Source organism: Dasypus novemcinctus, chromosome 5, assembly GCF_030445035.2.
Source record: "Dasypus novemcinctus isolate mDasNov1 chromosome 5, mDasNov1.1.hap2, whole genome shotgun sequence".
In the NCBI taxonomy this organism is placed as follows: domain Eukaryota; kingdom Metazoa; phylum Chordata; class Mammalia; order Cingulata; family Dasypodidae; genus Dasypus; species Dasypus novemcinctus.
In genome coordinates, this window is record NC_080677.1 from 33276410 (window position 1) to 33348498 (window position 72089).

A 72089-nucleotide genomic window follows, 5' to 3' on the forward strand; every position below is an offset into this window, starting at 1 on the left:
AGAGGGGGCTTAGATTCCACATGGATGATGGATGCAATTCCTCTGCTTGCAGTTGTAGGTGCTCTTGATTCCCTGGTGTGGTGGTTGACCATCTTCATCTCACTGTTAGCTGACCTGGGTAAGTCCAATGAACCAGAGAGAAGGAGTCGCAACTCTGCTGAGGCTCAGGGCCCAGCTGGCACATGCGCAGTTCAGAGATTCAAGTCCCCTGAGTATGCACCATCCCTAGCACCAACCACAGGTTCAGTAAAAGTGATAAGAGGCATGTGTAGGAAGGTCACATCTGAGTCCAGCTCCATGACACTCAGGAGCACAAATTCCAAAGTAGGGCCCTCTGCCATGGCACAGAACTCCAAATCCATCTGCCATGACCATATACCCTTTGGATCTCCATAGCCTTCAGGAGAACCAGAACCTCGGGTTGTATCTACTTTGGCTCTCTCTTGGGTCCTGCTGAGGTGTGCATAAGTGTGACCCCTCTGATGACCTCCTGACTCTTTTTGGAAGATTCTTAGCCATATAAACTCATTTGTTTTTGCTATTTTCCCCCTTTATTCAAGGTCAAAAAGCAGGTTTTAACTCTTGATCCAATGTGTAGACTGAGATATTCTGCTGGTCTGAGTTACCCCTTTTACTCAAGGTCTCTTTCAGTTGCATCACCAGTTAGTGATTGGTAGTAAACCCTCAGCACTAGGGAGGCTCATCCCCAGGAGTCATGTCCCATGCTGGGGGGAAGGTAATAACATTTACATGCTGAGTTTGGCTTAGAGAGTGGCCACATTTGAGCAACATGGAGGTTCTCAGAAGGTAACTCTTAGGCACACTGCAGCTCTAGGCCTAGTTCATATTTCAGGCACACAGGCTCATAAGCATAGTCATCAGGATCAAGGGCTCATTATTGGACCACCCTTCCTTGTTGGTCTTCATCATTGTACTTGGGGGATTATTGTTGTTCCATGTAATAGCTTTATTTTAAAATTTCAATATTTACAATTATCAGATATTAGATCCTCTGCAACTATTTAAATTTATGATGAAAATATTAAGTGGCTACTTAAAAATGTGCTGAGGGTAGATAGTTTTTCAAAGTTCTTATGTGGAGGGGCTATGAAAACAAACATTTGAAAAACAAACCTGCCATGGGTTCAGAAGAGAGGGGGAAGAGGGATGAATGGGCGAAGCACAAGGCATATTTGGGGCAGTGAGATTTTTCTGTATGATACTGCAATGATGGACACATGACATTATGCATTTGTCAAGACCCATGGAACTGCACAGCACAAAGTGTGAACCTAATGTAAAGAATAGACTTTGGTTAGTAGCAATGCTTCAGTATTGGTTCATCAACTGTAATAAATGTGCCACACTAAACTAAGATGTCAAATATTTTGACATAGGGGAAACTGTGTGGGGGTATATTGGAATTCCCTATACCTTCATAATTTTTTCTGTAAAAGTAAATCTAGGGAAGTGGATGTGGTGCAATAGATTGGGCTCCTGCCTACCACATGGGAGGTCCTGGGTTCAGTTTCTGGTGCCTCCTAAAGATGGCAAGCTGATGTGATGGGCAGGTACAGTGAGCTGGCTCAACAAGATAACACAACGAGAGACATGGGAAGGAAAACATATTGAGAGACACAACAAAGCAGGGAGCAGAAGTAGCTCAAGCGATTACGTGCTCCTTCCCACATTTGAGGTCCTGGGTTCAGTCCCCAGTGCCCCTAGAAAAACAAGGACGATGGGGCGGCGGATTTGGCCCCACGCGCAAGGAGTGCACCCCGTAAGAAGAGCCGCCCAGCATGAAAGAAAGTGCAGCCTGCCCAGAAATGGTGCCGCACACACGGAGAGCTGATGCAGCAAGATGACACAACAAGAAGAAACACAGATCCCCATGCCGCTGACAACAACAGAAGCGGACAAAGAAGACACAGAAAATAAACACAGAGAACAGACAACCGGGGTGGGGGGGAAGGGGAGAGAAATAAATAAATAAATAAATCTTAAAAACAAAAATCAAGGAAGATGAACAGACATAGCAAGTGCAAACAATGAGGGAGTGGGGAGAAATAAATAAATTAATCTTTTTTAAAAAAGTAAACTTAAATTTCTTTAAATAAAAATAAACTTTAATATTACAAAAAATAAAAAATATATAGAAGTTAGTTACTACCACATTGGGGGATAAAGCAAACCTATAGATTATGTTTTCTAGAGAGAGAGACTGTGTATGTAGTGGCAGAATAAATATTGACAATATTACCTGGTTGTAACTGATATTCCACAGAATCATACTAAAGCTTTTACAGGAAGGATAGGGGGAAAAGTAAGAAGATGACTTATAAAGTATTGACTTAATAATCATTGGTTTTAAGTGACGAACATATAAATATGAGTAATTAGATTTTGCAATCATTTTGGATTGTCAACTCTAGAGGCCAGAAAGTTATGATAACATACTGCTACAGGTTTATGAGCCACTCTGCAGCTATAATTTTGAAACAATTCATACTCAAGCACTAGCATAGGTGGATGTAGAGCCCTCCTTCATGGGTAGCTTGCACAAACAGAAGTTAAAGTTAAAGTTTCTAGAACCTTGGCTTAGGGACAGCATGATCATCATACAGGTGATGACGTGGAAACTGTTGTACTTAATTTTTGCAACAAATATTTAGAGCAACCACTATGTGCTAGAAGTTGTGCTAAGTGATAGATATATATTAGTCAGTGAAATAAATATAGCCCTTGTCCCACGGCGCATACAAAGCAATGCAAGAATTTACTTAAAGTGTGGCATAAGGAAATGCATAATTAAAATCATAATAAGTGCTATGAAGGACAAAAATAGGGTGTTATGAAAAAGATTGAAGGGGAGTAATGAAATTAGGCTTTGCAGGTATATTGTGCAGGGTGGGGACCGATAGGAAGAGGGTTCGTGGAATCCAGTCTGAGTTGGAAACATTTAGGCTGCCATCAGCTGGGTCCCTTAGCTGGGATCAGTGCCAACCTCCTGGGGAGGATCATGTGAGCCGGGGGGAAGATAGGTGTAAAATGAGGGACTAGTTCCCAGCAGGCCACCCTCGCTTCTGACACCAAATGCAAATCTGGGCATCCTCAAGACCACTCTCAGGTTCGATAATGTTTCAGAATGAGTCACAGAACTCACTGGAGACTGTTATACTCATGTTTACAGTTTATAACACCGAAAGGACAGAGATTAAAACCAGCCAAGGGAAGAGACATGGGGCAGAGTCTAGGAGAGTCTCAAATATGGAGCTTCCATTTGTCCTGTCCGAGTGGAGTCATGGCAACGTTAACTTCTTCTGAAAGGTGTGTGACAACATGCACAGAGTATTGCAAACCAGGGAAGTTCACGCAAGTCTTGGTATGCGGAGTTGTTATTGGTGCTCGGTCACATAGATGTGGTCGACAGCTCAGGTTGCTGATGTCGGTTGCAAGTGCTACAGACGTCCTGCTGATACCATGTGACCTAAAATCTCCACCACAGATCACATTGTTAGACTACCTGATGCAATCCAAGGCCTCCAGGTAAACAAAGGCACTTCTATCAGGCAGGACATTCTAAGGGTTTAGAGGTTACCTCCTAGACGCCAAGGGAAAAGGCTAGACCTCTTTTTAGGCAAGATTAAATTCTTTACTACACAATAGATAAGGAGGAGATTGCATTCATTTTGTGTACCTGCATAGAGTAAGCATTCAGTAAATGTTAGCTGTTATTAATTAGCAAAAAGTAATGCTGCTGCTGCAACTGCTACTCCTATTACTAGTACTACTAGTATTAACTCTAACCCTAATTGCTGCCACCGGCATTACTACCCATTTCCTATATCTTATTTCCAAAATCATCATTAGAAAAAGCACCAATCTGTAGGCAGTCCTTTTTTAAGCACATTGCATACCTTGCTTTATTTATTCCTTATAATAGCCTAATACTTCCATTTTACAGATTAGGTCATTGAGACACAGAAAAGTTGCTCAAAGACACATAGCTATGAAATGGTGGAGCCAGGATTCAATCCCAGGCAGCCTGGATCCATGATACTGCCCCTCCTCTCATAATCATAATAGAATTAGCAGTTAACATTTGTGAAGCACGTAATCTGTATCAGACATTGTTCTACCCACTTAACGTATTTAACTTAATTTTCACAATAAAGTATCTCTTGTATGTTATCCCCAAATTATAAGGAAATGGAGGCATAGAGCAGTTAAGTAACTTGCCCAACATTGCAAAGCTGGCAAATGACAAAGCCCGGGCTATGCAACTATCTAGATCCCCTGAAGTCCATTTTGTAGAGCTCAGTAGCAGGCTTGGGACCTGGCCTGCACAGGTACTTCCATACCTGATGGCTACTTTACAGTCAGCAGTCCTTCATCCTTCCTCGGGGCCTCCCTGGGACACCAATGCATCATCAGAAACTGCCACATCTTAGTGCACCATTTAAGTAACATCAAACTACCTTCCCCTAAAAGTGTCTGTTCCACTGCCACTGAATGGAGTAAAAAAGTGCCAAAGTTGCTTTAATGATGGGGAAAAGGGTAGGGTGGGGCAGCAGAATTTTCACTGTATTATTACTCATTTTCTATATATATTATTTCCAAAGGCGTCATTGGTGTGTTGATGTTTACTCAAGAGTACATTTTAGGGTGGGGTCACCATAAAACCACATGTTGAAAATTTGAAGCCAGTTCTTTCATCTGCAAGGGTCATATTTTGACTTGGAAATATTTGGTATGAAATGGTGGCTTTTGGCCTGCCTGTTTTACAAACAAGCACATATAGTAAATGGATGTGCCCCCAAACAGCTGTGTCTCTTGCCAGAGACACTAGCCAGAGACACTGTCACTCAGGAGCAAAGAGACCCAGCATTGCAGGCATGATCTTGTGCTGCAAAGGCTCCAACTCAGAAAGCACCTCCTCCTCAGCAAAGGGTTTGCTTTTTTAATGATCATTTATGGAGGGCCTGTTACTCAACAGATACCAGTAAGTACCAGTTCTACAGAGATGAGTAAGATGCAGTTCTTGTCCTGCAGAAACTCAGAACCTGGTATGAAAGATAAGGGTATAAACAAAATAGCTGCAACACACTGTGGCAGGTGTGGACATACAAAGTCCGGGTGGCACCAACAAGGAAGGCTCATCGATTTCAAGGAGTGACAGTCAAGGCATATTTCCTGAAGTCGGATATGCTAGACTTGGGTCCGAGGGATGAACAGGAACTCCTAGACAGAAAGGGAAGGGAATAGCATTCCAGATAGCACAATCTGTGAAGAGGCGGATGGTCGGAGGACCTGGTGAGAGAAGCAGGGTAACCACACATGCTTATGTGCCATGCCGGTGTATTTGGACTTTATATCGGAGAACATGAAGAGCCCCTGATGGGATCTAGACAGAAAGTGACATGTTCCAATGAGCATTTTGGAGAGGTCTGGCTCCTAATACAGAGAAGCATGAACTGGAATGGGTCTGTGGGGTATTATAGAAGGGATGGGCATAAAGGCCAGAGGATGGGTTACCAGACCCGTATATGAAATTGCTCAAGAGAGATTTAAGACATAGGATCAGCTAGGCTTAGTTATGTCCCGAGTATGGAGAGAAAGAGAAAAAGTGAAGCTTAGGATGAAACTCAGCTTTCTGGCTTGAAAATTTGCTGCATACCACTTTTGGAGGTGATGGTGGTGGAGTAAAAGAGAAAAGGATATAGAAAAATGGGTGCCAGAAAGCAAATGTAGAATGCCATGATGGGGACCATTAGTTCTCCTTCAAATCCATTCTTTTATTCTTTTAGAGCAATAGAACCTTTGATTTTTAGCTTAGCTAAATGGCAACCACAATTTTCAGGGTTCTTTGCATCCAAATATGGCCATGTAACTAAGTTCTGGCTAACTGAATAAAACTGAAGTGTCATGATAATTCTAGGAATCTTCTTTGAAAGACAGCTGGCATGTACCTCTTACTCTCTTATTCTTTGTTCCTTCTTCCATCCTTCTGCCTGGAATATAGTTGCTGCCATCTTGGATAGTAAAGATCAAAAGAGGATCTGGGACAGCTCAGCCTGAACTCAAAGAATCCTGGGTCCCTCAGTTCTTAGTGGAGCAGAGTGCCTTTCCAACTCTGGACTTCCTGCTTTCGAGCTTCATTTGAATGAGAAAGACAAACTTTTATCTTATTTAGGCCATTGTTAGTTTGATTTTCTGTCACATCTAGCTGAACTTAACTCTAATGAATTGATGAGATCACTTACGTGATTGAGGCATGGTCTAATTTAGGGACTTCCCAGTATTATCAACTTAAAGAAATGGTTTTATGGTTATTCACTGGAAAGTCTTAGACAAGGAAGATTTAATTTCTGTTACTTGAGTTTCCATTTGTACCAAATTCTCAGCAAGAATATCCCTGAGTTCAGAACTGTGGGAATTGGTGAAGTGCACATTTGGGCCTTACCCTTGACTTCCTATATAATTCAAGAGAATTACAGTTGTCACATGCCTTGATTTCCCTGGCTGATAAAAGTGGGTAGCTTTCCACTCTTCAGCAGGAAGTATAAAGCTTTTTTGGAAGAAAGAAAGATACAAGAGGGAGAAGACCCCAAAAAATGATGTTCATACATATTCATGGCATTTGGTTACCAAACTGATGATTCATTACTGCCGAGCCTTTGGGTTTTAGATTTGATGCATAATTAATTATTAGTAATGGAATGTTATTTAAGCCTTAGAGTAAGTACATAATCCTCTAGGTGCTTACTGTTTCTTTTCTGTGAATATTTGTTTTATTAATTCATGTTTATGCAACACTTATAAACTGCATGTGGTACTTTTACAAAGGTAAATTACAAGCTCAATAAGAAATAAAATGTCTGTCCCTGGGAGCTTGTGCTTAAGCAAGCTATGCTATTTGGAATTAATATAATATACTAGGTGGTTATGACTAAAATTGTCTTTCATTTTAAGAAGATGAACTCCTCTTGCCAGGTGGCAGACTTGGCCCAGTGGTTAGGGCATCCGTCTACCACATGGGAGATCTGCGGTTCAAACCCCGGGCCTCCTTGACCCGTGTGGAGCTGGCCATGCGCAGTGCTGATGCGCGCAAGGAGTGCCCTGCCACGCAGGGGTGTCCCCCACGTAGGGGAGCCCCACGCACAAGGAGTGCACTCCATAAGGAGAGCCACCCAGCGTGACAGAAAGTGCAGCCTGCCTAAGAATGGTGCTGCCCACATGGAGAGCTGACACAACAAGATGATGCAACAAAAAGAAACACAGATTCCTGTGCCGCTGACAACAACAGAAGTGGACAAAGAAGAAAACGCAGCAAATGGACACAGAGAACAGACAACCAGGGTGGGCAGGGAAGGGGAGAGAAATAAATAAATAAATCTTTAAAAACACAACAAAAAAAAGAAACCCTCTTGCCAAATGCCACGATAGAGTGTTTCAGTCCTGAATGAATCATCACCATGCCCTATTCTGAAGACCTGATCCATTGCCTTCCTTCTTGTTACCAATTGCTGCTGCTGAAGCAATCCTGCCTTGAGAACAGCAGTTTGTTAGTTGAAGTGGAGGAATGAATTACTCCAGGGGCCCATTCATTTCAAGTATATATAAAGTTCAAGTAAACCCAGGATATAAAAATCTGTGCTTACACAATTGATATATTAAGGGTAATAATTCACTTTTCTTAAGAATTTACCACTGGATGCCCCTTAAAAATGAAATAACCCTATATATTTAAAACGTGATTTGATTTTTAAAAGATCCCTTTTATAGCCAATTTTTGATGGGTAGAATCTATCATATAAGTAAAATATGTCAGGGGAGATAAGACACAGACATGGAATGTGGCAGTTTCTCTTTTAGTTCATTTGTGACTTTATCTGCATATTCTATCAACTGCTAAGTTGAGACATTCTTTAGAAAGTGTAATGGTGTACAAAGATAGAGGGCAGACTGCAAATGATTAAAACATGACTATACAAAGTTCTAGAATTCCTTAATGTAATGTAACCGCTAGCAATCTTTCCAAGAGTCTAAATAACCCTGTCTTCAGTAGAGTAGTTTATAGCTTTCTGAGCATATTATATGCATTATCTCATTTGCTCTTCATAACAACCCTATGGGGTAGGCGAGGAGATGTTTTTGTCTCCATTTTACTTACTGATCAGAGTCCAAAGTCACATGGATCAGCAGAGATGGAGTTGGGAATAGAAAGCAAGTGTACTTGGTTTGTGAATCAGGGAAGTGGACTTGGCCCAATGGATAGGGCGTCCATCTACGCCCTAGGAGAGGTCCCTGGACCTCCTTGACCCATGTGGAGCTGGCCCATGGTAGTGCTAATGTGTGCAAGGAGTGCCGTGCCACGCAGGGGTGTCCCCTGTGTAGAGGAGCCCCACGCGCAAGGAGTGTGCCCCATAAGGAGAGCCGCCCAGCGCGAAAGAAAGTGCAGCCTGCCCAGGAATGGTGCTGCACACATGGAGAGCTGACGCAGCAAGATGACGCAACCCAAAGAAACACAGATTCCCGTGCCGCTGATAAGGATAGAAGAGGTCACAGAACACACAGCGAATGGACACAGAGAGCAGACAATGGAGGGGGGGGCGGTGGAAGGGGGGGCGGGGGGGAAGGGGAGAGGAAAAAAAATGAATCAGTGGCCCCTGATTTGTCATTTCTACTCCTTAAATGTCATATAATATTTGTCATCCCTGTAAGAAAGACATCTTCCTTTCTATTCATTGGTGTGTTTTAATCGGCTCTGAAATGAGGATTTAGTGAATTAATTTATGATTTCTTTAAATGAAATGAGGTTCCTGGATTTCATCTGTGACTACAGATCTGATAGTGGAAAATATTTACTCCTGAAGCCCCAAGGGAAAGTCATATGGGTTTGTTGTTGTTTGCTTCCCTTCCAAACACCCATTAACTTCCTCATAATAAAGAGGAGAAAATGTTGAGGAATGCATTTATTATTTGTGGTGATGGATATTTATGTAGAAATGGGAATTAAAAATGACTTGGATAGTAATACAAATTTTTTAGAGAAGTTAGATTAATACTAGTACATGGGAAATAGCATTTTAGGAAAAGAATTGAAAATTAAATGCAAGCACTATGAAATAACTGATATAATAAAACATATTTTTGCTCTCTCTGCCTGGAGAATCCACACCAACTCTCGCCAAGAACCTAGAGGAATCCAAAGCTTCTCCATCTTCATTTGGTGAGCCAGCCAGGAGAAATATAAGTGAATGGTGCTCCTTGACTGCCACCAGAAACTGCTGCTAAAGCTGGGTGCACTTAACCTAAGTGAAGTCAGCTGCCCAAGGAAGGGCAGCTCACCAGAAGCACCTGACAGGACATATATGTGCCAATCATTGCACAGCCTGAAACACCTCTTCAAGAGACAAAGCTAAGTAGTGTCTGTGTCAAAGCCAGCTGTTCCTGCTAACTCTAGACCAAACACCTATTGCTAGAGAGAGGGCAAACCAAACACCACTTAAGAAATCTTGTCTATTTTCATTTCCTGTAGTTTCTCCCTATACAGTAACTAAAAGGGCAATGTCTCTTCTCACCCTCCTCTTAGCTAGCTGTCTTAAGCATAACCACCACCATAGAAAACTGGAATTGGCAATTTATAACAAGCCCCATTATCTATTACAATCTCTCCCTAAAGCTAACTAACAGCGTAGAAGAAACTAGCTGTACTTAGAAGTCCTAAAACAGCAAACAAACTCTCTTGCTGCTGTGGTACAACAAAATCACAGAGCCCTTAACATATTAACAGCAGCAAGGGGTTGGAGGGAGACAAGCCTATTTCTCAAGAAAAACCCTGTTTCTATATAAATCACTCTGGAATAGTCCTAAACAGCATTCAAAACCTGCCAGATGAAGCCCACCAACTTCAGGGGGATGTAGCCTCTGAAGGCACCTGGCCTTTCTCACTCTTGTGGTCCAGTATATCATAGCTGACCCCCTCTTTGGACCCATTTACCACCATCTTCTTTATCCTTTTAGTGGGGCCATATATCTTCAAAATTCTAATTCAGTTTATTTCTTCTAGAATCAACGCCTTCCAAAACAAGATATTAGTCATACAGGGATTTCAGCCAGTTCCAACCACAGTGAGGGACCTGTCTTCCCTTAACCTCAGTAGAATAGCCAGGGAGGTTTATGCCCTGTCAGGCAGGGACTACTACCCTAACCAGCAGGAAATAACTACAGAAGAAAGATCATTGTCCCCCAGCACCCCCAAAAGAACAAGGGCATGAACTCTCTTTGGGGGAGTTGAGACATGTTAGTACAGGGTAATGGAGAAGACAACCCACAACATGGCTGACAGACAACATGGCCAGCAGACAACATGGCTGCAAGACCTTGCTGGGACCTTGAGTTTAACCTTGAGGTCCCAGTTACTCCTTCTAGGACCTCCCCTTGGCCCCGGACAGTTTAAAAGTCCTCACCATTGGCCCTTACCATGGGTGGGGTAACCAATAACTGCTGCGGCCCATCCCCTTATCATTAGCAAGGGGATGGAGTAATTAACAGTTTAAAAGGTAATCACACGAGTCAGAGCTTGCTTTCTCTGCCTGGAGGAGCCCACACCAAGTTTTGCTGTGAATTTCTATCTTTCTCTCCCATTTCTGAGCAAGCTCTGTTCTTTCCCCCATTTCCCCAATAAATTCTTTTTACTGGCATAAAATAAATAAATAAATGAATAAAACATATCTTTAAAAGAAAGACTTTAAAAAGACAGATAAACACGTAAGTTGAAATAGACACTTTGGAAGGATCAGCTTGGCCTAGAGATAGACTTCAGGGAAAAGCCATCTTCACATTCTCCACCGCATGGTGAATTCTCCCCTGAGTGAGGGACAGGTACTAAATTCAAATTGGCTTGACTCAAGTGCAGGTAATAGCAATTACCCATGGGAAGCAAGAGCCTTTTCTGGTTTCCTTTTTTAAATAAGAAGTGCTCCCCTGGGATGAGCTGAACTACTTGCCAAATACCTGACATCACAAGGAGCACCATGTTCTACTGACTGGGTGCAGAGGGAAAAAATGTCGCTATTACGGTGAACATCTGTTTCTCAAACAAGATAGAAATTCCATAATTTCTCTTGTCCTAGTAGAAGTTTCAAGACTAACAATTTCATGAGATATATGACCATCATACTTTCTGAACTTTGTTGCAATTTATGCATAAAATATGCTGAGAATTGGGGGCCCATATCATTTCATCTTCTGTTTCTTGACTTTGTGAATATTCTTGATTTTTTAAAGCAATTTCTTGAAGTCTTGGCCACATCCACTCTAAATACAAAATGAGACAATAAATACCTACTATATAATTAATTGGTGGCAATATAATATTGTGGAACAGTCAAAGGTGTTCAAATCCTCTCTCTGCTTTTTTCTGACCTGTGATCTTGGATAGATGACTTAGACATTTGTGTCACATTTTCCTCATCAACTAAATAGGAGTAAAGATGCCTGATTTGGTAGGTTGTTGTGAGTACATGAGACAAAATATGTATGATATGTACTGGATACTTAGAATATAATAGACAGTAAAAAAAAAAATTTAAGTTGCAAAAGCTGGAAGTAAGCTTCAGCTTCAGAAGATTCATTCTCCTTTTTTTCACTTCATTAAATATTTTAATAAACATTTAGAAATGTTACAAAAGAGAAGCTTATTAGTACACTGCTATATTCTTTCAGTTTCCCAACAGATCTAAGAACTTTTACAACTTTATACTTTGTCTGGGAATGTACTAAAGACTCATTCTTGACCTACCCATGTATTCTAGCTTTTAGCTAAATTTAGCTAAATGTAAGAGCCAACAAGTGGCAAAGATTTTATTTGCTACATAGTCAACATGGTTTTGACCAACGCATGCAAAATGCTACTCCCTGGGTTAAGGATGTTAGACAGGTTCATCTCACAAGCCATCTTGATTCACTGGTTGGACCTGCCTATGAGCTCTGTTAAGGTTACCAAGGCTGCGTGCAGCCTCAGAGAGAAGGAGCAGAGATTGATAAGTCAAAGCTACTGTGGAGTTGGGAGTAAGGAGGGCGGCATGTGGGAGTAAGGAGGGCAGCATGTGCACAAGCATTTTCCTTGTCTGGCCTAGAAAGCTCATCATATTTTCTATCCAAAACTAGAGAGGCATATACACATAGCTCTACTTTGGCTAAATTGGGGGCAAGATAACTCTTTGTTGGTGGAAAGACAGCTTGTTTAGGTGAGAATACAGAAGGGAAGAGGGCAGAAAACTGTTTACCTTGGCTTCATGCTTCCACCCCTCCATGCCATAAACCAAGTATGGCTCCAGCCGTATTGAAATGTCCCCCAAGCTCTTTCACAGCTACACACCTTGGTACATGCTCTTCCTACTTCTGAGGATGCCATTCTCCATCTTTTGCCACTTGGCAAACTTCTACTCACCCTTTAAGATCTAGCTCAAGTGTGAATTTTTACTGTAAGGAGGCCCAGTAGATTCAAAACCAGATCTTCCTTATATCCTTGGTGCCCGACATAGAGGAAGCCCTCAATATATATTGGTTGAACAAATTATGTGGATATAAAGAGGGAGATGTCAATAAGTTGGAGGTCAGGAATTTTCTTCAGAATGGATTTCTTGAATGATTGTGATAAAGTCTTAAGGGAATTAAGATCAGCATGATTTGAATATTTTTAGACAGAGCTGCCCACATGCATTTATCCTGATAACTTGGCAGAAAGAACCAGTGAGCAGTTGGTAGCATATCAGCCCAGGTGAGGTACACTCATTAAACATCTTCCTACTACTCAAAGTCCAGTTTCAGAGTTCCATACAACTTTTGTATTTGAGACATTGAAGGAGTTCTTCCTATTTATAGAACCTCATCAGGTTTCCATTAACCAATCTTATTTTGGACCTTAATAATTTTGTTAGGATTTTTTTTGCTGTGTGACTAACTGTCTTAGGTTGCCAGGGTTGTTATGACAAATACTACACAATGGAGTGGATTAAACAACAAGCATTTATTGGCTCACAGTTTTAGAGGCCAGAAGTCCCAAATCAAGATATCAGTTAGGGCATGCATTCTCTCCAAGTCTGTAGCATTCTGATAATGGATTGCTGCAATCCTTGGAATTTCTTGACTGCATCCCTCCTCCTTCATATGGCCTGCTCCCGGGGCTTTCTCTGGCTTCTGGTTTCTACACCTTCTCCCAGTTTCTGCTTTCTACTGACTCCTGGCTTCTCTCACTGCATCCAAATTTCCTCTCTTTATTAGGCATCCAGTTATATGGATTAAGACCCATCCCAATTCAGTTTGGTCATACCTAAATAGGATCTTTAAAGATGCTATTCATAAATGAGGCCAAACTTCAACTGATAATAACATCTTCACAGGTTCTATTTACAAATAGGTTCACGCCCATAGGAACATGGATTAATAAACATGTCTTTTGTGGGGTACATGATTCAAACTCCAACAATATCCATATTCAAGGATAGACTCAATTTGTTTTGAAACATAGTGCTCCTAAAATATAATGTATTTAATATAAAGTGCCACCTTAACTTTGTTAGGAATAAACAGACCACAGTAGCATTCAAACAAAAGTAAAACCAGTAGTAATGCTTCATTGAAATAGGTGGCTTAAAGTACTACTGATGGGAAGCAGATGTGGCTCAAGTGATAGGGTTTCTGTTAGTCATGCAGCAAGATGATGATACAACAAAAGAAAGATGATGGGGAGAATCAAGGTGAAGGGCAGCAGAGATGGGGAGGAGGAGGAGGGGGGAAATAAATCTTTTTTAAAAAAAGTTCTACTGTGCAACCTTGAGCACAAAATGTGCTTGCCCTGTATCCATTTGCTTGATGATATGGTAAACAAACCCATTCTCAATGAGGGCTAGAAATACTGCCTTTTTGGCTAGAGTATGATTGAGAGAGGTATGTAGATTGGTATATTTTATGCTGCATGTAATACAAAGCCAGACTTAAACTGGCTTAAATAATAGAGAAATGTATCATCTTCCTTACTGGGATACCAGAGACAGGCAGAATCTGGAGTAGTAAAGTTTAGTTATGTCAATGAAGAGCCAGATCCTCTCTGTATCTCCACTCTGTTGTCCAGTGTGCTAAGATTGGTTCATCTTACAGTCAAAAGATGGCTGCCAGCAGTCACAGGAGCAATGTGCTTCCTTATTCATAGCCTGAAGTAGGAGAAGATGGAGGAGGAGGAAATACCCCTCTCTCCCTACTGCACTCAAAAACAGAATTTATGTCCTACTCTCTAGTCCTGCACTATCCAATATGGTAGCCACTAGCCACAAGTGGTTATTGAAATGTGGCAATTCCAAATCAAGATGTGCTGTAAGTGTAAAAAGCACAGCACATTTGGAAGGCTTAGTATGAAAAATAATGTAAAATATATCATTAATACTTTTTATATTGGTCACGTGTTGAAAAATATTTTGGATATATTGGGTTGAATAAAGTATATTTTAAATTTTTATTTTGATTGGCTCTTTTTAATTTTTTACATGTGGCTAGTAGAAAATTTAAAATTACATCAATAGCTTGCATTGGAAAGCACTGCTCTAGTCTGATTGGACCACCTTTGGCCATAATTTGAACAGTCACTGGGCAAGAATGCCGCATTCTGATTGACTGAGGCCAGCTACCTGGGAGTGAAGTTATTGGGAGCGGATGTCAGGGGCCAACCACAATGTCCGTCACAAAGACAGAGGCACAGAGGAGAACTATGTGTCTCTAACCTCATCCAGGGTGGCAGAGATGAAATACAACTTTTCAATAAATTTCATTTACTCTGGGATTTGAAACAAAGCAAAGCCTGTCAAGTCCATTCCCCTTCCCCTTTTTTCAAACCTATTTTCTAGTCTATGTGAGGCCATTCCTTACCTTGGCCTTGGAATGGTCAAGATGTATCGAAAAGTGGCCAGGAGAGGAGAATGGAGTGAAGCAATGGCAGTGGAGATTTAGCTGCACAAATATAGAAAGTTCCAAACAAAGTTGGAAAACATATCAGAAGGGCCATGTCCAAACTGCTTTGCATTCAACTTGATGTCCCCCTTTTTATTTTGATCATTCCAGCAGACACTGTATTTCCCCTTGCTTTGTTGGGCCAGCTTGATAAAAAGCATGGAAGGGCTTGGCTTTTGGGAAGGAGGAGTTGGTGGACTCTTTCCTGGAGCCCCTTTCTTTGGACTGGAAGAAGCCAGGAGGTGTGGTGCAATGCTCATTTCCCATGCAATCTCTTAAGTTGTGATACCTTACCAGGCCTGCCATTTTAATGTTTCATATTCCTTGTCTGCTCTCTTAGCCCTGTGTGCATTAGCAGTTTTTGCCCATTGCATTCCTTATTATAGTGTTTTCTTAATGCTCTCTGGATTCCCTCTCCATATAAAACCTAATGTGTGTTACTAATCATCATGTGGTCTCTTCCAGTTCTTTTCTTTTTTTTTTAATATATTTTTAATTTATTTTTAAAAGATACGTAGATCACACAAAATGTTACATTAAAAATATAGGAGGTTCCCATATGCCCCACTCCCCACACCCCCCACTTTTCTCACATCAACAACTTCTTTCATTAGTGTGGTGCATTCATTGTATTTGATGAACAGATTTTTGGAGCACTGCTACATAGCATGGATTATAGTTTACATTGTAGTTTACTCTCTCTCCCACTTCATTCAGTGGGTTATGGCAGGATATATAATGTCCTACATCTGTCCCTGCAATATCATTCAGGACAACTCAAAGTCCCCAAAATGCCCCCATTTCACACCTCCTTTTCCCTCTCCCTGCCTTCAGCAACTCCAGTGGCCACTGTCTCCACATCAATGATATAATTTCTTACATTGCTAGAGTCACAATATTTCTATAGTAGAATACCAGTAAGTCCACTCTAGCATTGTTTTCAAAGTGTCATCCAGACAGCCTGCTTCAGAATCATCAGAGGAGCTTGTTTAAAAGCAGAGTTTTGGGCCACTCATCAAAGTTATTCAATCAGGGTCTTAGGGAGTGAGGTATAGAATCTACATTTCTAACAAATCCCCTGCGAGAACCCCATGCTCACCAAAGTCCAAGAGCTTCTGAGACTCCTACAGAGAGAGAAGGTGTTGGCAGATGTGGAAGGGGCCACTTTTCATTGTGGATCCTTGTGAAGGTTATGTCATCAGTGGGAGAAATGGGATGTCTCTTGATTACTGCAAGGGGTGAGAGGCTAGTGCCTGGTGGACTTAGGCACAATAGTGATAGCTACCATGCCCCAGGGTGTGGCAGGGAAGATGTTCTCTCTCAGGATAGAGGGATGCAGAAGGACTGGGAACCTGTAGGCCACATGGTGAAACATCTGCCATTCTCAGAGAGTCCAAGAACTACCCTGCAGAGTGGAGAAATATAAAGAAAACCCCAGAGCAATACCTTCACTTCCACGTGTGCAAAGGCATCTCCACTTCAGCCAGAGAATTCAGCCTCTAATCTTCAGCTTCTCCCCTGCAATTCCTTCCATCTAAGAAGCCTTTCGAGTGGTCTGTAGTACCATGCAGTAAACTGGAGCTTCAGCTCTTCAGAATTCTAGAAAGCGGAAGCTCCTAGAAGAGCAAGTCCACAGATGCAGTGTATGTATGTGGATGGACCATCACAGGGAGCAGAGAGCCCATGAGATTCAGAGCTCTTGATGGCCCAGAGGGGATCTTCCCTTTGAAGAAACATCTCCCTTAATCTAGATGGTCAGCTCTGTCTGAATGCTTTGACATTTTGACCTTTGACAAGATGAATTGTTAGACGTATTCCTGTTTAACCTTTATTGATCTTACCTGTGAATAACAATTTTTATTATATTAAAATCCAATTGCCAGGTAGCACATTGGTATCCTTTAGCTGTAAAATGCAAAAACAGCTTCAGTTGAGGCATGTAGGGCTGCTTGGGCCACCATTTTGTGCAGTATGTGCGATAGAAGGTATGGGATTTACTCTGCAACTGAAATGTCTGAATTATGATTTTTCCCACAGAGCATGTTTATTTCTTTTGGACAGTATTTCAGGTTGTAGGTTCTATTTCTATCTGAAGAAAGAAGAGAATATACAATAAATTCTGATTAAGACCAAATGTATTCATTTTCTTTTTGTGGAGTATACTCATTTCAATAGCTGAAGGAACTGAAAAAATTTTAACATCCTGAGAACATGCTAAGCTGAAGTTAAGTGAAAGATGATCCCTGGGTCTTTCATTTTTGCTTAAAATAAACTATATAATTAAATGGCTATAGATACTTCTGTGGGGAGGAAAACAGCAGTGGGATTCTTTGCAACTGTGGCAACAGGGCAATAGGTTTCCTAACCTTTTGGCAAAATAGAGAATCAATACCAATCAGAAAAAAAAAAGTGCTAACAAAAGGGAAAATCTCCTGGGAGCCACAGGCGATAAAAGATTTAAAATATGTATTAAACATCACAGGTCACATTAAAATAAATGAAAACATTTCTCCTCTAAGGCAAGTCCTCCACTCTCTAACCAGAGGCACAGAACAAACCTAACTGCACTGTGGGACCAAAGAGAAAGCCCCAGACCAACACTTCACTTCCCTGCTCAGAAACGAATCTCTTCTCACAGAGAGACAATCATTTCATGAGTGGCATTTGGGGGTCAGACATTTCACCGTTTTTGAAGGTAAAAATCTTGTTGGTGCATAATTTTTAAAATTATTATATCTGGAATTTGAGAACAGAGAGCACAGACTCGCTTTATTTTAAAAAAGGCCAGGAAGTGGGGGGAACAGGGAGATGATTACCTGTTGGTGATTTTTGTAAATGAACAAGATGCTTTCAAATTCTATTTGAGGAAAGGATAAAGTCAAACGAATATCTAAATGGACAGACTAAAATCTGATTAACCAGAAGTTGAAGCCATCTCCAATTGGAAGGTTTATGGACTCCGTGGAAAGGAATTTTCAGTGGTTAAGAATTTTTCAAGGGTCATCAATTCCTATGGAATGGGCTCTCTTCATGGGAATTTCCATATTCCAAAGCCAAATCCTTAAGGAAAAAGAAAAGATGCCCCAGAAAATGATGTTTTGGCATCCAACCATTATCAAGGGAATGGATTTGGCACAAATGAATTGATTTCATTATTTTTTCTATCAAATCATGGAAAGCATGTCTGAGTCCTCACCGCTTGAAAGAGGACTCACTCACTTGAAAGAGTGTGATCAACTTCCAAGTGGAGCCAGCGATCTGGTTCTGCCATGACACAGGATGAAGAATGCTGCCTTCCCAGGCAGAGTGGGAATGGTTTTGCCAGGAGGCTGGGGAAGGATCCTGTCTCCCCAGGGATGGGAGGAGCAGCTCTGACACCACCACGGCACTCACAGTTGCTGCCATACAACTTGGAACCTGGTTCTCACAGCACTTGAATTCATCCCCTGCCCCGCAAACACACACACAAATCTCCTTGTGCCACCTCCTCAGCACCCTTCTTCAAGCAGCAACTGAGTCCAAGGTTGGCTCCAAGGGGGAGCTGAACCCTTTACCAGATTTACTGAACTAAAGCCAGGAGGAAGCAAAGCAAATGAGAGTCTCTCTGCGTCTGTCAGTGCCCCCCGTGGTGAGCCAGGCACCAAGAGGAGATCTGATCCCATGTCCTTTAAGTCGCAGGTGCGCTGGCACCCATGGCCAATGAGAAATTAAAAGTACATTTTAGTAACTAGACTTTATACCAGAAACCTGCACACAGATTTTATAACACTTTAAATTTAAATGTAGGGAAGTGGATGTGGCTCAACTGATAGAGCATTCGCCTACCATATGGAGGGTCCAGGGTTTGATCCCCAGGGTTTCCTGACCCATGTGGTGAGCTGGCCCACGTGCAGTGCTGCCACGCACAAGGAGTGCTGTGCCACACAGGGGCACATAGGGGAGCCCCACGTGCAAGGAGTGCGCCCCACAAGGAGCCGCCCTGCATAAAAAAGTGCACCCCACCCAGAAGTGGTGCAGCACACATGGAGAATTGACACAGCAAGATGACGCAACAAAAAGAGACACAGATTCCCGGTGCTGCTAGATAATGCAAGTGGACGCAGAAGAACACACAGTGAATGGACACAGAGAGCAGACAATGCGGGGCGGGGGGGGGGGGGGGTGCATGGAGAAGGGGAGAGAAATAAATAAAAAATAAATCTTTAAAAAAAATTTTAATGTAGACTTTAGAACACTATAAAAATGGCTCACAGAACCAAATTTTTGTCTTATTGAAAGGAACAACAGGATTCACCCCAGTTGTTTCTCAACTGGCCATATTGCTTTCCTTAATCTTTGGATGGTCATGAAATAATGGCTAATACTTCTCAAGCACATACTAATGTATGAGGCACTGTGCTGAACCCTTTATTTATGTAGGATTTTGCATTTAATTTTCATGACACCCCTGTAGAATCTGGTGCACTTTATAGATAAGGAAACTGAGGCTTGGAGAATTTGGCCAAGGCAACTCTCAACCTCCAAAACTGAGCCAAGGCAGTATGATGCCAGTACAGGTTCTCAACAGGCTCTCATGCTACCTGCCTCTCAGTTCAGGCAATGAGGGCTTGTGTCAATGTGCACATGCATCTCACCCTTTTGCTCAACCAACACCATTGCTCTGAAACTGCTAATATTTTTAATACTGATGAATTTCATTTAATTTTCTTCCTCTTCGTTTTGCCCCACCCACTTATTTCCCATTTCCAGAAGTGTTTGTCTTGCATGATAGGTAGTTACCTGGAAATGTTTGTTTTCTCAGTGTTAAATGAAACTCATATATTGTTGATTTATCATCCTTGCTGTTCTAGCTTGCCTATCTTCAGTAAGACAGCTTTTTACTTCAATTTAGAGGCAGCCTGCAGAGGGAATAACTTGGCATCTGTTATTTACATATCAATGTGTGAGATCTGCAGATTATAAAAGCATCATCTGATAATTCAATATCTGTACTGCACTTTCCCTTATTCTTTCTGAAATGGTGGCACAGACCTCTATCACCTGCTTGATCTTTTCCTGGAGCAAGCTGATATTTGTAAAATGATCCATAATGCAGTGCTTTTGTTAACTTTTTTTCTTTTTACTCTTCCTTCAGATGATGTTCTTATATAACTGGTCTCCAACTGGGAACATTCTAATTAAGAAACATTCTAAAAAAGAATTTAACTGAGGGACGCGAATGTGGCTCAAGTGATAAGGCCTCTGCCTACCATATGGGAAGTCCCAGGTTCGATCCCTGGAACCTCCTGGTGAAAAAGAAGAGAAAGCGTGCCTGCGCAGTGAGCCAGTGGCCATGTGGTGAGCCGAGTGAGCATGTGAGTGCCCACATGGTGAGCCAGTGCTTGTGCCGTGATCCAGTACCCGCGAAAGTGAGTCAGGCAGCAAGATGATGATGCAACAAAAGAGAGACAACGGCGAAAGTCAAAGGGAAGTGCAGCAGAGACTAGGAACTGAGGTGGTGCAATTGACAAGGAACCTCTCTCCACATCAGAGCTCCCCAAGATTGAACCCCTTGAAATCCTAGAGGAGAAAGATGAGAAAAGAAGACAAAAAGAGAAATAGATACAGAAGATCACATAGTGAATGGACACAGACAGCAAAAACAGCAGGGAGGGGACGGGGAGGGGAAAAAAATCTTTGGAAAAAAAAAGAATTTAATGGCACAAAATACATTTGTGAGCAATGAAATAAAGTATGAATGTTTTATGTTCATTGCAGCATTACTTATAATAGTGAAAAATTGAGAATAATGTAATTGTGCCCAAATAAGGGATTGGTTAAATAAATTATATGCCATCCATATGTTGGAATATTATGCTACCCTAACAAGTCACATATTAGAACAGATTTTAAAGGTATGGGAGACATGTTCATGATATATTATGACAAAAGTAATTGATAAAGTAATATAATTTGTTCTTGAATACATAAATTATTTAGATGTGATTTTTTTTCATTTCCATACATATTGGCTTTTATTTTTGCTTTCACTATTATTGTTGGTTTATAAATTTATATAGTCTGAAGGTTATCACTTCTTTGGAATTTGTTGAGTTTTTCTTCTGTTTTGGTACAGGTTCAATTTTTATAAACAAAGTCCTTATTAGAGGAATGTGTGTATTCTATTTGTTTGGTTCAGGGTTCTATATATGTAAATATATATATATATAATACAACAATGTACATATAAGTATATATATAAATATATAGACCCTTATTTCTTATGCATGCCCATAAATATATATATGTATATGTATTTATACATGTATATTGTATATGAATACCCACAAATATTTATGTGCCTTTATTTGTGTATGTCCACGTGTGTGTACATCTTAAACTAGTCAGTAGTATTATGCATACCATCCAAGTCTTTACAGTTTTCAGAAATGTCTCTTATTACCATTGGTTGTTTCTCACCTTGATTTATATTTTAACATTAATATTACCATATCATCTCTCTGTTGGTTACTATTTGCCTAGAATTTCTTTCTCCATGCCCTTATTTTCAGGCTTTCTGGGTCATTTTATTTGGAGTATGTCTCTTATAAACAGCACAGAGCTGATTTTTGGTTTTAAATCTCATCTGACAATCTTGTATTTTAACATATCCTCTGCCTTTTAATTTTTGTTTTATATTTTCCACCTCTTCATCTCTGTGGGTTATCTTCAGGATAATTTTCTCAGGTTCCTCTTCTAATTCACTAATTTTCTCTTCTATTTTCTCTAGCCTGCTCTTAACTCATCTCCTGGGTTTCTTATTTTGAGGATTACTTTTAAACACTATGATGTTTTCCCCTCAAATCTACCTGTTCTGATTTTATTTCATAATGTCATGTTCTTTTTTGGGGGGGAAGGGGAGAGTACTTGAGCTTGAACCCAGTGTGCTACATCCACTCCCCTCATGTTCTTTTTAATATTCTATTTAGGGAAGTGGATGTGGCTCAAGTGATTAGGCTTCCACCTACCACATGGGAGGTCCTGAGTTAGGTTCCTGGTGCCTCCTGGGGAAGGCAAGCTGGTGCCGTAGGCAGGTGCGACGAACTGACAGAACAAGATGACACAACAGAGACACAAAGAGAAAAGACAATAAGAGACATAACAAACCAGGGAGCTGAGGTGGCTCAGGTGATTGAGCACCTCTCTTTCACACGGGAGGTCCTAGATTTGGTTCCTGGTGCCTCCTAAAGAGAAGATGAGCAGACACAGAGAGCACATAGCAAATGGACACAGAGAGCAGACCGTGACCTCAAACAACAAGGGGGGAAGGATAAATAAATAAAATAAATCTTTTAAAAAATAGTCTATTTGTCTCCTTAAATGCTTTAAAATACTTATTTAACAATATTTAAATGAGAAAATTTGAGGATCCTCAAAAGGTTAAATACATATAACCCAATAATTATACTCTTAGGTATAAACCCCCAAAGAATTGAAAACAGGGAATCAAACAGATATTTGCACATTGATGTTCATAGCAGCATTATTCACAATATCCAAAAGGTAGAAGCAACTCAAATGTCCCCCAATAGATGAGTAGAAAAACAAAATGTGGTATATATACACACAATGGAATATTATCCAGTCATAAAAAGGGATGAAATGCTGATACATGCCACAGCATGGATGAACCTTGAAGACATCATGTTTAGTGAAATAAGTCAGATGCTAAAGGGCAAAGATGATGTGATCCTACTTATATGAATATCTAGAATAAGCAAATTCATAAAGCCAGAAAGTAGATTAGAAGTTATCAGGAGCTATGAGTTGGGGAGGAGGAGAATGGGGAGTTACTTTTTAATGGGTACAGAGTTTCTGTTTTGGTTAATGAAAAAGTTTTGGTAATGGATGGTGGTACAACATTGTAAATGCAATTAATGCCATTAAATTGTACACTTAAATATGGTTAAAGTGGCAAGTAAAAAATTTAACTTTAAAAAAATCGAAAACATTAGAAATGTTGCTCTTACAGCTCTAGTTCCTCAGGTTTGACTTTTATTTTTTCTTGAGGCTATAAAGTATCTGCCTTGTCATTTGACTACCTCACACATTTAAAAGTGTAGTATCTGGAAGCAGACTTGGCCCAATGGATAGGGCGTCTGTCTACCACATGGGAGGTCCGCGGTTCAAACCCCGGGCCTCCTTGACCCATGTGGAGCTGGCCCATGCACAGTGCTGATGCACGCAAGGAGAGCCCTGCCACGCAGGGTGACCCCCGTGTAGGGGAGCCCCACGTTCAAGGAGTGCACCCTGTAAGGAGAGCCACCCAGTGCGAAAGAAAGTGCAGCCTGCCCAGGAATGGCGCCACCCACATGGAGAGCTGACGGAGCAAGATGACTCAACAAAAAGAAATACAGATTCCCGGTGCCACTGATAAGGATAGAAGCAGTCACAGAAGAACACACAGCGAATGGACATAGAGAGCAGACAACTGGTGGGGAGGAGAGGGGAGGGAAATAAATAAATCTTAAAAAAAATAAAATAAAAAAATAAAAGTGTAGTCTCATCTCGTGTAAGAAGCAGCTGCAGCAGGACGCGTGTGTAGGCTCTGTGCTGTGGGCTTTCCCTATGAAGAAGTTCAGGAATGCCTCTCCAGGCCTTGGGGGCAGCCACTTTTCATACTGGTGCGCTGGGGAGACTTTCATTTCACATGATAGCTCAAAATTAGCTCCAATATACAAGATTGAGTTTGGCATCCTCATTTTTCTCAGAAATCTCTCAATGCAAGTATGTGGTATTGTACTAGTGCTAGATTTTTATCTGGACTTTGGAACACAAAAGACATACTTTGGCCATTTCTAGGATAGAATTTAATATCAGATCCTATGGGATTAATCACTTGCTTTTACGGATTTGACATTTTATAACTTAAAAACCAACGAATGACGAACTATTGGTTGACCTTGGCTATAGAGCAGGATTGCTCAATCTTGGGGCTACTGACATTTTGAACTGGATAATTTTTTGTTGTGGGGGCTGCCCTGTGCTTTGTGGTATGTGTAGTGGCATCCTGGCCTCTGTGTACTGGATGCCAATAGCCCTGCCCCAGTTGTGGCCATCAAAAATGTCTCCGGGCATTGCCAAATGTCCCCGGGTTGCAAAACCACCCCCAGTTGAGAACCACGACTATAGAGAAATAAGTTCTCTTTTTAAAACTAATGACTATGTGTGCGTTTCACTGAGTCAACAAGCACATTTACTGAGTCTCTAATGTATGTAAGACATTGTGTTTTTACGGGAACAATTTTATTTAGGCATGGAGGAGAAAGACACAGCCCACCTTCCTCTCATGAAGCCATCCACAGCCGACGCCAGTATTGTAACACTGGGCTTCTGTCTGTGCAATGGTCACAGTCTCTCCAACCTAGTACAGCTCTTGTGAGAAAGAGTGCCAAGTGGTCAAACACTGCTGGCACGTGACTGCCACACAATAAATTATAGCTTTAACTTTCATTATTATTCAAACTGTGCTCAAGCATAGAGACATAGGAAAAGTGACAATGGGGATTACATAGAAGTTCATTATTTTATGTCTCTAACTAGGGACCTTCAACCAGCTTGACTAGTTTGGCCCTTGAGCTCATGATACATGACACACCATGTGTCTTTCTGAAATGTTCCTATCAGAACAACCTCTGTGTCTACAAGCAAACAAGCAAGCAAAAAAAAAAAAAAAGTTAAAGAAGTAATGTGAAGCAAACAGGTGATTGGCTGATGGTTAAAGTTCATACTTCAAGGTCTCTGCATTAATCTGGGGGGCAATGGCCTCTGCATATGTATATGGCTCATGCACATTCTTTATGTTTTCAGTGGCATGCAGATTTTATTCCTGGGGAATGAGCGATTGTTGAGAGAGTTCTTCAGCCTGGTTTATTATCTGTTTTAAAATATCAGGGCTTCATGTGAGCAGGCCAACAGAAAGACTGCTTTTGATTTAACAGTGTTCTGAGCAAGCTTCTTCTAAGGCTTTCCAAGAATTAATTACAGAGCTTAGCAAAGGCGCCTGCCACAAAGTCCCATGGATGACTTTATGAGCAATCACAGCAGCCCTATCGATGCCAACAGAATAAGAACTTCCTTGGAGGACTGCTTGGAAAGAGAAGACTGCCTTATGGAAACAGAGACACATGGGTTTCCCCATCTATAGCTTACAGGGGAATTTAAATTCGAGAAGCGAGAAGAGATTGGTTCTCCCTCACACAACATCTGTGTTATTGGGCACTCATAGACCTAGGCTGGTATGATACGACTGAAAATGAAAAAGGAAAAGATTATTTTGATAGAGAGCAATCATCGGGAGGAAGGAAACAACAAAGCACTCATCAGGGAACCGTGCCGGGATCTCACCACCTGGCCATGCCGTGAAGAGTCCCTCAGAATGCCGAGCTCTCAACTGCAGCAGTAGAGCAAGTTTCCTGAGAGCACATTCACTGCAGCAGGGCAAACCACATACTGCTGGATTCCTTTCCAAAAACTTTTGATTGTGTCAGGATGGGACCGCAGGGTGCAGAGTGGAGGCCAGAGCAAAGAGGGCTGTGAGAAGGCGGGTCCCTGCCGAGCAAGGATTGAAGGTTCCTCCCGGGAACCCGCGCGTCCTCAAAGGCAGGCTCCCTTCTCACTTGAATGTGGAAGGAGCCGAAATGGCTTGCATGAATGAAGTAGTGAACAATTTGGCACAGGTCACCTCACAATCCAAACATTTTTACCCATTTTGAGGGAGGAGAGTAGTGGGAGATCTTCTGCTTCCCATTCATAGTGGAAAGTTGCAGAGGTGATGTCCAAAGGGCAGAAATAATTGTATAAACATCTACCAGTGCAATGGGAGCTGCACAGGGGTCAATCAGGGGGCCACTCTCATCTAGGATCCCCTTGGGATCCCCAGGCTGAGAGACACTGGGCCAGCTCTGTGGACGTGAATCTTGGTCTCCTAGTGACAGCAATCAAGAGCACAGCCTTCAGGAATCTGCAGAAAGTTTTGTCTGGTGCCAATATTTTCATGCACACAAGAAATTCCATGCTTCCTCCTCTCCCCAACATTTGTGAGTTTTCGCTACAGAACTCTAGGGCTCCTAGCCAAAAGTTGTTACCGTAATTCAGAAAAACAAATTAAAAAATGGAATGTTTCCTTAATTTTTAAAACATTTCTTTTAAAAAGTAAATAATTGCTAAACAATCCTTTTTGTCTCTAATCATTTCTTCTTGCTCTTAGATCTTTGGGAAAATAAAATTCTCCATCTGCATGAGTGAGACATTTTCACCAACTTTTGCCAGATAGTACAAATCCCTTAGTAGTCTAAGGCTTTCACATCTACAGACGGGTAATTTCCAAATTCACATCTCCAGCCCAGACCTCTCTTCCTGCCACCAGGTTCACACTAACTGCCTACTCAACTCTCCACCTGAATGAAGAGACATCTCGACACCTGAACCCCTGCATTCACTGCCCCCAAATATGCTGCACCCACAGTAGTCCACATCTCAAGAGATATCAACTTTGGCCTTCCAGCTACTCAGGCCCAAAGCCTTGTAATTATTCTGGACTTCTCTCCTTCACACAACCCTCCTTATCCTGGTCCACTCTGGCAGGAAAAACTGTGGTTTCTTCTTCAGAATATCTCCAGAATGCAATCACTTTTCCGCACCTCCCCTGCCATCACCCTGACGTGGTCCGTGGTCTCTTAACCTGGATACTTCTGGTAGATGCTCCAGGATCTCATAGTTGGTCCCTGTATTCATGTCCTGTGGCCACCATAACACGTGACCCCAAACTTGGTGATGCAAAACAACAGAAATGTCTTGTCTCACATCCTGGAGACCAGAAGTCTGCTCAGCATCACTGGGCTGACATCAGGGTGCTGTCAGGGCCTCGCTCCCTCTGGGGGCTCTGGGGGAGAATCTGCCCCTTGCCCTCCAGATCCTGGTGGCTGCTGGCATTCCTCGGCTTGTGGCCACGCCACTCTGCTTGCTGTCTCTGCGGTCTGTTGCCTTCTCCCCTCTTTATGTGTCAAATAGCCCTCTGCCTCCCTCTCACAAAGACTCTCATGTTGTATTTGGGGCCCACCTGGCTAATCCACAATACTCTTCCATCTCGAGAGCCTTCATTTAATCACTCCCTTACAATCTTCGGACTGTGGATTCCAAGAAGGTCAGGACCTGAAGTCTTTGGGGGCTTTATTCACCTTACTGCACCCCCACCACCACCTCTATCCTTGCTTCTTGAAGTCTTTCCTTGACACAGCAGCCAGAGGGTTCCTTGTAAACCTAAGTCTCATCACATCACTCCTCTGCTCAGAATCTTCAGTGGCTCCCTGATTCTCTTAGAGTAAAGCTGAAGTCCTCGCAATGGACTACAAGACCCTTCACGATCTGCAGACTCACCCCCCTCCCTTCTCTTTCTGCCTTCATTTCCTGCGACCTTCCCTCTTGCTCATGCTCTTCAGGCACACCGGCCTCCTCACTGCTCCTAGCTTCTGGCCGTGCACTGGGTCTTCACTCGGCTGGAATGTTCTTCCCTTGGATACCCACAACGCTGCCTGCCTCACCTTCAAGTATGCTCAGAAATCCTCTCCGACACCCACTCTGACTATCCTACTTAAAATCGCAATCTGAACCTTTTCCCTTGTGAACTCTAGATCCCTCTTAGCCTTTACTGATTTTTTCCCCTTTAACTTCCATCACCTTCTAATATATTCCATCATCTGCTTGTTCGTTGTAGTTATTGTTTATTGTCTGTCTCCCCCAATTGGGTATTGCTAGGTCTGAAATTCCACATCTTTTTTTTTTCTTTCATTTTCTTTAACCAATTTTATTGATACATATCAATAAAGCACACAATTCATCCAAAGTGTACAATCAATGGCTCCTGCCACAATCACATAGCTGTGTGTTCATCACCCCAGTCACCACCATAGCATTTTCATTATGAAATTTCACATCTTTGAGCCTCACAGGGCCGTGGCCTAACTGTGAGATCCCCTGCTTTCACCAGATATGCTCTCACCCCGTGGGAAAGGCTCCCCCTGTGTTAGCCCCCCCATCCCCTAGCACCCCGCCTCATCCTCACCCTAACAGATCTCACCCTCTTCCTGCCCACAGAATTATTCAGACAAGCCAGTCACCTCCTCCCACGGGGCCCCGGGGACACCTCCTCTCGGTCACTGCACAGTCCGCCTCCCACGGCCGCTGGGTCTCAGCTCCCGAGGGCAACCCCTCGTCCACCCCTGGGCTGGCAGCGGATGTGACCAGCAGACCACAGACCACTGCCCATCTCATCCTCGAGTGTCGGTTGTGCACTTGGCCACCTCGTGCTATTTAGAGGGGGAGATCCCTCCTTCACCGAGGGGTGACCAAGAGGCCGTCAGAAGAACGAGCGGAGATATTTGTCTCTTTTGTTCCGTGAGGCGCCCCAGCCGCCTGGAAGTTTCCTTGCACAAGGGAGGTACGCCACAGATACTGGATGAATGGCCGAAGGGTCTGCTTCATGATGCGAAGAGCCGTATTTTAAAATGCGCCAGGTACTGTAGAAACTGGTAAAGAATTCAAGTACAGAAAGTGTACTATTAAAAGAATCAACATTTTGGATCAGCTTCACTTCTTCCCCTCTTGATCTATGGTCTATATGAGAAGAGTCAAATCCCTTAGATCATGAGGTTCAATAGACTGGAAAATCCCCACACAGGCGGGAACCAGTCCAGCCAGTGTCTGCCACGTCCGGCTCCCCATGCCAAGCTCTGCATGCGGTAGCCATTCGAAAATGTGCGTGAATGCACGAATGGAGGCCGGGGACTTTCAACTCCACACAAATACATCTGGCAGACTATCAATTAAAATGAATTACATATTTTGATTACTAAGACTTAAATTTACCAGTCTCAGTTATTTTTTAAAATGGTGGCGAGAGTGTGCTAAGGTGGGAAGAGGGTGCCTGGGAGGTGGAGATCCTGGTTACGGGTTCTATTGTGCTGTACATACCATGTGGCCTTGTAAGAGCCCTTTGACTTCTCTGAGCATGTCTTTTTCCTCTTCTGAAATATGTGGAAAGTGGCTGAAAAGTCTGGAGAGTTGTTTCCAGCTCTAACATTCTTTTTTCTAAGAAAAAGAAGCAGCAGTAACTTTTGCTCTCTTCCTGCCCATCCCTTGCACCACCATCTAAGGAAGTCATGAAAATAGGCATATCAGGATAGGGTTAATAGCCCAGACTGGGGGAGCAGCTAGCTGCGTTCTGTTTCTTACTAGCTGTGTGACTTAGAGTCAGTTACTTAACTTCTCTGAGCATCATTTCCTCATCTGAAAAATGGGATAAATAATTCCTTCTCTACAGGACGTTTGAATTCATTACATAAGATTGCATTGATTGCATCATACAAAATCTGGCACAAAGTAAGCATTCAGCAAATGGTAGTAGCTATTATGAGAGAACTAGAGGGAAGGGGGAGGATGTTTGAAAGTTACAATAATGCAGAGGTGAGGTTCTGGGCCTCAGCAGACTTGCGGCTCCTACCCTCTGGTTTCTTGGACTTTCCCTGACCAGCTGACAGGGAGGTGAAGAGGGTCAACCACCACACCAGGGAGCCAAGAGTGCCTACAGCTGCAAGCAGGAGAATTGCATCCATCATCCATGTGGAATCTAAGCCTCCTCTTGATGTAGAGGGGGACTGGACATAGCCATCCCAGGTCCACAGGATGGAGGAATAGAGTATGGATTAGAGTGGGCTTACTGGTGTTCTGCTGGGGAACTATTGTGATTAGTAAGGGAAGAAATTATAGTAGTGATGTGGAGAGGGTGGCCGCGGTGGCTGCTGATGGTCGGGAGAGGGAAGAAGAGATATGGTGTGGGGGCAATTTCAGGATTTGGAGTTGTCCTAGGTGGTGCTGTGGGGACTGATGCTGGACGTTGTGTGTCCTGTCGTGGCCCACTGGGTGGACTGGGGGAGTGTGAGCTACAATGTGGACCACTGTCCATGTGCTGCAGCGGTTCTCCAGAATGTATTCGCCAGGTGCAGTGGATGTGCCACAATGATGGAAGAGTTTGTTGATGTGGGAGGGGCGGCATGGGTGGGGTGGGGGGTATATGGGTACCTTATATTTTTTAAATGTAATATTTAAAAGAAAATAAAGAAGAAGAAAAAAATAATGCAGAGGTGGAATATCAGTGTGCATAGGATTATAGAGGTTTGCAAACTGATTTGTAGAGTAGAACTTCTCATACTCATTTATTTTATGGCCCACATGAAAAATAGTAAGGAGGTTCCATCACTATACATATATATATATGTGTGTGTGTGTGTATATATATAAATTGAAAACCATTCTTTCCCAAGAATTGTCCCTGCCTTTTCCCTTCCTACTCTTTACCCATAATAATTAGAGAGAAGAATATGGCCTCTTCATGGTGGGATACGTTTGACCAAATGCTTTCTTTCTTACCCTAGAGAACAAAATACCTGTCTCTTGAGAGCCACAGCAGGGTTCAGGTAATATGGAGCTATGATTTGCTAAATCAATGTAAGTTGTTTTTTTTTTAAATAGCCCAACTGAGTTTTTTCCCTCCAAAGCAGAACTCATGAATAAAGCTCACGGCCTTAAGACTGCGTCATTCACGGCATCTGACAAAGTCCCCTCTCTTTATATCCCTTTTTGTAGGCCATCAGTAGCCTCCTCTGTGAGAGCTGAGCCCTCCGTGTGTTTAATTAGATGTAATTTTTGGAGATGAAGGAGAAATGATTAAATGACCTAGACTCCAGGAAAACAAAAGATCCTTATTTCAACCATCCATCAGGCCTTGACATCTAGAGTATTACATGCTATAACTCAAATGAAAATATTTCACTTAAAAGTACGGAGCCCCTGTCCGTGATATCATTAAAGGAAATCATTAAGCATTTATGCAGCACTTTGTGCCGGAAAAGTGCTTTACAGTTATTTTTATTGCTCACCAAAACCCTCTGAGGCAGGTCCTTCTCTACATCTTAAAACCAAAGCAGAGAGAAGAGATTAAATTACTTAGACTCTCAGGGAGAATAAATGACTGGATCACAAGGAGACCTTTGAGAGCCAAAGCCAGTTGTTTCAATCCACTGAACCATTAGGTTACAAGTATTTTTACTTCTAGAGTATGATCTGATTTGGAAATGACCCTTTTTCCCATTTATCATTGATGATATAGACCTAGTCCAAGAACTACACCATTTACAATCACGTCCTTTCATCGTGAGTATCTCTGAAGGGCACTGAGTTCATTTTTTTAAAAGTCAGTGTATTTTAAAAGATAGGCTTCATTATGCTATGGCATTAAGTAAATCCCCATGGCTTAGCCATTACGCTAAGTTTTCATTCCAGGTGAGAGGCCGTTCCTCATCCCGTGACCCCAGGGGTCCAGGCTCCCTCCATCTCAATGCACGGCTTCCCAGGTCACTGAAGCAGGAGGTAAGCAGGTGGGAGGGAATTCACCCCTGCTCCGAAGTCCCCTGGTCAAGAGTGATACACAGCTCTTCAGCCCTTCTGCTCACACACGTAGGCATGCCGCCCCCACCTAAGTGCAATGGAGGCTGGAATTGCCCGTGCGCACGCCCACCATGGCGAGAGCACCTTTGCCTCTTCCACAGACTGATTTTGCTTTGACTTTGAATCTCTTTTTTGAACTTCGAATTGAACGTTAATGATGATTGTTTTGTAAACTCACAATTTCTCTAACCAAAAAAAGTTGATGATAGCAGATACTCAACTTTTGTCTAAATAAGTGATGCTATCTCTTCTAATCCTTTTTCAGCCTTACTTTTCCTTTATTATTTTCAGTGCCCTTTTATGTGTTTTAACTCATTTGATTCTAGCAGGAAGGGAGTTTCTGAGAGCCAGGGGACTACTTGGCTTTGGTTTCATTTTCTCAGTTCAGCAACTGTGGTACCCATGAAGTAAGGGCCAGAACTTAAGGAAGGTGTGCTCTGTGGGCTCAATCCCTGGAACTGCTCTACTGCGAAGGACTAAAGTCAGAAGTGGTATTTATTCCATTATTGCTAGACTATTACCGCATCTTTTGCTCCCTGTTAGCAACATAAGCAATGAGGCTCAACTTTATCTTGCCTGTGTTTATGGCAGCTGAGAAGACTTCAAGCAGAAGGGAGGTGATTTGTTTTAATTTTAAATGAGTTAAAATTATTTAATTGATATAATTCTAAAATTAAGAGGGAGCTAAAGTGGAAATGAAATATGAAATGGCATGGAAAGAAGTGAGTGGTGGAAGTTCTGGATTATGGAATGATTTCCTTTCATGGTGGGGAGGAAAGCCATATTTAGATTTCAGCTTTTCCCTTTAATATACTTTCTTGAAACATACTTGCCAATAGGGCAGATAAATCCCGTGGAAAGATTTCTGAAGACCAATAATGAATCTGCTTACATCTTGGTTGCTCGGAGCTCTGATTTTAGCCCTCAAGACCTCAGTTTATGCTGACAACTTTGACCTAATTTTGGGAGATTATATTTGGCTGGGTTGCTGAGCTCTTTCTCAGAACCTCTTGTCAGGACAGTTGCCAAATGTTCTTTTTGTAACTATGTTGTAAAGTCTGAGGAAAGTTGTCTTGGGTCATCCTCCAGGTCCCAAGGCCCCAATTGTAGGTATACACGGTTACAAGCATTATATAACTTTAGAGCTGAAACCAGGCATCTTCATCCTTCTACACCTTTCAGTAACTCAAAAGGTTCTCTGAACCCTACCAGTTGCCCCATGAGAAGCAAAGAAATTTTACCTCTCTGTTGTGCCAGCAATTCCTTAGTCCAGCCCTCCTTTGCAATGCTTTTAAACCAGTGTTCCCTTTTGTAAATCATTGGGGATCTCATCCCTTGGGTGCTGGAAAGCCTGGTATAGTTTCCTTGATGTCTATTCTATCCTCTGAATTGAATAATTTGTGTAGGTTTCTGTTTCTTACAACCAACATGCCCTAAGTCTTTGGAATAAAAAAAGGATCTGGAATTGTCGCTAAGGCTTAATCAAGTTTACCTCTCTGAAATGTTCACTAAACTTGACATCCTTGCCCTCATAATGATAATATTTCTTTGGGGAATCATAATTATTCTGAAATGATGCCTCGTCTATACTTTTGTCTTTAATCAGAAAAAAGAGAGAGATTTAGCAAGGAGGGAGGAGGGTGAGGGAAAAAATGAGAAAAGAACAAAATTGTCCACATTAGCCTCTGCCTCTGGGTTATGAGGCTTGCCAACACAATTAATGAGGGAAAAATATTCCCCAGAAGAAATGTGGCTGGAGGCACTGACTTGCCCTCCATCCGCCTAATGCCAAGAGGGTCAAAGTCTAAAGGAAGTTTCCCCGGTGGGATTTGCTGGGAAAACGACTGCTCAGCCCTGGGTAAAACTCTTCAACCTCAGGGGCAAGTTAATTTAGGGCCAAGAGTGTGCCCAGAGCTGCAAATGCAAAGGAAGAATCTCTGTCCTCTGCTAGTTTACAGTTTAGGTGACGAAAGGACCTTAGAGAGCAGTGGGTAACCCAGTGCTAGCCTGTGGATTCACAGGTAAAAGTCCAGAGAAGAGAGAGCTCTCATTCTGAGGTAGTTGGGAAAGGCTTCGTGAGAAAGCAGATCCTAGGAAAGCATTAAATGAACTACAGCTACAGATTGGTGGGGAGAAGAGGGAAAGAATATGGATAGAGAAGAGCGTGAGGGAGTGACAGAAACTTGGGGCCTGACTTGGGGAAGTTTTGCATTAAATTGTGGCAATTAAAATCAACTTTTCTTGGGCTTATGCCACATCCACCTGATGTCCATTACAGCTGAATCCACACTCCGCAGAAGTGCTTTTGTGTTACTTTGCATAATCTAAGAGAACATCCAATGATACTTTGTGTGTTAAATTAGGCAGGTTTACCTGGGATTTCAGATACTACATAACTTTTTTTAGGTGAGTTCAGGAAGAGATGTGAGAAAATAATGCTGGTAGGAAAGCCACATTCAACTTACTTTTTAAAAGGAAACCTTAAATCAATATTTCCATAAAATTTCCCCTTTTGTTTATAACATACATACCCAAATTCTAATTTTTCTTATACGAGTACCAATGGGTAGACATTTACATTTACATTTACAAAGCATTCTCCCATTCATTATTCCCTTTGGACAATCAATACTATTGCCAGTTTTTATCCTTGTTGCTAAGGGTTTTCTACAAAGTCACAGAACTATGTAATGGAAGAGGCCAAGTTCAAGCTCAGGTCTCCTGACTCCAGCCTTAAAACCCTCCCCATCCTGGGCCACACCATGTTCTTGAAGAGCAGAGGAGGGAAGTGGACATGGCTCAGCTGATAGAGCATCTGCCTACCATATGGAGGATCCAGGGTTCGACTCCCAGGTCCTCCTGACCCGTGTGGTAAGCTGACCCATGCGCAAAGCTGCTGTGTGCAAAGAGTACCGTGCCACGCAGGGGCGCCCTCGCGTGGGGGTGCCCCCCACACAAGGAGTGTGCCCTGCAAGGAGAGCCGCCCCATGTGAAAAAAGTGCAGCCTGCCCAGGAGTGGTGTCACACACACAGAGAGCTGATGCAGCAAGATGACACAACAAAAAAGAGATGCAGTTTCCTGGTGCCACCAAGGGAGCAAGTGGGCACAGAAGAACACACAGCGAGTGGGCACAGAGAGCACAGTGGCGGGGCGGGGGGGGGGGGGGGGGGGCGCATGTAAAAGAAATCTTAAAAAAAAAAAGCAGAGAAGCCTGGTGTGTTGGCAAAGCTGAAAACACAGCAGTGCTCGATGAAGATGAGGATGCAGCCAGTCAGGGCATCTCACGTTTTGCGGGTGGGAGTGTAAATGGAGAAACATCCTTTATAGAAAGCAATTTGGCAGAATGTATTAAGAACCTTAACACTGCTCATGTACTTTGACCCAGTAATTCTACTTCTAGGAATCTAGGTTAAGGAATTAATGAGAGATGTGGCCAAAGGTTTGCAAAGAAATATGTTTACTGGAATTCTATTTATAATACCTAACAATAGGAGATTAGTTCAGAACCTTATGGTGTATACCAATGAAGGGTTCTTATCAGAGTCACTAAAATCACATTTTTAAAGATTATTAATAATAAATAAATACTGAGAAAATATTTATGATATAAAATCAAATAAAAAAAAATCAGCATCCAGATCATAAAGCTAGCAGAGCAAAAAGAAATATCCACTACCAAAACGCTAAGAGTGTTTTACTGTGTGTGATGAGATTACATACAGTTTTTTATTTTATACTCATTTCCTATATTTTCTATAATGAGGATACAGTGATTTTTAACATCAGGAAAAAAGGTTATATTTTAAATTTTAAAAAACTGTAAAAGTAGCCTATTAGAGTGAATACTACGAAGAAGGAGTAATTAAGGATTTTAAATCATCACTTTTGGTCTATAAACTGTGTTCCGTATGTCAGGAAACAAACAAACAAATAAGCCTAAGACTAATTTATTACATTTCCAGGGAGAAGGTTAAGGTTTCTTGACTTAAAGATAAAAACCACAGCTGCAATAGAGCATGTGGCAAATGTTTAAAGCTAGAAAAATTTGGCTTCAAATAGCTGAGTCACTTCCATGGTCTAAGCAATTTTTGCTAAATGTGTAGGAGCTGGGCTCTCGGAAGCCTTATACAAGAAGCTCTGGAAGGTTCTCCCTGCCACGGAGTTCTTTCTGACACAGACCCAGGTTGTTTCCTTCAAAGGTTTCTTCTCTTGGCTCTGGAGTATTCTGAGTGACAAAGAAGAACAGACTCATGAGACAGCAACCTACATAGCAAGCAAAGGCCCCTCTGAGATATTTTGGAACTTTATAGGCAGGAAAGAAAGAAGCACAGAACTGCTGGGAAAGCCGCCGAAGGACTCAGGGTTAACATTTTGCTTTTTGGGGAGACTTCAGTCCTTGGAGAGCTTCCAGTCTGAAGCTGGAGACTTCATCAACAGGAAAATAAATAGTTGGCATGCTCTGTATTTACTTTGCCTTTCTCAAGGTTGCAACATAAATTTCCCAACTTCCAAAGCTGTTAAGGCAGAAGAGACATTTTGTGAGTTCAGGGCCTTTCCGCTAGTGTGCGTTAACCACTTCTGCGGCATTTTGGGAAAACATTAGCCCCAACCCACAGGGTGCTGCCCAAGACAGTGCGGGCACTGTTTGACTCTCACAGCCAGACTGGAGAAACGAGGGCTGGAAAACTTGACTTCTCCAGATGAGAACTGCTGGGCTGCTTTGTAAAAATTCCACTTATGCCACGGGAATACAAGTCCTGAGATGTTCTCCCTGGATGAGTTTATAGCAGGCTCACCATGCAAAACAGTAAATTGTTTTATGGTGCTGTGGTGTCTGAGTTGTAACAGAGTAGGTCAATTCTGGAAGCACCCTTCTTCAATGCCACTGGAATATTTGTATTCTCATGCCCAACATTTCCAATTAGCAGAGAAGCTAATGCTGGAAACCTCCACATATAATCCAGAAAAACTGTCACTGTAACATTATAAAAATTGAGTATGTGTCAGAAGTGGATTTAGACTCTGTAGGTTAATATTATTTTTGCTATTAGGTAATGAACTGTCATTAATTTACTTGTGCTGTGTGATTAGGTTAATATACTCCAGAATAATATTGCATTTTAAAAATTAAAAATGGTAGCCGTATCTTCTCATTATCAATCAAAGTAGCAGTAGCACTACAGAAATATTGCTGTTTTGTACTCACTTGTGCTCTAAGAGGCAGTCAAATAAGCACTAAAAATGACAAATTACCATGCTTGAATAGGTCTTCATGTTTAAGTACCTACAAACAACTGTCCATTTGTGATAGTTAAACCTAATCAATTCTTTTTCCTATAAGCAAGATAACTTCTTTCATAAACCGAAACCTACAAATAATACTTAGACCAGTTTAAAACGTATATATAATAATGCCTCAGCATGTAGAAAACAAAATAGACTCACTAAAATAAAAGAAAGTGAAATAGGTTTTCCTTTTTTTGACCTTCACAAATATAAATGCTCTATCTATGGCTCTATAAATGGCTTAAATCTTTTAATGATTCCAACATGCTGATAATGTCCCTACATTTGCTGGAACTGTGATTCTGCTAATTCTTTGAAAATTACTTTAATTAACCTTATTTCATCCCATAGTAGTTATAGAACACATATATTTTTAAACCATACATTAATTTGTTTCATCATTAACCTTGGATTTTACCTTTGGTAAGTATGTAATTTGTAATTTGGGTTGAGTCAGGTGCTAGTGCATTCGAGCAATGTTTTTTGTGGGTCCTGGCCATAGTCTTAGGAGGAAGGATTCTTTTGTTTACAAGGAGCAGAAAACCAGCTTGGAAGGCTGGGGTGGAGGGGACAAGGATCAGTGGCATATTCCGATGTATTTAGACTGGCCCATGACTATGACAGCCTCCAGGAGACTGAAGGGCAGGCCTGGGCCAGGCACCCTTCCCCCATGAGAGAGGGGAGGTCTATTCCAGAAGAAGGGGGGAAGGAGGGAAAACAGGGGGCACCCCAAAGAGTATCTGCCACAATAGTCGATCAAATCTCTTTTTCACCAGCAGCATGGATTATGTCCCTCCTGTGCTGAATAACGCTTTCTCTGTATTTTCAGATGCGTCCAGACAGCCAAATAATGGTTGCCATATGCAATGGAGGCCTGGATTTTACTTCTACACCCCAAATTTGTCACATCTGTTGAAAACTCCAGTCTCAGCCCTTACTGGTTTTTCTAGAATCCCGAATAGTATCTGATTCAACAGACATCTGCCATGGGCACTGTGAAGGCTGCAGGGATGAAAGAGCCAAGTTCCCTGCCTCCATGAAGTTTAGCTGCCCTGAGGGGGTTTACCTGCCTTTAGGAAGTTTACCTGCCCTCAGAGGGTTGATGCCTCATGCACAGACTGCATACAGCAAGGTGAGCGGTGCTGGAGCCATTTGTGAGCATCCACAACGCATCTTATTTTCTCTGCAGGTGCCATGGGAATTCAGAAGAGGGAGGAATTGGTTTCAGCATAGGGGGCCCAGCAGAACCAAAGGCTACAGATAGCACACTCCTGATTTTGCCAGGAGTTTCTGCGATCAAAAATTTCAGTTTTGAGATACATTAACATTATATTAACATTATCATCATTTTGAACACATCATAGTCAGGGAACAGAAAATGATAGCACATCAGCCACAAATTGAACATTAAAAAAGAGCAAAGTTGTCACAACTCTTATTCCCAAATTCTTTCTTTGCTTTTAATATCCATCCATCTAGCAGCCCTACTAGAGCTTCAGGGAAGATACTGTAGCTCCCATTTGTTATGGGTTGAATGGTGCCCACATCCCCATCCTATAAAAGAGATATGTTCAAGTCCTGATTCTGGATCCTTATATAACTTTATTTGGAAATAGGGTCTTTCTATAAAGATGTACTTAGTTACGATCCAGTCAAACAGGATTAGGGTGAGCCCTAATTCAACATGACTAGTATCCTTAAAAGAAGAGGGAATTTGGACACAGAGACAGACAGATCCAGGGGAGAGGACAGCGTGGAGACAGAGGCAGAGAGCTGAGTGATGCATCTACAAGCCACGGAGCACCAAGTCAGCATCAGAAGCTACAAAAGGCAGGGGGGTTGGGGAGTCTCTCCCCTACAGGGTTCAGAGGGAGCTCGGCCCCGCTGACACTTTCACTTCAGACTTCCAGTCCCCAGAACTGTGAGAGAACAGACTTTTGTCATTTTAAGCCACCAGGTAACTTCGTTACAGCAACCCTAGGGACCCAAGACGCCATTTCATCGATGAGGAGTCTAAGGCGTAGGGGGATTACACTCAATCCCCGATCTTGAACGGTTTCCCTGCATCCATGCACTCAACCAGTAGGAGAGTCCCCACAATAACCGGTCATCTTTCCCGGCATCATTTTCACCTCCTGCTTGGGGAGACAGCATTATTTTCATAGTAAGAGAAAACACATTCCTTTATGGAATAGAATACAAAATTCAATTCATTTTTTAGGTAGAGCATAACATCAAAGAGATGTCTCTCTTGCAGCAGGCTGCCTCGAATTCATGTCTTCCCAGGGCTCCCTGAGGATAGGGGAGCAAGCACTTCAGTGCCAACAGCTCAACTTTGCCAGATTCATCGCTGCCCCAGAGGAAACTTTTGGTTCATACGAAATCAACCTAAGGTAGAAGAGGCACCAGAGATAACTTTCCAAAATACCTTTAAACCCAGACTGACACACCTGCCATGGCATCTTGCCCTTTCCTCTCCTATCCTCCAAGAGCTCAGCCGGGAGATCACTGCTCTCCTTCACTGTTCCTTAGCAGAGAGGAAGCCTGGGTTCTAGCACTGGCCTTCTCTAAGGTAAAAACGTGGTTGATTTTCTACAGTTTCTAAGAATTTCTTGAGTTCTTCTTTTTAGCTCCAATTCTTTCTAACCCGTAAAATTTGTAATCAAATGCTACTGAAGAAATTAAAGAAAAATTATAATAATATCTTAAGTGTATAATGTTTTCTTGATGTCAAAGTGATATCCTTTGAACAAACAGTGCCGTCAGAGAGCAGAAGTCCTTCTGTTCATTCTTCTGATGCCCAACAGTTTTCTAGGCCTTGGAGTATGCTGAGCCAGACTTGGTGGAAGATGTTTATATTCCCACCAAACCACGAAGGGGACAGGAGTGGGCAGAGCCATTGGAAGCCACCCATCCTCCTGCCTGGCGTGTCTTCGATACACTGCCCTGGCTGGGACGGGCACCTGTCTTGAGGTGCCAGCAGAGTGGAGGGAAAGTGTAATATAAAAAGCAAAATTCTTGGGGCAAGAATTTGGAGCGAGTCTCTCCTAGTAGAGGCAACTTTGCTGGAATGATGGGGGACAGTGTCTGCAGTGGGTGAGGGAGGCCACGACAGAACTAGGGATTTTTTTTCAGATAAGAGAAAAACCTTAGAGACCACTTGGTTCAATGTTCTTCTTTTAACAAGGCCCCTGAAAATTGTAACACGTTCCCTATCACAGAAACTGAGCAAAGTCCCAGGGCTTCTGGGTGGGCAAATGGAAGCCTTCATCGATGCCATCATCTTTCCTTGTTGTAGAAGGTTCTTTAACAAGCGATCCCAAGCGACAGGGGCTTAACACAGCAGAAGTTTACATCTTGCTTGGGAAATCGTTTAACATCCGTGTTTGGTGATCTCATTCTAGGCAGCGATTCAGGGGTCGAAGCGTCTTTCATTCTGTGGCTTTACTGTACCCTAGGGCTTCAAAGTTCTTGCTGGATCCTCTGCGTCCAGCAGAGACAGGTAAAGAGAGAAAGAGAAGAGGATTGTGCTAAAGAATTGTATGGGTGCCCTGCTTCTGCTCACATTCTGCTCCGATGGCCGCGTGTGAGAGCGCGGGCGGCTGGGAGATGTAGTCCGGCCGCGTGCACAGGCCGAAGGTGGGCTGGGTTTGGACGAGCACAGAGCAGTGCCTGTCACACCTATTTTCAAGCAGAACATTGAAGTGAGTTAATGACTGTTCTTTGGGTTCTTTGTTCGAGAGGTTTGCATTGAGCAGCAGAGGGCGCATGATCTTTGAAGGTGGAAGGACTTGGGTTTGATACCCGGTTGGACAAAATATCAATCTCTTGGAGCCTTAGTTTGCTCAGCTGGGAAACAGGGACAATTTGCAGGGTCCCTGTGAGCAGTAAATGAGATCATGGATATAAAGTGAATACATCACAGAATGTGGTAGCCTGGTTTTCACAAACCACTGGGACTGATTCTGAGAATAGGGGGCAAGGAAACAAACTGACTTCCTGTTTCCCATTTTCACCAGCCCTGCGTTCCAGGACTGCCCAGCAGGGCTGAGCTGGGTCCAGAATACGCTATTAGAAGCCAAAAGTGACAGCACTTCCCTTGCCTTGCTGAGTTTCAACATAATTGATTCCAATCAACATGGGAATTAGAAAGAAAAAAAAAAATCCCAGAGCATCCTCAAGCATTCTTTATTATTATTATTATTATTAATAAAAATTCAGTCGGTTAGCAAGCCGTTCCAGCAAAAGAGTTTTAATCCTCCATGAGGTCTGAGTTCGCCAAATGTAGAAAGCTGAGATTTTGGTATTTGAGCTTGAAAAAAAATGGATTATTTCTGGAGATAGGTGAAAAGAGAAGGGTCACTTTTCACTTAGGGATTTCACGGAGTGAAGAGGACTGCCTTCTCAGCAGGGTAAGCGCTCGGTGGCAGGACTTCTCCAGGGTTAGCACAGGTCCCGGCACAAGAAGGACTTCGATAAATATTTACTGATTGAGTTAATAAATGAAGAAAGCAACAACAATGAAAACAATTCTTTTGCCTGAAACATCACGATTTGGGGGGATCAGACCTGCATTTTGATTTTGGAGTGCCTGAACGGTTACTTGCACTGTAAAGGTTTGCTAACAATACAAGGTCTGTGCGCGCACACATACAGAGTGGCGTTCAGGGAGATGGACGGAAGCAGCAGCCTGATTGTGTCTCTCTTGTTAGGCCATTGTCCTTTTAAAATAACCTCCAAGCCAGGCTTGCTAAGATTAGTAGCCATAGCATATTCAAAGTCATGAATAAAATTATGTCCGGGACTCAGAAGGTTAACAGTTTTTTGAAGAAATTATTTTCTAAATCTGTCGGTAAAATGGCGCCTGAAATCACAAAACGTGGTCCTGTAGTGCCCCCTGGTGCATCTTCTCCAGTATTGTCAAGACCAGAAACCGTGTCGTCGCCCGCCTCGCCTCCCCCTTCTCCTGGTTATTAACATAATTCTTGATTTATTTATGAGTCTGGGCCTTTGGGGGCAGGTTTATTTGGAGGAAGAGTAGGGGGAGGAGAGAGCTGGAACCCTTTTCTTTCAGCCCTTTATCAAATGGGTTACCACATCAATGTAAAAATAATTAATACATAAACCCCGGTAGAGGATTTCAAAACTGAAATGATGTGTTATCCTGAAAAGAAGCTCTTTCACCTCCCCCCCCCCAAATTATTGGCTTTTTATTCTTCAGAAAGCAGATTATTAAGCCATTTCTCTTGCCCATTAAGACATTCTTTGTAAATCAGTTGGACAAAGGACAGTTTTTAATTTCAGAGATTAATTATCACACGTAATAATTGAGCCATTCTTTATTTTTTCTTGAGACCCATTTATTTAAATAAAAGATATACAGAGCTTGCCTATGAAATGAGAATGAATGTTGTGGATAAAATTAAAATATTCCAAAAGACAGCATTTTGTAATTAGAAATAGTACTGTTGAAATTCATTCCAATAAATGTATTAAAATTCCTAGGAAATGGAAACTGGTTAACTGTATATAGTTAACAATGAAAATGGTGAAATGTTTCCATTGAGAACATTAGGTTGTTAGTATCTATTGAATCTGGCTTGGCTCTATATACTGCGGTCAGAATTGTGGAACGTTATGGAAAAGAGAAGGGCCTTTTCTCCCCCCCTCCCCCATGATGCTGAAAGTCAATTTAATTCCAGTTGCAGACATTCAATGTGTGGCTGCCATGCGCCAGGTACTGTGCAGGACCCTGGCGTGGGAGGCCTGTCTGACCTTCAGGAGCCCCACGTTTGGGAGAGAGCAACACCCACATTCCCTGTAGGGTGATGAGGCTGGGCTAGAGCAGGGAGCTGGCGCAGGCGCCTCTAGGGGAGGCTGCGGTGGGTGGGGAGATGAGGGGAAGCTTCCCTGGAGGCCTGAACCGCACGGGGACGTTGGAAGACAGTCCGGGATCAGTCAGGCAAAGAAGAGGGGTGAGGGCACCACAGGTGGAGGAACTGACCTAGGCAAGGGAACGGCCAGTGTGTCTTTCCAGCCAGAGTACGTGGGGCCAGGCGGGGTGGAGGGGTCCCCCATCTAGAGGGGTCGGTGGAGATGCAGGCTGTGCTCAGCTGAGGTTTGTACCCCGGGCTGCTCTGAAGGGCGCAGGTAAGAGGAGGGGGTGAGCCGTCTGTGGGGGTGGGCTGGAGGGGAATCAGCTGAGGCAGATGCAGGCTTTCAGTGAAATGACAGTGTGGCATCGAACCTCATCTCTCTTTGCTTTGTGGCATAGTCACTGATGCTTATGGAAGCCCTTGACACACGAGGAGGCAACGTGGGTAAAATAAAAGCACAAGCTTTTGGAGCTTGACCTCATGCAAACCCCGGCTTGGCCACTGCCAGCCATGGGCAGGCACTTAACCTCTCTGCCTCAGTGTTTTCACCTGTACATTGGGCATAAAAATACCTACCTACAGTGTTGGAGAGGGCATATAGAATGTGATCGGTGGATGGGCTGGTACACTGTGAGGGCTCTGTAAATGGTATTTAATTTCACTGAAGTCCCACCGCGGGCCAAGCCTGTAGCCCCACTGAGCTTGGGGCTGGGTCTACTCTGTCACCATGCTCACGTGCATTACTGGGGCTGAAACCCTAAGTGTGACATGAAGGACGAAGGAGAATGGCTGTGGACGGCTCTCCCAAACATCTGGTTAGGGTGATAACAAAACTAAAATAAAAATCAAAGGGACCCCTCAGCTGGGGCAATATTTCCCAGAATGCTGTGGTTCTGGGGCTGATGATAATTGTTTTGGGAAGTTCAGTTGGCTTTGGAGTCAAAAAAGACCAGGCTTGGAGCTCCAGTTCTGTCTCTGGCTTCACGCCTTGGTGTCCTCATCTGCAGAATAGGGACAGTATTCTTTGCTTGTAGAGTCCTTGTGAGCATCAGACAAGATCCTCCACGTGGAACCCTTAGCATACGCTAAGACTTGTTACTAGGCTTTATTACTGATGATTGACTTTTCTGGAGGAAAAGGAAATCTTGCCAATTGCGTTTCACTGTGTAACCCCACAGCAGTTCTGTAAGACAGGAAAGACAAGTAGCAGTACTAACAATTATTCCTGGCAGTAGAGACAAATTATCCTGCATTCAGCTTAAAATTTATAAAAACAAAACTTTTGTACCTCTAAATTCACATAAAAACTTCTCAGTGAAGAGATATAAGTTGGGTAGAGCTGTATTTACTTCATACTTACTATGTGCTGTTTGCAGGTTTCACATAGTATTCTTTGAATACACGTGTGTGTGTGCATGAAATACAAAAATCCATTTTATTGTTTACATATATATGTATATATATTTGTTTACTTCTCAGCCAACCCCCAAACAATAAGAGCCTGGATGAGTTTGCTCACATTCCAATGTAGTGTTGGTGCCAGGACTAAAACCCCGGCGTCCTGGGATACCTTATGAACAGCTTTTGGTATAGTTTAATTCCTTGCGCAATGTCCCGCTTCCTTCCCTCTCCCTTCATCAAACAGGGCTTGAGGGCAGGCGGCAGCCGCTGTGCCAGGCGCTGTGCCAGGCGCTGCTGGTCGGAGCCAAGGCCCTCTCCTGGAGCTGCTCAGGCCGGGGGCTGGTCCTCAGAGGGCGGCGGGCACCACCTGACCCGCTGTTTTGACAGCGTGGATGGATGTTTTCAGTTGTCACCAAGGTGGGAGGGGGGAGTCATGAAACTAGTCAGTGGACAGAGGCTGGGTTGCCGGGTGTCCCATGGTGCCTGCGGCCCCACGCCCAGCAAAAAGGCCCGTCCCGCTTCCGCACAGCCTCTCCGCCAGACATTCGTCAATAGGAAAACCGATTGACGATGATCTGAGCCTTGGATCTGACATCTGTTCTATATTTAAACAGAAATCTATTTTTGTATTTAAATTTTTTTAAATTGCGGGGGGCGGGGGGGGGGGCATTCTGGATATTCCAGGAATGCAGCCACCATGCAAATCAAGAGAAAGGTGAATATTGCTGTGTCTGGGGCGTGAGAGTTGTTCTCCATCACGGGACAGATGCCACTTGTGGTCCCCGTTCACCACGCGTGGACCCCACGCTGCGCGCTGCTGTGGGCCGTGCTTTGCACCAGCCGTGGGGGTTCAGGCGCAGGAGCAAGCGCCCTTGTCTTCTGGGTTGCAGTGCAGCATTTACTTGTTGGAATATGTACATTTTACCATAAATTATTTTCTTTTATCTCTCCTTTATATGACTGGCAGAGCTTTATACTGATTTTTTTTTTTTTTTTTAAGTTATGCGTTTAGGAAAGTTATCTCATCCACAGATTTCATTTCTGGAGCAAAAAGGGAGATGTTACAGAATAGCTGTCACAAAAAAGGATAATGGCTCTGAAAGCGGTGAGGAGAGACGAGAGGGAAAGACCACTGATCTGGGGGGTGGGAGGGTGGAGCAAAGGAAAAGGGGTGACGGCTGGGGGGAGCAGGTCCCTGACGGAACGAGAATAGGCAAAGCCCTTCCATTTCACATGCTGCCAGGGCTGACATATACCAGAAAGAGAAAACAATCGACGTTCAAACGCGAAGTCTCTAAGGAGGATCAGAGAGTGGCGGCTGTGCTGGGCTGTGCGCGAGCCCCGCCCCACCTGAACTTGACTCTTCCTTGAGCCCCGGTTCATACGCCTGTAAAACATGGGGCAGTGCCAATGATCTCCTGCCAGCCTTCCTTTGCCAAAATTCCATGGGCCATCTACAGCAGCCCTTTTTGTTTGTTTGTTTTTGCTTGTTGTTTGTTTTTTCAGGAGGCACAGGAAACCAAACCTGGGACCTCCCGTGTGGGAGGCGGGAGTTCAACTGCTTGAGCCACATCCACTCCCTACAGCAGTCCTTCTTACAGTCTATCTGTCTCATTTTTCTTAGAGCTTGCCAATGAACTTCATAAAGTGGCATGGATTTTTTTTTATGCTATTTGGCAGTAAAAGTTTTAAGACTACATTAGAGGATGAAGATGAGGCAGAAGATAATGCAAAAATCTGCAATTTCCTTAAATCTGCGATCTCATGGAATTTTTGCTTAGCGTAAAACTGTTAGGCAGAACTTAACGAAGATTTATGAGTTTCGGATCTAGCCCTGCCACTCATTCATTAGCTGTGTGACCTTGAGCTAGTTGCTTCTCTTCTGGTCTCAAAATGGGAATAATAATTATCCCTTCCTTGACAAAGCACTTAACATGTATCATGTCATGTACTAAGTGCTTGATGAATGTGCCGTACTTATTATTATACCACTTATTTTTGTTTTCAAATGGGTTGTCAGCCTGCCCATACATTCTTTCCTCAAATGAGGAACAAGTGCCTCTGTGCCAGGCGCCAGGCCAGCCACGGCAGGTACAGAGAGGGACATTGTCCCTGACCCCGAGGGGCTCAGGGTACAGAAGGGAAGCGAGGGGAGTAAGCTGTGGCCACTGAGGGTGTAATGGCCAAAGCGTGACCTGCAGGATATGGAAACTGAGGAAGAGCGTGAAACCCTCTGTGCTTATTGTAGGGGAGACCCTTGGGGAGCAGGGCCCACAGAAAGGAGGGGAGCCTGCAGAGGAGGCATCCTGGAATGTCTAGAGCCTGAGCTGATTCTCGGGAACAGGCTGGAGCTGCCCAGACAGAGAAGACACATTCCGCTTTCTCTGACTTTGTGCCCGGGGGCTGCTGGCTCCACATCTGCCTTTGAGGTAGTTATGATGGGGATTGATCTCTTTTTTTCTTTCCTTGCCTGAAACAAGGGAACAAACACCATCAGGAGTGAAGAGGCACAGCCCCGCTTTCCCCAAGGGAGGCCAAACCTCAGTAATTGGAAAATGCTGCCACCCCTTTGGCCTCAGGCCAGGGGCACATGGGCGCCCCACCCTGTGCCAGCAACCCTGCAGCCTGGGCTGGGTGGGGGCTGTGCCTGCTGCTCACTCAGCCCCACGTCCACCCGGCCTGGAATCGCCTTAGGGTGGTGTTTCAGCTGCTTGCGATTCCACGGCCAAAGCAGCTCAGCCTACGTCCCCCGCCCCACCCGAGCCGACGTGAGTGCAGGGGCTGTGGTGAGTGGGCCCCTTGACACCCACACAAGGACTTGAGTTAATCTGTATCTGGGCCTCATGAATCAACAAATTATTTTGTGCATTTGCTTTATTGCATGCTAGCGGTTATAATAAAATTAATTCTATTCTACATTATTGGTTCCTAATTAGAATTACATGAACAAAACAGATAAAATCTCAACAAGTCTTATAGGGCTGAACGATTGAATCGACTGCACAAATTCTTCTTTTTGTTTCACGCCTCTGGTTTTATAGTCAGGTTGTTTGCAAAGCCCTAATGAGAATAAGACCTACTGGGTTTTCCTACAGCCCTTAGGTAGGGTGACTGTATGTAACTTAGCATCCAAACTGGGACAATTGTGAGTGTGAAAGGGAGGCTACTGATGAGTAAGCCTGTACAGTGACATAGGCCAAAAGTGTCTCAGGCAAACTGCAACTCGTGAACCCCCTTCCATCAGCATAGATTAAACTTCCTAGGCAATGGTGCTTTCCAAAATTTTTTCAAAATATTAATTTGAGACAATAATATTTGTAAATTAAAATTTTATCTTGCTATATAGATTGATGTTTGGTAACATCTGAACAAATGGGAGAAGTTAAAATGATAAGAAGCAAAATGGAAACTTACATAAAGACTTGCATGTGATTGCTTGGGATTTTCTTTGATGTGACTTCTGCTAAGTGTAAGGGGGAATGTGGGCTGGCATTTCTTTATTCCAAACTTGTGACCTGGACTGACATATGGAAACTTACTTATCTTCACCCAAGGCACAGGGAACTTTGCACAAAATAATATAATAGATTCTCTTCATCCCACAAAAGTTGGATGTGAGCAAATGGAATATACTATGTATCAATAAAATATGAGAAAATGTTTTCCTGGGATATAAGTCTAATTTAGAAATATCCAGGTGGCACCCAGAGATCCTGAACTTGACTCTGGGTTGATTCAAGTAAAACTGGCAGCTGAGTGTCCCTGCCCTCAGGGCTGCCACCAGCCTTGCATCGCCCCCCCTCGGCTAGCCAAAGAATGGCTTTCTGTAGTAAAGCATGAGTGTTTGGGTTTCTCCAGTGATCCAGAAACACAGGAACCTGAGGCAAAAAGTAAGGCACCTTCGGTCCTAGAAGCAGAGTGATTTCCACAAGCGCAAGGAGCGCATCTAATATTGTACCCTAACTATTGCCCTATCTGCCACCCAGGTTTATGTGAAGACCAATGTGACACTATGTAATCTATGGGCATGTTTTGTTAAATGAAAGCACTCTGCCAACATGAGTGATTATTTTCATTTCAATGTTTTCTAGATGGAGTTGACTATTTTGGCAGTTGCAGATTAAGCTGTAACATATCCAAATCCATATACGATAAATTACGTTTTAACTGGGTTATGCTCCACTAAAATATAGTTCACATTTTTCTCTGTCAGAATCAACTTACCCTTAGGAAGGTAGGTGGTGGCTTCCAGTTAAGACATATATGAAGTCCTGGTGAGCCCAAGGGAATAAATGACTATGGAGGAAGGGAAAAAAGGAGGTGGGATGGAAAAGAGAGAGTCAGACAGAGAGGGAAGGAGAAAAGAAAGACTTAGTAGAAGCCCATGAGGGTTTCAACAGAACAGTTTGCAATTCATCGCAAGTGAGCCCCGGCAACCACCCACATGACCATCCAAAGGAAAATCATGTTAGAATGAGGCCATGTTTTTCTTCAAAACAACCAGATAGAAAGTGGCAGGTGAATTGGAATTGCACTATCACCTTGCTACATGTGGAAAGGGTTTGCTGTCTCTCCACCAAGTCCTTGAAGCTGGAATCCAGGCTGAAGTGGGCAGAGCATCACTGAGCAGGGCCACAGAAGCCCAGAACCTGCTCCAAGGAACTGCTGTTAACAAAAATTCATCAACTTACATATTGTCATGCTTTACCAAGATTTTTCTCTCTCTGTCTCATAATAAACCTGTCTGTGGTGTGTGTGTGTGTTTGATATCTCGTCTAGTGTGATTAAGGGAGGAAATGGGGAGCCTGTTCTTTGTTTATTTTGCAGATAAATCTCTTTGCTAATCTGGATGCACAGCAATGTCTTTTGCAGAGGATAGGAGGCCCCTGCACCACCCCAGCGACATCCATATAAATCACAGGTTTTATTTCTGTGCTGTGAGGGTGCAATGCTGATCTGAGCCACGTTGCAGACTCTCATTGGGTGGTGCTTCATTACTTGGCGAAAAATCCCCAGGGCCCAAACGTTATTTAAATGTGCAATGAAAATAAATGTGATTTATCTGTGTGTTGTCTGCTGAGACGTCCCTCTCCGTGACTGCAGGTGCTGTCGTGCATCAGGATTAGCGCCTCAATTTATCGCCAGTTCAAGCTGCACACATGCTCAGCGACAGGCACATCCCCAAAAGTTACAGAAAGAGATGGTATCTGCCGAGTGCTGGGTTTTTAGATATTCAGTGGTGTGGTTGATTTTGTATGGGCTGAGAGAGAGAGAGAGAAAAAGGGGAGATGGGAGGGGGAGCGCATGTGCATGCTTGCAAAGAACGTGACCCACGTTCATTTTCTGGGCTCAGGGAACAGACACTTTGTACTCAGATGCATCAATTTCCTGTGGCAGGAGAAGGGTGTTCCTGGTCAGAAGGAGAAAGAAGAAAGCGGAATCTTCATTGCAGTTCAGGGCTGGGGCCCACATGTTTAGCTCAACGTGAGTGGAAACCTCTGAAAAGCAGGTTTGGTCTAATAAATGTCAGCAGACCTTCAGCGCAATGGTATTTGGTTAGCAGGAAGGAGTATGGTTGGGATGTTTCCATTACCAAAGAAAGATACCTAGGAAAAGGCTTGTCTTAAGGGGGTGAAGAAGGTAACTCCAGAGGCACAAGTAGAGCTTCGGAGGCCACTGCTTTTCCCCGTGGGCTTTCACAGACATTCAGAGAACACAATGCTGACTTTGACCCCTGCCCATGCAAAGGGAGTGCCACCGCGCTGCACCAGACCAGCTGAGGTTGGGAGACTAGAAATGACTGGTGGAGCATTCATTGGGGACCAGGTGCTGTACAAGATAAAACAGTCCACGTGGCTCCTTGCCACTGCGCTGTCCTTCTGCCCTGATTTTAAAGAGGAGGAGCCATAGGTCTCCAGTGCTCAACAGCCCAGAGTTTGGAATTCCACTGGCCTTTCGAGGCCAGCTCTTCTGCTTCCAGAATCCTGCTTCTCCGGATATTCACTTAATGGAGAGCAACTTGTGTTTGGCCAGTCATGTCATTGACCCCCTACCCTTTGTTTTCCTTTAAGACTAAGGGCTGTGAATGATGTTTAAAGTAGGAATACCGAACCTGTGGGTGGTGCTAGGGACAGTGTATACTCAGGGGACTTGAATCTCTGGACTGCGCATGTGCCAGCTGGACCCTGAGCCTCAGCAGAGTGGCGACTCCTACTCTCAGGTTCATTGGACTTACCCAGGTCAGCTAACAGGGAGGTGAAGATGGTCAACCACCACACAGGGAACCAAGAGTGCCTACAACTGCAAGCAGGAGAATTGCACCCATCATCCATGTGGAATCTACACCCCCTCTTGATCCAGAGGTGGAGTGGACATCACCATCCCAGGGCCCACAGAATGAAGCAAGAAAATATGGATTAGAGCGGACTTACTGATATTCTACTATAAACCTATTGTGACTAGTAATAGAAGAAATTGTAGCATTGAGGTGGAGAGAGTGGCCACGGTAGTTGCTGAGGGCAGGGAGAGGGAAGAAGAGATGTGATGTGGGGGCATTTTTGCAACTTTGAGTCATCCTAAATGATATTGCAGGGTCAGATGCGGGGCTTTATATATCCTGCCATAACCCACTGAATGTACTGGGGGAGAGTGTGAACTACAGGGTAAAATATTATCCATGTGGTACAGCAGTGCTCCAAAATGTGTTCACCGAGTGCAATGAGTGTGCCACAGTGATGGGGGAGATTGTTGGTGTGGGAGGAGTGGGGTGGGGGGTATACAGGAACCTCTTATGTTTCTTAATGTAACATTTTTTGAGATGTATATATCTTCAAAAAAACACAATTTACAAAAATGATGGGGTGGAGGGGTGGGGAGCGGGGTATATGGGAACCTCTTATGTTTTTTAATGTAACATTCTTTGTGATCTATTAAAGTTAATTTTAAAAAGTGTTAAAAAAAAAAAAAAAGTAGTAAGAACCCACATCAAGTCCTTTACAGACTGATGTGGGGAAGCAAACAAAGGACCTTTCAAGTACAGTCTATTAGACTGTACAGAAGAGTCCACAGCTTCGAGGGTCTATATGGGGAGACTTTTTTGTAAAACAATAACAAGCTATTTTGAGATAATTTCAGATCCACATAAAAGTTGCAAAACTAGTACCAAGAATTCTCATATACCCTTCACCCAGATTCCCCAAATGTTAATACTTTGCCATGTTTGCTTTACCATTCTGCATGTGTGGGTATGTGTGGGTATTTTTTTCTGAATGGTTTAGAAGTAAATGCAGATGTGCTGCCTCTTTATCCCTAAATGCTTCAGTGTGTATTTCCTAAATTCATTTTTATAACGATAGTGCAGTTATCAAATACAGGAAATTAATATTGATATGGCATTATTATCTTACAGATCACACATCTTATTCACATTTCAGTCATTGTCCTACTACCATCTTTCCTAGTAAAAAAAAAAAATTTTTAACCTGCTTTGAGATTCCAGGACTTGTGCAAGAGGAATGCGTTTTTGAACTTTCAGCGCACTAAACTAGAAACTAAACATTACCTTTACTACATACATATATGTATGTTTTTTTACTTGACAATTCTTCTTCTATGGTTACAACCAAATGGTCATAACTGGCAACTCTGAAATGTTTATGTCCTTGAGCCACAAAATAAAGCCATATTCTGAGCTGCTCCGTGCATTTCTTTACATACCGTTGATTCCTCTGGGGAGACGCACCTTTCCCTGGGCCGGATCACAAGGTTTCTGAGAGTCTCAGGGATGGCCTAGGCTCTGAGAAAACAAAAGCGAAAAAGGGCGATTTGGTCTAGAAGCGTGTTTCAGTGAAACTCAGTTCCTGGTGAAGCTGTGGCCGCGGCGATGTCACTCATTACAACTGCTACATTATAGGAGAGCACCTGGCCTCCCGAGTCCAATTGCGTCTCCTAAGACCCAGGGATAGGCAAGCCACAAAACAAAAAGGCAGCCGGGCTCAAAGATTTAGTATTGTCCACCGAGGAGGATTAGGGAAACGCCTTTATAATGCTGGTGTTGACAGACAGGACTAACGTCTGTTTTATGGGCTATTGGCTGAGTTACATCAGACTTCTACTGTGGGTAGCGGTTCTGTTTCAGCCGGCATGATTTGATCTGTGGTTTATCCAAATCGGTGTAATAATAAGCTAGGTTATAAGGGCGTTTACTTTGCCGTATATGCTCAAGTCTAGTAAACCGGCTATAAAACCAAGCAAATAAGGACTTCTGTTTCTCCCGCTGGTACACGGAGAGGGTGTGAGAGCAATCAGCCCGCTCCCCTCCAAGAGCTCTCCATCCAGAAAGTTTGTAAAACTCTTTATTTCGCGGAGGGAGCTGATTTTAGCCTTAGGAAGGAAACACATGGCTTTCTCCTTATAGCTCCAAACTCCCTCTTGCCAGCTGCGTTCAGTTCCCTTGGTCTGGCACCAATGAAAGGAAATTTTGATGAGCTGTGCAAGTGGTACCTCCAGAGAGAGGGGAGCAGAAAGACTCGGCTTTTTGGAAGGTGGTCTTTGAGAGTATCGCTGCCTATCTCAGGCACTTATGCCAGAGGGACGTCGTTGCTTCCAGTGAAAAGCCCATGAGCCTGGTCTTCTGTGGGTTGGGTTCTTCCGAAAAGCGACATCAGGAAGGCAAATCCAGCTCCCAGGTTCGGATGACTTGGATCTCTCCCAGTCCCCGCTGGGCCTGGCAGACTTTAAAGCACATTCCTGCCTTTTTGTGTTTAAATGTTTTTTTTTTTAAGGTGTTAGCAATCTGTCTTACGTTCTCCAACCCCTGCCGGGATTTATGATCCAGTTTGTATTTTACTACATGATCTTGGCAGGCTCCCTTCGTTGAAATTCAAACCGAAGCAACTTGATGGGGGAACAGACATAAAAATATTAATTTGGTGGATATTAAAAAAAATCACACTGGTTATAAATCAGGGGCTGTCCACTGGCTCCTTTCATCATCTAAATGGTCCTTCTAACCAGACCACAAATCTTCCTGGGGCGGAGGAGGGGATTTGGAAGGTGGGGGGCTCCCTTCCTGAGCTTTTGGAGACAGCTTACATCCAACACTTCCTCAAACCTGGCTTTGTTTTCTAAAGGTAATAAAAATGAGTACTTCTGGAACAGGCTGGCTAATTAGCTGGCCTCCCAGAACAGACCTGGGCTTAAAAGAAATTTGGCTTGGTCTGAAAGAAATCAGGTTGTGGAATGAAAACGAGGCTGTGGAGGCTCAGGACGAGTGCAGCGCTGCCCGCGGCAGTGGACCCCGTGTTGTCAGGACAGGGGGCGGTGGGTGGAGAACGGATGGAGCAGGGGTGGGGGTGGTGTGCAAAGACTGGGAGCATCAGAACACAGCGTGTCAAGTCCCCAGGGCCAAGGCTGAGCGTTGGGACTGTGTGGCTCGGTTCTGCTCACACGTCCTATGGCAGCGCTCAGTTTTTGATGGGAAGCCATAGCTAGATATGATGAGGAAAGGCGGGGCAGTTACCGTCCTGTTGGGTAGGATTAAGAAAGAGTGGCAGAGAATTTCTCTTCCTCTAATGACATTTTAATGGACTCCTTCATTCCCATCTCACAGCTGATTTTTGCAGTTAAAAGACTCTTGAGGGGGCGTGGATGTGGCTCGAGCAGTTGAGCACCTGCCTCCCACGTGGGAGGGCCAGGGTTCGGTTCCTGGTGCCTCCTAAAAACAATAAGCAAACAAACCAACTCAGGGGAGCTGATATGGCTCAGTGGTTGAGCACCAGCTTCCCACATACAAGGTCCCAGGTTCAATCCCCGGCTCTAGTACTTCAAGGAAAAAAAGGACTCTTGATAAGCTCTTTAAACATTCATGAAAACTCTGGGAATTGCTGTTGTTGGGTTCTTTTTTAACTGTGGATGGTTGGAAGGCTAAATGCTTCTGTAAGAAGATGCTAATGAAAATGGAAAGTCTCCACTCTCACAGATATCCACATAAGCAGAAGGGTAGGTAGTGACAACAGAAAATGCATCAGCCCCTGTAGAAGTCCTTGGTGTTATTTAGCGGCACAAAATCCGATAAAGCAAACAAATGCAAAAGTCAACCCAGCCAGACTCACGGCTGAAGTGAGTGCTGTTAATGAAGCTCCAAACACATTTGGATCTTGAGGTTTAAGAGGAAGAAAATTCGGTAGCTGAAGAGGGGACAGTTTTCTACAAAAATCAAAGCAAGTTCTTGATTCAGGATAGTAACATGATAAGAGAGAGGAGAGTAAAAAGGGATTGTAAACCAACGTTGTTGTAGCCAACAGTTGACCCATACACTAGTCCGCCATTTTTATGGCAGCATTACAGAGGGGTCTCATTTCCGCCCCAAGAGTATAATGGTGAGAATTATTTCATCTTAAACAGAGATTTTTCTACTGGGTTACCACGTAATCGAATACTGACAGTGCCTTGGACTTGAAAAATGGTATTCTCATCTCTGAGAAATGGAAGGCAGGAGAGGACACAGTCATTCTGAGCTTCACTCTACAGCAATTGTGAGCTCTTCACAATTCTAAGACAAGAATGGATTTTTATTTTTAGATTATTAAGCTGTGGGCACAAGGAGGTCAGGACAGCTGACCTGGCTTTGACCTTGTGGATTGAATTCTTCTCAAATTGATTCAATATTGAAAAGCAAAACTTCTTTAAAAAGCATTTCTGCCTTCTATTCTCCCCCAATTTACTTTGTTTCTATCCCACCTCTACCAAAACCTTTATGCTTATAAAGGCAGGTGAATAAACAGGATAGTATGTACGGGGTTTGGGAGTGGAATATAAGAATACCTGAATTAATTGCAATGTCCTAAAGAAACTGAGAAACAAGGAGAACTTCCAAAAGATATAACGTTCTCGATGTGCTTGATGCCATCAGCAATACGTTTCTTCAGTACACTACGGAGTCAAGCTTTTATACTCACATAATCAACAGCCATGTGACTAAAGGATTTTGGAAGTAGTCGTGTTTGCATATGCATCTGTGTGCAGAATTTAATTGCGCCAGTAGGCTCCAAAAGGTCCTCTGACTAGGTGAAGCTCCCTCCTTCCCCCCAAGAGGTGCAGCGGCCCACATCTCCTCCTTTGATTACCTTAGCATCTGTTCATCTGAACGGTTTAGAAATGTGCTCAGATTGTGTCAACTTCCAGTTTGGAATGCAGCCTGCAGTATGTATTCCGGAGAGCTAAGGTCTTCCCACCCCAGTGTGGGCCTTTAATCAGACCAACACCTCTCTCCTTCTCGAAGACACCTTGTGTTCACGCCTGCCTTTCTTCACGTGGATTCTCTCATCCAGCTTTCTCTCCACGTTATCCAGCTCTTACCCAAGTCTCGTGTGGCTTCCCCTGACCCTTCGTCCCAGCTCTTTCTCCTCTGCCTCTCTTTCCAGCCCAACTGCATTCCTTCAGTGATGGCCTGGCTTGGCCTTTAATAACGATCTGTTCGCTTCAATTGTGTTTTTTCCTCCCTAGAGATAGCTTCACTTCTTCAAGCCTCCGGTTCTTCATCTGCGGGAAGAGGAAGCAAGACAAGGCGCAAGGCCCGGGCAGTAGTGTGTGTTTAAAAACTACGAGCGGCCCCCCTTCCTAAGGAGCCCTGTCCCGTTTCAAGTGTGTCTTCCTCTACGCTTCACATAGTTCAAAACCAAGTATTTCTGTGTGTTGCTGTAGTTGTTTTCATTGAATGGTTAAGCAGAAACTGAGCCGCTATACTACAGCCCACTGTATAACGGCAGATTACATTTTCCCTTGATTTTTCAGGCAGGGAGTGGTCAAATGCTTAGATGGTGATGACTGGATCTGATGTGGATTAGCCTAGAGAAGTGATGCTTGAAAAGGAAGTGGTAGAAAGCAATTTACTCGTAACACAACATCCCAAAATATTGGATCCCAAGGTTAAAAGGGACCTTGGCGATAAGCCAATCCAAACTTCTCATACTCCTGAATCAAGAGGACCCATAGGCAATTGAAAGGGGTGAACGTGATTTAAGGGCCCATGTCAACCACCCTTCCCAAAATCAGGTGACTAAATACGCTTGTTCCTTTGTAAGAAGTGAAGACCCTGATTAAAAAAAAAAAAAAAGCGAGCTCATGGGGATTCCAGAAGCTGCTGCCTATCCCCTGTGGCAGCATCTATTAAAAGTTTCCTGTTTTCAATTTCCAGTCATACTGCATAGCTCATCCAGGGCTGAGAAGCTGCATCTGGAGAAAACAGGTTTCTAGGCTCATCAGATGACAGGGCAGACAGACTTTGCAGAATTCAGCTCTTTGAAGTGATCCTCTCTTTAGGAACGCAGTCGAAATAGGGGTAAGGGCGAAAGCAAGTCACTTAGGTAGTGCCAGAAGGAACAAGGGAAGGCTCTAGTTTTAGAGACAGCACTCGGCTGGTCTGTTGCCCTCAGGTATCGGTTATTTCCTGGGACGCAGTTTACAACATGACAATGGGCGCTGGGCCCATCTCCCACACGGCCCCTTGGCTCCAACTTGACCCCAGGTGCAGATCTTGTCGCTGTGAACTTGACACTTTGGGGAGGCACAGGAACGAGAGTCATCATGATTCTAATAAATCATTTCCTGCTTAAAAAAAAGAGAGGAGGCAGGGTGGGGGAGGGAGAAAAAGCTGTGTCGATGTCGCTCTGAACAGGGGTTCTTAACCAGTTTCAGGGGGTCTATGAGCTTGAAGTGAAAATTTAAAAAAAAAACACATTACTCTTGTGGGGATGTGTTGGAGCGGGTGTGATAATAGTTATTAAATAACACACAGTATTGTGTGGACTTAGTAAGGGGTCTGTGGTTTTCACCTGACTGGCAAAAGGGCCTGTGGAACAAAAAAGGTTAGGAAGCCCTGCTCTCACACTTTCCATGCCCCTCCCTCCTTGCCAGGCCCAGAGAGAACAAATAGTGATCGAGTCTCACTGTCTGCAAGGCGTCCCCCACACCAGATAGACGCCCAATGAGCAGTGGGCACATGAAGATGTGCCCAGCTCAGGATAATTGTGCCATAAATATAATTAAAGTCAGCAGGAAGACCATTATGGAGAAAACCAAACTTAAAAAAAAAAATTAGTGCTAGTGAAGAAAATATCATACATTCTTTTTATTTCAGTCTAATTTTGTTTACATGATTCATACAGTTTCCAAGAGGATCCCTGGAGAACATTAGCCAGCACCACATGCATAAACATCCATATATAACATGTAAATTAGAAACAATCTCAGGATTTATATAGAAATTACAGCCACTTCTAGCAAATTAATTCAATGACAGAAAAAGGGTTACTGTCTCTCTTCAAATCAAGAGGGGAAAATATTGGGCAAAGCAGATTTATTTATTCAAGAGGCTTGTTTCTTGCCAGGAGCTGATGTCCCCTTGGCCTGGAGATTTCCATTTTTTTATTGGATATGTATTGGTGATTGAATTTACTTTGAATACAGGAGCAGTCAATGAGGGCCATAATGGGCTGTTTTAAGTTATAGCATTGCTAATATAGTCATAAAGTCGATTAGCCTAGAAGAGTTTGCTGTAGGGAAATGATGGAAGAAGGCAACTTGCTGGAGTTAAAATATTCAAGAATATTGAATCTTAGAGACACAAGGCCCTAAGAGTACAAACTTAACCATTTTTAAGATGAAGAAAGTGAGCCCCAGAGAAGCGTGCTCTGCCCAATACAAATGAAATTCTTTTTGTAGTCCACACTAGAACCCAGGTCTTCTCCATAGTGATATGCCCTAAATGCTTCATCAAGTCACTCCTCTCCTATATTTGGATAGAATGAGCAAGTGACATTTGAGTATATTTTCTTGTTGGATGTTGTGTCTACATCTTTTTATTTTTTTGTTGTATTTTTTTCATTTCTCTGTGTGTGTGTGTGTGTGTGTGTGTGTGCCTATACCTTTTGATGGCATTTTGGCCATCAGTTGCTGTGGCAGATTGTTATAAAAATGACCCCAATTTTTCACCTCCCCTGTATTCATGTCCTTCTCAGTATGACTTTACAGGTCCTGGGTTGGGCCCCGTAACTTGCTGTGGTCAATTGAAAGCAATGAAAGTGCCAATTCTGAGTCTATACCTGTCGAGGCCATTCAGGCTTCTGTTCTTTTCCTTGCTTGTGATGGGAATGTGCCTGGGCTAGCCTGTTAGAAGTATGTGAGAAATATGCAGCTAGGGTTGTCAGATTTAGCAAATATTTAGACACACTTATTATAAAATTTTTTGTTGGCTATCTGAAATTCTTATTTAACTGGATGCCCTGTATTTCACCTGGCAACTCTTCACTTGGAGAGAGTCCCAGATGCAAGTGCCCTATACCAGTTTGCTGACCCCCAAATATCTGAGACAGTCCAACCAAGATCAGCAGAACTGCCTACCCAACCCAGGGCTGACCACAGACCCATGAAGGAGCCCAGCCAAGACCATCAGAATCCCTCACAGAACATGAACAAAGATAAATATTTATTGGTCCAGACACTGAGGTTTGGTGGTTGGTTGTTATGCAGTATTATGTGGCAGTAGCTAAGTGATATAGGAAACTTTAGTAAAAATATCTAGGAAAAGGAATTAGGTTTGGGATTCAGAAGAGGGTGATCTGATATTATTGTGATATCTTCTGTACAAGCAGGAAAAGCAAGAAAGAAATATGTTAACATATTAACATGTTAACATATGTGACATGCATTCTAAGGCTACAGAAGCCAGACATGAAAACACATTTATAGAACTTGTAATTTTATGCATATTCTGCTTTTCTGGGGTCTTGCCATATTCTGGTGATTTTTTTAAAATGACCCACTTGGAGGTTATGTCTTTGTTACAGAAGAAAATGGGAGAATGAGACAATGTGCCTTTATCTATTTCATCTAGACTCTTGGTATAATCTCTTTGGACTAGTGCTAGTTTGTGCTGTTTTTTCCCCTGCCTTTGTGTCTCCTTTCTTGACCTTCAGGGAGGCAAATGATTTAAGCAAAGGTTCATCTCTGAGTCTAGTAATTGTGCCTCAGCTCTTCTCACAGTTACATTTTCCAAAGGTCAGAGGCACCTGTTAGGGACCTTGTACTATGCATCTTGCCCATGTCTAATCCTTGGTACTTTTCAAAGGCCTTGAACATTTGTTACCTCTCCAGTTCCTCACAATCTCCTGTGAGAACAGCCAGAGCCAGCAGTGGGATTTCTCTTCCGCAGAGGAGGAAAGTGAACCTGAGAGACCTCAAGCAACTCTCCCAAGGTCACACCACCTCACTGATAGCAGCATTAAAACGAGAACCCGGATTCTTGTCTGCTAACCCAGGCCTCTTTCTGCTATGCTCTGCTGTCTCCCTCGTCTTAAGGCTTTGGCCCACGGATGCCGTAGCCAGGTGCTCGGTGGGCACCTGAATAATGCTTCTGTCTGGGACTGACTCGAGTGGAAACCGGACGTGCTTAAAGAGGCCATTAGAAATCCCCAGACCTGCCGACTGAAGACTGTATAAATGCCTTCACCTTGTAACAGCCAGGCTCAGCCTCCAGAACAGAGTCCTACATTGTGGATTAATCACTTCATATCTGTTTAAAAATCATGTTATGGTCTTTTAAAGGTATGTTTTAAAATGTAATGTTTTGTAAGGAGGCACGGGCCGTTTAAAAGCAGGGCTGCCAGGGGACTGCGCCTTGATAAGAACAATTGAATGCAGATGAGGGAAAAATACCAGAATATTACCCCAGGAAACGTCTTTTTTTTTTTCTCCGCATGTGTAAGATGATGAAAATGTTCTATATCTGAGTTGTCCAATATGGTAGCCACTGGCCACATATGATTATTTAAGTTTAATTTAAATGAAGTAAAATTTAGTTCCTGAATCGCAATAACCATATTTCAAGTGCTCAATAGCCACATGTGGTGAAAGGCTACCATTCTGGACAATGCAGATATAGAACGTTTCCATCTCTGCTGAAAGTTCTATTGGATAACACAGCTCTAGACGGCCTTCTTGAGCATTTTGTCAGCAGCTTGTGAGTGCCCAGGGAAGGAGAGGCATGAGAGAGGGGAGAGGCTTTAGGAGCCGTAGCAGTTTGATATAGTTATGAATTCCAAAAATAGATATGGATTATAATTGTAAACTGTTCCACACCTGGGCATGATTAAATTATGATTAGGGCTTTGACTGGACCATGTCAGTAGGATCCCCGCCCCTTGGTGGGTGGGGACTCACTGATAAAAGGCTTGGCAAAGGACAGAGTAGAAGGGTTCTCAATGTTGGAGTTTTGACGTTGGATTTTGATTCTGAAGCCTTAAGCTGGAGCCCTGGGAAGTAAGCTCACAGAGGAAAGAGAAGCCAGCCCCAAGAAGAGAGGAAACCAGAGCCCAGGAAGAAGCAAGCCCATGGGAAGTGAGAAAACCCTGAACCCAGAGAGAAGCAAGACCCTAGAAGGGAGGAACTCAGGAAGCCTGAACCCCTGCAGCTGTTGGCAGCTATCTTGCCCCAACATGTGAAAATAGACTTTGGTGAGGGAGGTATCTTATACTATGGCCTGGTGTCTCTAAACTCCTACCCCAAATAAATACCTTTTACAAAATCAACCAATTTCTGGAATTTTGCATCAGCACCTCTTAGGTTGACTAATACAGGAGGGCTACTGGCTTTGATCACCAAAAACTTTATCTGTTGCTGTGGAGTAGTAAGAATGAATAGCCATCTGGATAGACTGCTGTCTCCAAAGAAATTATCAAGAATACCAGGCAACTAAGTGGTGACATCATCAAGATGGTGGCATAAGACATAGCCAGGAACATTTTCCCTTACAGTTAAATGAAAGGTCAGATTCAACTCTGGAGGATGATAGAGACTGGAGAAAGACTCCACAAATGCTGACTCAAAGGAAAACACTTACACCCAATAATAATAATAATAATAATAATAATAATAATAATAATAATAATAATAAAAGTAGGAGAGCAGCTTAGACTTGCCATTGAGCCCACCCCCATGCTTGCTTCTGAAGAATTAAGAGGCACAAAGCAGCAGCATTCCAGCCTGGCCACCTCTATGGTTGCTGACCCACTATAGTCACCTGGGGTCCCATTCAGGCATGGGTACCCCAGGGCATATAGACTCGTGGTGGGGTCCTAGTAGTTGGTGTGCACATGCACATAAACCAGGCCCCTAGAAACCAGAACAATCCATGACAGAACTATTAGCAAGCTGTGCATACTCCCAAACTAGTCCCTAATTGCCGGTATATCTAAATTGAGAATTTGGATGTTTTTTTTAAATACTGACCCCATCTGTTTCTGTAGACCAGGATCTCCTAATATGGAAGTTACCTGAGGCAGAAAAGCCACCCAAATAGTAGAAACTGTACCAGTGTAAGTCAGGGCAAACCTAGGGCTGAAAGCTGGAGTGGAAAAGGCAGCCTAGAGTATACAGGAGAGGAGTTGAGCAAATCTTAGTTGCTGGGGAAGAAACTTTGTATAAAAACAATGAAAACAACCCAGGACTCCTCCTGGAGGGGAAAGAGTCACATTATAATAGTGTAATCTTAAAAGTTGCTGCACATGCCAAGGACGAGAAGCAGGTGCAGAGACCTGAGGAAATCCAAATTGTTAAATATGGGTTGCTCTAAAAGTTCAGTATAAACTGAACCAAGCACTGAAGAGCCTTAACACACAGCCAGGCTACACTAAACCCCTAGGAAAGAGTAAGAAACTGACTTCCAGAGTTAGCACATCAAAACAAGCATATGCGCAGACATCCACGAAGTTCACAAGCTATATAAAGAAGAGGAAGTGATGGCTCAGTCAAGGAAGAAATTAAAACTTAAGAGGATACAGAGACATTAGAACAACAAATCAAAGATGGCCAGTCAAATCTCCTAAATCAAGACAAAGAGCTAAAGTAAAATATGGCTAGAAATTAAAAATGGATATGGAATGAAAGGATATAAGGAAGATGATGAATGGACAAAAATAATTAGAAAGTTTAAAAAGGAACAAAACAGCACTAGTGGAGGTTAAAAAATCTAAAGATTAAAAATACTCTAGAGGTGTTCAACAGCAGATTTAAATAAGTAGAAGAAAGAATGAGCAAAGTAGAAGACAGGACAATCAAAACATTACTGATGGAAGAGCAGATAGAGAAAGAATGGGAAAAAAAGTGAGCAGGACTAAGGGACCTGTGGGACACATGAAGCATACCAACATATGCATTTTGGGAGTCCCAGAAGAAGAATGAAAAGGGGGGCAGAAAGAATATTTAAGTAAATAATGGCCAAACACTTCCCAAATACTATGATAGATATAAATATACATATCCAAGAAGTACAACAAACTCCAAACAAAATAAAGCCTAATAGACCTTCTCCAAGACACATACTAAATAAAATGTCAAATGCCAAAAATAGAGAATTCTGAACAGCAAGAGAAAAATGATTCATTACATACTAGGGAACCTCAATAAAACTAAATGCTGATTTCTCATAAACAAACATGGACACTAGAAGACAGTGGTATGACCTATTTAAGGTACTAAAAAGAAAATCTGTCAGCTAAAAAATGTTTATCTGGCAAAACTGTCCTTCCAAAATGAAGGAGAGTTTAAGGCATTCACCAATAAACAAAACTGAGAGAGTTTGTCACCAAAAGACCTCCCCTACAGGGAATGCTAAAAGGAGTCCTTCAGGTTGAAATGAAAAGTACATGACACAGTATCTTGGAGCAGTATGAAGAAGTGAAGATTTCCAGTAAAGATAATTGCATGGGAAAATGCAAAATCCTATAGTATGGTATCCTCAGTACATAACTCTACTCTTTATTTTCTATAAGGTTTAGAATAAAATTGAATAAGGAATAAATCATAGTTCCATGTTATGAACACAAAAAATATAACAAAAAAGAGGAAGTGGATATAGGAGAAGAGTTTCTGTAAGCTACTGAAGTTAATTTGATGTCTTCTCAAACTAGTGGGTTATAGATACAGAGTATTTAATGTAAAACTCAAAGTAACCACAAAGAAAATATTTAAAAGATATACAGAAACAGAAATGAGAAAGGGATCAGTTAAATAACAAAAGATCAACTATACACAAAAGAAGCCCACAGTAAAGGAATATAGGTATAAAAAAAAGATATAAGATGTATGAGAAACAAAAGGCAAAATGGCTGAAGTAAGTCCTTCCTTATCAGTAAATTTACTGAATGTAAATGGATGAAAGTCCCCCAATAAAAAGAAACAGATCGGCAGAATGGGTAAAAAAAACATGATCCAACTATATTTGTATTAGTTATGGTTTTCCATGGAAACAGAACCTATAGGACATATGTGTAAATAGGATGAGATTTTATAAAATTGTCTCACATGACTATGGGGATACATAAGTCCAAATTCCATAGGGCAAAATACTAGCAAACCAAATCCAAAAGGCACATTAAAAAATTATACACCATGATCAAGTGGATATATCCCAGGTATGTAAGAGTGGTTCAACATAATAAAATCAATTAATGTAATATACCACATTAAAAGATTGAAGGGGGAAGGGGGAAGCGGGCTTGGCCCAGTGGTTAGGGTGTCCATCTACCACATGGGAGGTCCGTGGTTCAAACCCCGGGCCTCCTTGACCCGTGTGGAGCTGGCCCACACGCAGTGCTGATGCACGCAGGGAGTGCCGTGCCACGCAGGGGTGTCCCCGCGTAGGGGAGCCCCACGCGCAAGGAGTGCGCCCCGTAAGGAGAGCCGCCCAGTGCGAAAGAAAGTGCAGCCTGCCCAGGAACGGCACCACACACACAGAGAGCTGACACAACAAGATGATGCAACAAAAAGAAACACAGATTCCCGTGCCGCTGACAACAACAGAAGTGGACAAAGAAGATGCAGCAAATAGACACAGAGAACAGACAACCAGGGTGGGGGGGAAGGGGAGATAAATAAATAAATAAATAAATAAATCTTTTAAAAAAAAGATTGAAGGGAAAAAAAACCCATCTCAAATGATGCAGAAAAGGTACTTGACAAAATTCAGCATCTATTCCTGATTAAAAAAAAAAAAACAACAGAAACCTAGAAATAGAAGGAAACTCCTTCAATATGACATAGGGCTTATATGAAAAACCCACAGCTAACATCATTCTTAATGGTGAAAGACTGAAAGCTTTTCCCTCTAAGATCAGGAACAAGACATGGATGCCCACTGTCACCCTTGTTATTCAACATTGTACTGAAAGTTGTAGCCAAAGCTATAAAGCCAAAGCAGCTTTCTTGTAGGCAAGAAAAAGAAATAAAAGGCATCCAAACAGGAAAGGAAGAAGCAAAATTCTCCTTATTTGCAGATGACACAAAATGATATGTAGAAAATTCTTTAAAAATCCACAATAAAGCTACTAGAGCTAATAAACTAATTCAGAAAGTTGACAGGGTACAAGATCAACATGAAAAAATGGTATTTCTATTTACTAATGAGGAACAATTCAAAGAGGAAATCAAGAACAAATATCCATTTACAATAGCAACAATAAGAGTCAAATATTTAGGAATAAGTTTAACCAAGGATGAAAGGACTTGTATATGGAAAAATACAAAATATTACTGAAAGAATTTGAGGAAGACCTAAATAATTGGAAGGACATTCTGTGTTCACAGATTGGAAGACTAAATATTGTCAACATGTCAATTCTACCCAAAGCAATATACAGATTCAACACAATCCCAATCAAAATTTCAGCAGACTTCTTTAGAGAAATGCAAAAGCCAGCCATCAAATTCATGTGGAAGGGTAAGTAGTCCTGAATAGCCAAAACCTCTTGAACAAGAACGAAGTTGGAGTATTCACACTTCCTGATTTTAAAACTTATTACAAAGCTATGGTAAACAAAAATGGCATGGTACTGACACATGGACAGACATGTAGACCAATGGAATCAAATTGGGAGCTCAGAAATAAACCCTCACACCTTTGGCCAATGATCTTTGACAAGGGTACCAAGTACCCTTAGTGCGGAAAGAACAGTCTCTTCAACAAATGGTTCTGGGATCACTCAATATCCACATGCAACAGAATGAAAGTGATCTCCTACCTTTTACCACGTACAAGATTAACTTAAAATGGATCAAAGACCTAAATATAAGAACCAAAACTGTAAAACTCCAAGAAGAAAACATAGGGAAGAATCTTTAAGACCTTGTGTCAGGCAATGGTTTCTTACATTTGACAACAAAACTACAAGCTACAAAAGAAAAAATACACAAAAAGGACTTAATCAAAATTAAAACCTGTTGTGCATTTTATAAAGAAAGTAAAAAGACAAACTACAGAACAGGAGAAAACATTTGGAAACCATATATCTGATAAGGGTTTAAAATATAGAATATATAAAGAAATACCAAGTCAACATTAAAAAGGCAAATAACCCAATTCAAAAATGGCAAAAAGAATTGAACAGGCATTTTTCAAAGAAGACATACAAATGGTCAATAAATACATGAAAAGATATGTTACCAGGGGCCTGGTGGGGTAGGGCAATAGGGAGCTAATGTTTGATTGGTATGGAGTTTTTGTTTGGGATAATGGAAAAGTTTTGGTAATGAATGATGGTGATGGAAGCACAACTTCATAAATGTAATTAATACCTCTGAATTGTATATTTAGAAAACAATAAAGAGGGAAATTTTAGGCGACATATAAGTTACCACACACACAAAGAAACATCGAGCTGGGAGTAGATGTGGCTCAAGCAGTTGGATGCCTGCCTCCCTCATGGGAGGTCCTGGGTCCAGTTTCTGGTGCCTCCTAAAGAAGATGAGCTGACAGTGAGCAGACAGACAAGGGAGCCATCTCTGGGAAAGGGGGAGGATTGGGGGAAAAAAACCCACAGTAGTGTATGACACAAAGAGTGAGCCCTAATGTTTCATCCGTTATAAAAACAGGCACCACATTCATAAAAATCTTAGTAAGGAAAACAGTGTGTGTGAAAGAAGGATGTACAGGAACTCTGTACTTTTTACATGATTTTTCTGTAAACCTACAACTGCTCTAATTAAAACAAAATAATAAAAAGTTAAAAAAAAACATATTACCAGGCAAGATCTCGCAAAGCCAGCCCAGGCGGCAGGTTTTTTCTTTCTTCCAGATGCCATCCGCTCTCACACCCAGCACATGCTTGTGCCTTTGGACATGACGAGAAAGGCGACACCTACTCAGTCACCGGCACCTCTTGGTACCACAGTCCTTGTTCTTGGAGGTCACATAATGATGGAATTCAAGAGCCAAGGAGGACCTCTGGGGCCCTTCACTTTCCTCACTCCCCCTCTCAACAGATGTCCGGCTTCCCTTTTCCTAAAAATGCTTCCCATGTAGAGATTTTACAGTCTCCTTTAAAAATCCAGTCTGGTATTACATCTTCAACATCCTTAGGAACATACTTGTTAAGTCTAACCCTAATTTCTCTCCCAATTCAGATATGATAATGCCTTTAGCTTTCTTTTTTAAACTCTATTTAACGTACATTACAGAGCAGGCTGCAGTTTCATGCTTTTTTTAGAGAACAGGTAAGCGAGGTTCAGGGAAGTATAAGACTTGGTGGGACCAAGAATCTGGGAGGAAAGTCCGTTCTATGATCCCCTGTGTCTCCAGAGGGGGAGACTACAATTTGGAGAGGTCACACAATTGGTGAGAGAGCCAAAATTCCCGAATGGCTTGCCTGACTCCCTGGGGGAGTTGTTTCTGCCACAGGATGGCTGTCTCCACTCTTGTCAGCTGCCACTGGCTCTGTCGTTAGAATTTCCTTCCTTGGTCCTAGACTGAGAATTCTCAGTTTTTATCCTTGCTCAGAAGCCAAACTTGGGCAGGGTGCCAAGGGATGTACTTCTGCCTCAACTCTCCCCACCCATTACTTAAAAATGAAACCATAGTCCATTCATTCTTTTTAAATTCTCTAGTCATATTTTAATGCCAAAATTTCTTTTCCATGGAGGCCGAGATTAATAATTAAGTTGTTCCGGAACATGAAAGAACCATGGCATTGTTTTCTTGACAAGTGTTTGTTTTCTGAGTTACTTTTAATTGAGATGATATAAATGCAAATATAGTGAGTTGCTCTTTGCTACTTTTTAAAAAAATCACATAGGATACAAACCATCCAAAGTATATAATCAATGACTCTCAGTATAATCAGAGTTGTGCATTCATCACCCCAATTTTAGAACATCTTCATTGCTCCAAAAAAAAAAAAACCCAACCCCTTATACGCCCATATTATTGTCACTTGGTATTGATAAGGTATCTTTGCTACAATTGATGAAAGAATATTAAAATATTACTGTTAACTATGTTGCATAGTTTGCATTATGTTGTGGGCATGACAGTAAGCTTACACCAAAAAAAAATTATTTAAAGAGACCTAAATATCCTGTTTCTTAGACAAAGGAATTTCTAGTTGTTTAATCAAATAGACTTCCTATCACTGGTGTACTTAGTAAAAATTTTTTTTAAAAATCAACCTTTGATTGCCTCCTGTGAGTCCATTACTAAGATCTATGATTATTAAAAGAATTCTCATCCCAATTCTATGAGGTAAGAATACTGGAATTAATCTCCTTGTACAGATGAGGGAAATAGAGGCATAGAAAAGTTATGAAACTTGCCCAGAGGCACAGGTGGCCAATGGTGGAGCCAGCAAATCAGGCACCCTGGCTCCAGGGTTCACACTCCAGACTATTTAAAATTGGAAGTAGGCACAATCTGGGCATGTTTCTGAGCCGGTCAGATGAACAGATGCTTGAGTTATGTTACTTTTAGGGATCTGCCTTTCAAAACAAAGATGTGTTCCTCAAAGGAGTAATTGAATTCACCCGGTCTTAACTCTTGGTTTAATAAAAAGAGGATGGAGGAAAGGAGCTGGTTTAACGTTTAACGTTTTGGGTCTTCATCTTTGATCCTAACCTTTGATAATTTTTCTGGGAAAAAAAAAGAAGAGTGACAAATTAAAGAGGGCAATAGGCAATGATTGGGTGAGACTTAAGAATAAATACTTCTCACAAGCGCAATCTATGGTCTAAATTTTACCATATTTGCACACATGGAAGCACGGGGCTGCTTTACCATTCCAAGCACTTCCAGGGCAGCAATCCATACACTCAGATGCATGAATATGCATTTAAGGAGACAGACATAGGTAAATATAGTTATAGCTCCTTAGATTTTTCTTCAGTTCAGAAAGAAGTGGACGTTTGGAAAAACATTTAGTTGGAAAAAATTAGAAAAATTGAAGGGACTTTCTTTTTGTAAGAGGGTCTTCCAATTCCTCTGATTAGGAACATACAGTTCATATTAATTAGAAAGATGATAAATGCCTCCCTCCTTCTGTGCCTGGTGGTAGACCTGAAGAAGGATGCATGTGCAAAGATTTAATTTTCTCCTAGGCAGCATGGTCTCAATGTTGATGCCAGAGCTCAGAAGTTCTATGGGATGTTTGTAAAAAGACCTGATGCTTTTATGGAAGAGACTACATAGAGAAAAGCCAGACACTTTTGAAAGATCAAGTGTTTGTCAGCACCTCTAATGGTGCAATGATAATTAATTTCCCCGTGTGATAAAAAAAAAAACATAAAATCAGAATGGTTGGATATTGCTCAATTTTTTTTTTCAAATGTGGAATGAGCAAATGGAAAAGATCTCTTGTTTTCCAAGCTTTTCCTTTATTTTTGGCATTCGTGTGACATGCTAAGAGGAAGTGAGTCCATCTGTTTCTGATACTTCCAGGCTTGATGTATCGGAATGGTGTGTAGAAGTTATTTGATGTCTAGTATGTCTCTCAAGTATTTTCCATAAGCTTTATGCCTATTCTTTTACTGACAGGAAGCATGTTTTCGTGGATTTTCAAGGTCAGTTTGACACTCAGAAATGAGAATTCATCGGTCAATTTTGAAGTCCATTTGTGTTTGCCTTGGTTTAGTTTCTGCTGGGAGAAAATTCAAGGAGAAACAAAAATGGTTGAGATTATAGATTATTCTTATTTTTACATCTTTCCACCTTCTCCTCTCTTTGCTTCTCCTTTACTACTTCCTTACCCCCTTCTCCACACAAGACACCCCTTCTTTATACTGGAGTGACCTGGCAGGGGAGAAGGATAATGCTGGATCTCGCAATGAAAGGAAAGAAGTTGGAGGCTCATCCTTTGGCGAGGGTCAAGAGAAAGGAGAATGAGGTGCCACAAAATGACAAACCATATCCTGTACTCTCCTCACGACACTGCCTGGACTGGCTTGGTGTTGGGAACTTGGGTTAGTATTGGAAGGGTGTACTGGAAAGGCTCAGTGGGTCATGTTACACCTGCAAGAGGCACTTCTTGCAAGGCCCTCCTTTCAGAGAACTTCAAGCGCAATGTTTTGCTAAGAAGGTAACAGAGACTTCTCCATTCCACTAAAAGTTCCTTGCTCCAGATTCTCTCCCTCCACCATGCCTGAAACTAGATAAAAAGGGAAATGGAAAACTAGAAACACAATTTCTGAGCCCTTTGGGTACTAACTGAGGGAATTCTGTTCCACTTAGCCTAGACTAGCTCTTCATTTTCTATGAACCTTTTCAACATTTCTTAAGGTAATTTTTGTGGTGCTGAACAGTATACACAACTACACAGCAGGGCTATTAGGAACCTGATTCCAGAAAAAGAGAAAAGGCTCTGCTTGGCAGTCCAGGGAACCTTCTCACCACCTCTGTCCATTGAATGAAATGTGCTGAAGGGGTAGGGGTTGGGCTGGCTTCGCACTGAGTAAAGAAAGAATCACTAATTGAAACACACACACACACACACACCACAACTCTAAGCAGCCTTCTCCAGTCTAGAAAATGAAATGAGGACGACAACTACTTTCTTTACCTGGGCCATATCATTGTTTTACCTGATTACCATGACTTTAATTTCTCTCCATTTTTCTCTCTTCCTCTCTCTTTCCCTTTCCCCCCTTTTTTCCGTCTTAAGCCCAATTGTATGATCATCACTGAGAATAAATGCAATTTGAATGATCATAGTAGTGTTTAAGACTTTACAGCAACATGATATATTTTCTATATGTACAGATATACCATCTGTAAATGCATAAAAAAAGATTCAAAAGCTATACTCCAATCTGAGAAAGAAGCTAGTCTATGGAGAATTTCAACTTCTTTATTTTTTAATGCTTCATTTTTTGAAGCAAGAGAGATGGTTGCTTTGAGTGAAAAACAAGCAATCAAAATGAGGACAAAAATTCAAACCAGAGCAAGGAGCAGAAGGTGAAAGAGGAGGGGGAAGAGGAAGGAACGAAGGGGAAAAAGCAAAGGAAATAAAAGAACTTTGAAGAAGAGGAGAAAAAAGAGAAAAAAATGAAAAAGGAGTGAACAAAAACTTTGAAAATATGCAACGCCTCTTATACAATTTATCTTACAAAGATAGTCACAGCCACTGACAAGGATAAATGTACTTGTATAATGCAACACTGTTAGTAATACCAAAAATTTAAACATAACTTAAATGGTTCGTGATATGGAATTTGTTGAATAAATCTGGCTATGAGCATTGACAGTAGATCTGGCAGCTGATCTAAATAGGGTTGTAGAAGAATACTGAATCATGGGAAAATTTCTATCACCCATCAAGTGTAAAGGTAAAATAAAATAAAATAAAACAAAACAAAATAAAATAAAAACCAACAGTTCACAAAACAGTATATGCGATATTTAATTTTTGAAATGTAAATATATACATAGAAAATATGACTTGAAGGATATATATAAAAAATTGGAGCAGTTGTTTTCAGTGGTTGTGGATGAATTTTGTTTCCTTTTTCCTTCTCTGTGCTTTAAAAATTTTCTTCAAAACCTATATGATATCTGAGAATTGAAAATATATATACTCACAACTTTGAGAACACACTAGCTCATATACGGTAATTTTCAGTAACTAGTGACTCTTTATATCAGAGCAAGGTGATTACAGATGTACTGAGTTATCAGTCAACTTCACACTTGAACTTGGTCATGAACATAACAGTCATTTACCTCTAATATCCTTTCAAATATTTTAATGAATAATATTGACATTTTGTGTATGTGATAAAAGACAAACTAAAAATTGAGTGGGCAACTATAGTGATGAAATATTTCTTTCCAGGAGTGATTTTTTTTTCCTTCAAAACTACACAACACTTCCAGAAGTTAAAGTACAGTTTTGAATTCACAAGTCAACTTAAAAAAAAAAAAAAGTGTAATTTTGCCAAGTATACTGTTTTTTTTTTTACCATCTGGTCATATGCAAATAATATTTTCACTAAGAAGTTGATGGATAAGGGACCTAGAGCCTGTGAATTTATGGTGCAAGTAGTTTGTAGACTTCTTTCTTTAAACAAAATCATTTTACAATTAAGTTTAAATAAATATTTTTGTTGCTGTTGTTGAATCTTATTTTGAAACCTCAGTTGATCCCCTGTGCTGGTATGATACGAAAGGTTTTAATTCCAGCTTAAAACCCCACAAACGTGTTCACTTTACCTTTTGTAGTTCAACTATCTGCTTCTTTCTCTCTTCAGATATTTTTGCCTTTGCACAGATAGCTGGTATTGTGTCACTATCTTGGTTTCTGTTGTTGTTTTTTAATATATGCATTTTACAGTGATTGAGAGTGAAAGCATTTCTTACCTGCTTCACAACCTTTTAAGAAACACCCACAGAATATAGGATCCTTAAATATGGTAGCTATTAGTAAAGCCACTCATTTTTTTCAAGAGGCTGTTTCCATTACTTAATTATGGCACCTGGGCACAAAACACTTCTTGTTTCCATGGACAAAATATATACATGTGTATATGTTTATGTATGTGCATGTGTACACATCCCCAATAGTGAATTCACACTTAAATTTTTAAAAGAATCACACACATGATGAAAGAAATTGAAACAAACAAAGCAAACACCCACCCGTCATGTTCTTCATGTCCTTTCT